This window comes from Papaver somniferum, chromosome 5, assembly GCF_003573695.1.
Source record: "Papaver somniferum cultivar HN1 chromosome 5, ASM357369v1, whole genome shotgun sequence".
NCBI classification, from domain to species: Eukaryota; Viridiplantae; Streptophyta; class Magnoliopsida; order Ranunculales; family Papaveraceae; genus Papaver; species Papaver somniferum.
The window spans coordinates 142,350,235-142,422,323 of record NC_039362.1 but is presented as its reverse complement, the minus strand read 5'-3'; the positions used below and the strand labels follow the sequence as shown (position 1 = coordinate 142,422,323).

Sequence of the window (72,089 nt, the reverse complement as noted above, 5' to 3'; positions counted from 1 at the left end):
AGAATATAGTTACTTGAAATGTTGCCAAGAAAGTAAGGAACCTTACTATAGTAAACAACAATATTGTAATGAAATCCTATTACAATAAAATTCGAGCTAAGAATTTACTTGAAAATTATAAGGTAAAAGGAAAGGAGTATTCCTTTATTTTCTCTATGAAAAGCAGTCATAGGTTGAAAGGATTTGGTAACTTTAAAAGTTATCTTATGTTCAGAAATCTCTTGAACTTCGTCTACAGATTGTGGGCTCATTTTCGACCCTATAGATCTTTCGGATTTCTAACAGTCCATATAAGGGGTAGTATTGCCTTATAAAGGGAAACTTGTTATCAAAAATATGTCTACCTAAAAATAGATATATTCTCTTTTTCGAAGTTAAAAACTTGGATTTTTCAACAAGTTTTTGTAATACTTTTGAATAAGCTAAATATTTTGATTTCTCAAAATATTCATCCAGGAGCGTTAACAAGCTTATTTTCAAAAATGACACCGAATGAAGATCTAAGGAGAAAACTGAAAGCAATGATTCTCACCAAGAAACTTGCTCGCGTGTTTGATGGAAAATGCTATCATATTTTCTAAAAGGAGAATGGAATTGTATGCAGGGAAATTGTCAGTAGTTATTGTCTAAACAAGATTGAAAAATATCTTGACTCCTTAGATTCTGATAGGTTGACGTTGTGCAACAATACATACTATCATCGGATTCAACTCTCAACTTCTTCTAAAGTGCATGCATCTAGTTTACTCGATGGTGTTCTAGACCTAATCGGTAGAAGAATTTTACTTGATGAAAGAGTTGATGCTGAATGGAAACGAGTACTCTATTATAAAGAACTACTCAAAACTACTCAAGAAAACTTGTTAAGTGATGTTATGCATCTAAACAATACCCTTATTCATTATGGGGATGTTTTGTAGAAGTTTCAGTCTCTACTTTATGAGATTCCTCCTTAATGGGAAATACAAATGGATTAAGAGAATTCCTCTACAGAAAAAACAAGTAGATAAGAGGATAAGTGAAGATTAATATTTATCTTCCAAAAAAATAAAAAACTTTAGTTTTTGATTTCTTTCAATGATTGTATTAGGTCTATTATGAATAAAATTATTTGATTTATAATTTTTCTTGTGATATTTTTGATTAACATAGCCCGTGCTTGAATGCTTTATATAATTGCTATTTATGTTTATGGGATGTTTGATTTCGGTTTTATTACCTTGATATTCGATCTCATAATGTTGTGAACACTTATGGTTTGGGTGACTTTTTTATTTAGCAGGATTAAGTTCTAGCTCATGTTGGTAGGTTTTATCAAAGGATCATGAGGGGTTCTGATAGAAACAATATGTGAAAAAGTCACAATATGTTGAATCGGTTTTGGTTTAGATAAAAGCATATGTGTTTCGACGGTTTTCAACTTTTGCTTGCAATTGTTAAAACCGATTTTCAACCTTTCTCTGGTAAAGGTTGGTTGTGGTTATTCTTTTGTTCTTGGCATAAGGATGACAACATAATGATATTTCGATATCAATTCTCCCTGGAAGAAGATGCAAACATATTGGAGAAGAGGATGCGAAATTTGAGGTAACAATCTTGTTAGTTAATTGTTTTCCTGTTTAAGAAAAGCTTGATTTTATTTCATATAATTATTGCTTTTGCTTAACAAAATTTAGGTACAATTGATGTTTTATTCCATTATGTGTGTATGGATGTGTATGTGATTCAATTATTTCCGGTTAAGAAAAACTATTGTTATCTTGCTTTATTGTGTGGTATCAATTGTTTAGGCTTACAAAATTTCGGTGCAATTGCGGTGCTTTAATGTCTATGTTGTTTCAATTGCTTCCGATTGAGGTGAATAATTATGCAAGTTGAATTATTTGGTTTGTATGAATTATTTATGGATTAACGAAAGAAAAAGGTTTATGGGATAAGTTATTTAGTCCAATTCGATTTCGGATAAGAGAAATTAAGTTAATTATGATCTTAGTTAAATTTATCAAAATGGAGGTTTCGGTTATTCAAGTCTAATCGAATGCCTTAACAAGAAATGCTAGTTAAATAACCTAGTACTCGTCTTGTTTAAAGTTAAAGGTCTAAGTTATATGGATAATTAGAACCTGATGAGAAAAATAGAGTTATCTTTATTTTGGTCTTATCGAATAAGCTATTGTATTTGTACAATCGGTTTAGCAAAAGAACTAAGGTTCTTAGTTGTTTTTGGTTTGCTAAACTATTATGGAAAATTATTTCAGACAATTTTTTCCTTGATGACATAGCAAAATAAAACTACTTGTAGATTCGGTTTTGATATTGGTTATCAAAAATGGTGTGTAACCCTCGTGCTTAACTCTATAGGTTGCAAGTCTTGTAAGATTTGTAAGATCCTTTCGGTTTGTCCTTTATTTTTCGTTTCCTTGTCATTTTGTGACAAAAATAGGGAGAAATATATTGAGTAAACAAGTGATATTGGCATTGATTTATATTGATTGGTATCACTAAGGGAAAGGACATTGGTGCTTAAAAGTTTATCTAACGAAAGAGTGAAAGCATAAACTAAGGGGGAGTAACATATAATTACCAAGTGAATAACAAAGACGTGCGGATTAAAAATATACCTATCTTACCTTTAGGGGGAGTATTAGCTTTGTTATTATAATGTCAACATCGACATTTAAAGGATTGAATGTATACATGTTATTGTGCGATTGAATTCGGGAATCAAGCATATGTGCAATGAATTCTTGTAATTTGTTTATCCATATGATGTAACAGTTTTGTCATTAAAATTGACAAAGGGGGAGATTTTTAGAGCATAGCTCGGTTGAACCCACCAAGCGTTGGTATGTCAAGTTTGGTTGTCATATTTTAGTGAATCAAAACTCACTTAAAGAGTCGCTTGATTATGTACTAGAGTCAACTTCGTATAGGTTAGCTTGAAAGTATTAGGATATGAGACATTACAAGTATTACGAAGACTTGAAGAAGTGAAGAAGCAAGGAGCTATAACGACAACATCATCCTTCCACTTGAGGTTAGTGATATTTGACTTGAACTGTTTCATTCCCTAACTATCTTTCAAGTCGTAAATATTGAAAACAAAACTGCGAAGCATGATTGAACTCTAGATAAAAATAGTATTAAGGAATACAATACGAGGTTTATTGCTTAACCATTAAACTTTGTAGATAAGACATCGACATAATCGTTTGAATGCTATTATGATTATGTATGGGTATGAGGTGAGCATTTCATCCTAGGAAACAATGTTTTACATGTGTTTTAGAGAAGTAAATTCATGAACTTGTTTGTGAATCGAAAAGGAAATCGCCAGGCGTTACTAATATTGTTATTCATTGCATATCTTGTGAACAACCAATATGTGTGATTAGTATAACCGCTCATGACTTGTTTGTGTTCTTGGTAAAACTATTAACAAAGGCCTGACTTTTGTATTGGTATGACTTCTATTAATGAAACCGATCTTAAGTAATCACCTGAGATGGTATGATCGAGTTTGTGATTTCTGTAAGACCAACTCTGGGTAAAGAGGAACCAATCCTAGTAAGAGGTGCAACACATCACAAAGGGGAATCGATCCTTGTATGAGGTGCAGCAAGTTTATAGCAGAAAGGGGAACCAATCCTATGCACATGTGCAACACATTTTTAGGCAAAGGGGAACCGTAACTATGGACATGTGCAACACATTCAAGTTAGATACCATATATATGTGGGGAACCGATCCTAATACCTAGTCAACCGAATTTTGGAAAGCTAGTGTGATTATGCACAATACTCACATGGAGGTAGAACCGAAACTTGTTTTGGTAGAACCGTTAAACCCATAATTTGTGATTGAGTGTTGTTGATCAATCACGTAGTTCTTCAAAGTCGGATGAACCAATTCTAAACTTGTTTGGAAGTGTGGCAAATCGGTTTCAAGGTTGTAAGTATGAAAGAGGACTTACAAAGTAAAGATGTCGACATACTTTGAACATGTGCAGTAACACTTATCTTTAATTGTTCAAAGTTATTCCTTAATAGCTAAAGGAAGAAATTCCCAGGATCGAAACATATAATTTAAGAATCTTTTAATTAAGGTTTTTAATTTTATTTGAGGATAATGAGAATTAGTAATGTGCATTTACTAGTTAAAGATTTTCCAAAGAGATTTTCGGTCATTATTTTGGACAGAGCATTTCCAGGAATTATGGAAACTGAATCCGTGCTTTAATGCATATCTTGAGAATATTTTCGGTTTTGGAAATTCCTTGGTGTCCAAACTTCCTCGGTGTATAAATATGAAAGTTTGCATTTCTAGCAAACTAATTCTTCGTGATAGCAAACTTCCTCGGTTGTGTTGTTACTGGTGAAGCCACCTATTCGGAGAGGAGAGTAACCTAATTAGGCGAAATCTCTTATGGCCGCTCAGTTTAAAGTCTTCTTTGGGATTGAGAAGCCCTATTAGTACCATTGATGGGAAACTAGATAATTGCGGTTTATCTTTTGTTTTCGATTGATTTGATTGACTAACGGTGGTTTGATTGCACCTAGTTTGTTTATGCTTGAGAATCTTCTCTTCTGATATAAGATTCACTCAAACTAGATCGAAGTTTTGACAGGGATCTTTAGAATGTTTGTATATCTAAAGACGTCTTGTGATAATCCATTGTTAACAGTCTCCGCTTTGTACGTGATTGATCACAAGAGATTCAAGTTGTTGCGTGCAGGTGTTTATTGAAGATCTAAGAAGATTTTAAGACGAAGAAGATATTGAAGATTTTTGATTTGGGGTTCATAATCTTTGGTGTGCACAATACTTGTTTCGGTGTAGAGGATCCAACTATAATCGGTGTATCCTTGTGATAGATTAGATTGATTAGTTTTGTAGATCGGCATCAATGCAATTCTGTGTGATTAAAAGTATTGATTGCAAAATCTTAACAATTACTTCGGTAGTTAAGAATAAGATAGATCTAAGAACCTGACAAAGGAGTTTATTGAGATAAACAGAAGAGCCTTTGTTGAACTCACATCACTTGGTTGAAGAGAGTTGCTACCAAACAGATTTGTTGTTCCTCTACTGTTTGGAACACGAACCAAATAATTGTTCAAAGTACGTGACGTATTCATAAGTTTGAGGCGTGGGAATACACACGGAACTATAGGTTTAGTTGCTTGGTATCAACTATAAAGAGTTGGTTTAATTTTGTATAACGGCTTAATCCTGGGAGTATTCAATTATGGACAAGGTCCCGGGGTTTTTCTGCATTTGCGGTTTCCTCGTTAACAAAATCTTGTTGTGTCATTTACTTTTATTTTCTGCAATTATAATTGTCTTTATTATAATTTAAAGTAAATTAAACAAACGTTAATTCTTATTTTACTTGATAGTAATCCTATTGTGTTTGGTTAAGTCCGAACCTCTTGTCAAGTAAACATACTTTGTTGTTGTATTGTCTCGATCTCGTATCCATAGAGGATCACACAAAGTGTGAACCGATTAGTTGTATTGTCTCGACTCAGTACATAGACAATCACTTTCGTAGAAAGCACTGATAGGTAGGAAATTTTTTAGCTTGAGGTATATTTGGGTACCCTCGCCTTTTCAGCAACATTTGTGAGTTCGACCAAGCAATGCTCTAACACCTTTAAAATCCAACTGTTTAGTGCCATTGTGTTAAAATTTTAGGTTATTCCAAATTTTGATTGAAGACTTATTCAAGTTTAAATTTGTGAACATTGGTTGTTTACATAAATGCCTAACAAAATATTCGTAAGAATGAAGTAATAGTGAAGATTTAGTCAGGTTTAATATCCATGGTATGTAATGAAGTAGTAATAGGTTTGTAATTTGAAAAGTGTGCTTTTAAATTTTGAGACATTCTCTGTAAGATATATTAGTCTTATGAGTAGGTCTTTGTGGGATAGATTTCAATACACAACCACAGTCATGTCATAATTAAGTTATGAAAGCACGGTATGATGAGATGTTTTAAGTTTAGAGGATTTGTTTTTAGTTCAGTTTTATTATTATTCTACAATATTGGCATTTATAGATTACTAATTGATAGGTAGGCTTATGGAGCTTGAGTTAGTTGGAGAAAACTCAAGTGATATCGAAAATTGGTGCCATACTACTGCTTGGATATTTAGAAGATAAATGATTGGAATGACGGGGTTTTATTTCATACGATATTGGAGAAAACTAATCATCATAGGTTGATGTTAACTACAACATCGTCAAGAAATGATTTTTACAAAATAAATCATTTGACGCATCGCTAGATTCAAAAGCCTGTTGAGACTACTTGCATTATGTGCATGGACTCACCTTCATAGTGCGTTGTTGTAGCGTCATTTCTCTTTCATGCCATGTTTATAAATAAGCCTATTTTTGGCAATCATAAGTCTCATCATTGATGAAATACACTAATTTGGTTGAACCGTTTGATTCATCTATCTCTCCACCTCAAAGAGTGTAGGAAAGGCACCATAATACAAAGGGTGTTTGGCAGAGAAGATTACACATTTAATTAGTAATTAGTTTCAATTTTTCTTCCTTTCTCATCCATAAAGAAAAATAAATCGATTATTTATTACATCTCAGTGATTAGAGCTACGTGTTGATGACGTGTTCTGAAACTAGAAAATAAAGAATAAGAGACACAAAATATAGAGGAAGAGATGAGAGAAATTCTTGTTCATGTGTATGTTAGACAAACATTAAAACCTTTATTTATTGGGTTAAACACAAGGGCATCCCGATAACAAAAGAGATTTTCCTTATATATCACTATCGTAATTACACGTTTATAACACAATTCTAATTCTTTTTCTCATTATTATCATCTTAACACCTTTTTTTCTTTTCTGGTCAATCAACATATTTCGATTTATTCAAATTAAAATCATGATTACATGATCGCTTACAAGAATAACAAAAACATCAAAATATAAGATAATCAAAACCCTAATTCAATTTAAGACATCAATTAAGACTTTAAAATCTCTTTTTTTGTCAGTCAAATTAGCTTAGTTTAGAAAGGTTGTTTTATAAAGGTATGCCAGAGTTAGTAAATAAACTGAAAATCCAATTTTAGTTAGTCATTTTGTTATCTAAATAGCTTTTCTAATTGCCAACGCAGTCGACTACAGTCTTAGGAGGCTAGGAACTAAACTCTATTACTGAACTTTGTGGGACCTAAATGTAACACTGGTTACAAAGTTGGGACCCAAAGTCAAAATAACCCTTTATTTTATTGTTGTTCTCTTAATTTATTTATTGTATTTAGTTTTTCTCTTTTTATTATTATTTCCAAAAATGTTTTTTTTTTCTTTTTGAAAAAAAAAGTATGTTTTTCTTTTTATTTGTTAATAACTTTTATTTTTCTGGGAATTAAATTTTAAAGTTGGAGTTTAATCTTTGTATTACAATCGTTTTATTTTCATGTCAGACATTAAATATTAAACTATATGAAATTCTTATGCATTTAAGAATATATATGAAGATTGCGCAGGCATTTAAAGTTGGACCTGCTATCATAATTACATGTTTATGTCCACATATCTTTATGGACCAAATCGTAAAGGGTCCTGGTGGTTTGGGTACCTTAACAAGGCTTTTGGTATCCACCTTGGCCTCTTTGCCAGTGTCAATGAAGTGGATGTCAAGGTCTTCTTCCTTACTAATCTTAAAACTGGCGCAAACTTGAATTAGTTGTTGCATCCTCTCAATTCTATCTAGAAGCAATGGCCTTAGAGGTGCATGCACTGCATCTAAACCGTATCGAGTCATTTTAAATCCTTGCCACATGATTAAAGATTTCACAGAAAGGATTTAAGGCTTTTGGAAGAGACGATTTAGGGATTTGGAGGAGGGGAGATGAAGAACATAATTTTTACATTTGTTCTCGCTTCAATTTTACAAGGGAGTGATCGCTTTTATTTATTTTAGATACATGCCGAGACGACACGGGGTATTTCACAGGGTTACCGATATGTCTGTCTTTGCCGCACCTTCCAACTCTCTCCAATGTTCAACAAAATTGGTGTATTTTGTGTCAATTTGGCCTGAAGACGCGGTTGTTGCTTTCCCATGCTGCAAATTGTTGCTTGTTTAATTTTTGTGCTAGTTAGGAAATGTACATCAAGAAAAAAGAGATCGCTCGTATCTCTTGGTAGAAAAATTTGTAAAGAAAAAAAAATCGCCAAATGTTTTAGCGTATATTTCCTTGAAATTGTTGTCACATTGTTTATATGAGACTGTGTTTTTTACTAGTTTTTTTTTGCTGAGAAAAACCATGTGGCATTAACTTAGAAGAAAAATACAAACATCAACTAGGAGTTACTTCCTTACAAGACCATCCAAAAAAGGAGGAAAGGAAACCCATTTGTACTTGATACAATACTTTCTAGATCGACAAGCAAGCTTATCAGCTAGATTGTTTTTAACACGATTAATACACATAAGTTTGAAAGTACTATTACTAGACATCAAACTCTGACAGTCATTCAGAACATCACTGCTCCACCAACCAACATTTGAACAATCTCCATCCACAAAATCCACCATTTGGAGACAGTTTCTAACAAAAATGATTTTAGAAAGATTCATCTATTGTGCCCAAGAGATGCCCAAAAAAGTGCAGTTGATTCATCTCCAATCGCATCAGGAATCAGCCCAAAGTCAGCACGAGAACCTTTTATTGTGCCTGCCGTATCACACCAAAACATACCCAAAACCATGTTAAAATACTTGAAAGAACCATAAATAAACACAAAATGTTCCCCTTCAGTTCTTCAAAATCCCACAAGAATATTAGGTTTAATATACGAATTTATCATTCTTTTCACATATAGAATAACTCTATTCAGATCTATAACAATCTTTCTGAAAACGACATCACACCTTAGCTTCCAGATACACAACATTATAATAACAACAATACTTGGCCAATTAACCTCGTAAGGAGAGTCACCCAGATCATATTCAAACCACATAAGAAAATAATCATCAATCCCTTGCAATTCTGGACAAATTAAATGTTGAAAATACAATCCAAACCAAACATGCGAACCAATAGGGCACTGGATAAGCAAATGCAACACAAAGTCTACTTCATTCATATAAAGGGCACATATCATTTATAGAAATATAATAAAACCTAAGTAGGGAATTAACAGGTAGCATATGAGAGAAGATTTTCCACATGAAAAACTTAATTTTGGGAAGATACTCTAAAAACCAAACCTTGCCCCAAAACGAAGATTCTTACACTGTAAAACTTCCATTAATATAATCCTTATAAGCATACTTGATCGTAAACATACTATTTTGAGTACGAGCCCACATAATTCTATCACTCTGATTCAAATTTATCTTAATAGCTTTAATTTTAATAACATCTTGAGGAGTAATAAACTGTTTAGCAAATTCGCATTCCAGCAATTGTTGTTCAGATCTATAAGATCTTTCACATAATTATATTCTTTATGATTAGGACTACAAGAAATCGGTGGAGAGGTAGCAAAAGGTATCCAATTTGAAAACTAGAACTAGTATAAACCCCATCATTATTTTTTCTAACTATAATAGCTTTAATGAAAACTAAGCTCTTTATTATATCTTTCCAAATCCAAGAAGAAGAGTCTGTCGCTTTACGAATTTCTAAAAGATTCTGATTAGGAAAATGTTTATCTTTTAAGATAGTCGAAACTAAATGCTCAGGATTTTGCAGCAATCTCCAGCCTAACTTACTTATAAAAAATATGTTAGTTGCATAAGAGTTCCTAATACCCAAACCACCGCACTTTTTAGACTTACCAATATCCCCCCAAGAACGAAATTAAGCAGCATGCCTATGATCTTTCTTGGACCACCGAAAGGTCCTTTGGATAGCGTCAATATTCGAAGTAATCTTTTTGGAAGAGGAAAACAAGACATCTGGTAAACATCCAAACCCGATAGAACATGTTTAGTAACCACAGTTCTACCAGCAATATTCAGATTTGTTCTTTTACAAGAGCTCAACCTAGAGTTGAAATTTTATATAATAACTAAAAAGATTTACTCTTGTCTTTGTTAATAAAAAGAGGAGTACCAAGATACTTCTCTAAATTACTCAACAATTTAATTTTCAGGGTTTTAGCCAGAAGTTTAATGTGTTTATGATGTGTTTTTGAACTAGCAACGAGCCTGACTTATCATAATTTATGGCTTGCCAAAAAACCTTATCAAAAACATCTATGACTTTCATAAGATTTCTAGCATAAGTAAAAGAAGCCTTAGAAAATAACATGTAATCATCGACAAAGAAAAGATGCGAAATAGAAAAATTATCATTTGAAATTTCAAAGCCATGAACAAGATTATCATGCTATCTTTTATGACAAGTTGCGATAAAACTTCCATACACATAATAAAAATATACGGAGAAAGACAGTTTCCCTGTCCGATAGCTCTAATAGGGAAAAACCAATCACCCGGAGATCCATTCACCATCACCGAGTAAGAAACAGTACTATACACTGATATATCATTTGACACCAATCTTCAGAAAAACCTAGTCTTTTAAAAACTGAAACAATGAAAGTTCTAAACAATTTTTCACTTTATTATTTTCTTTTTAGAAGAATGAAGAATCTCATGACTGGTTATTATGTGAAAAAGCAGGGGTCTAACAACCACACCCAACATTTCGGTTAGGCAATCTGTATGGACTAACTCCAATATATCGAAAGCCTTGGAGAGATCGAGCTTAATAGCCATAAACCATTTTTTACTTTATTATTTTTCTTTTTAGAAGAATGAAGAATCTCATGACAAATTATTATGTGAAAAAGCGGGGGTTTAACAACCACACTCAATATTTCGGTTAGGCAATCTGTATGGAATAAATCCAATATACTTCCAAGAGAATCAACTAGACAGACAGACTCAATCAAGTAAAATATATCCAAGAGTTATGTCTCAGTTTCTCAAATAAATCTGCAATCGAACAGATAGAAATCTGTGAGTCGGATTAATATGAGAAACAACTTGAATGGTACCAAAGACCAATGTTCAAGTGTCAATCAATTTAAATCAACAATTAAAGGTTGGATTTACCAATTGATTGAACTACACACAACTTGTGATGTTTCAATTATATAAAAATATAATACGGAAAAGAAATAACACGGAAACCGGAAGTTTTGTTAACGAGGAAACCGCAAATGCAGAAAAACCCAGGGACCTAGTCCAGTTTTGAACACCATATTGTATTAAGTTGCTACAGACTTTAGCCTACTACAAGTTAACTTCAGACTGAAATGTAGTTGAGTCCCAACCAATTGAATCCCAACAGGACTCTACGCACTTGATTCCCTTAGATGATCTCACCCATAACTAAGATTTTCTACGACCCAAAGTCGAAGACTTGATAAACAAATTTGTCTCACACAAAAAAGTCTATTTAATAGATAAATCCGTTTTCCACAAAAATACCTACGAGTTTTATTCCATATTTTGATAAATCAAGGTGAACAGGAACCAATTGATAATCCGGAATTATATTCCTGAAGAACATCCTAGAAATATCAATCACCTCAAAATAACTTAACGATATGGTAGTCGAACAAGTTATTGCGGAATCACAAAGAATGAGACAAAGAGCTTTGTGATTACTTTTTATATCTTACCTATCGGAGATAAATCTTGAGAAAATTTTAGAGAAGATAGTACTCAATACGATAGAACAAAGTAAGATCAGAACACGCAACTATAGAGAAAATAGTTGGGTCTGGATTTACAATCTCATTGAAGTCTTCAAGTCATTAACCTATAATGGTTTTAGGAAAAACCTATGTTAAAGGAGAATCGACTCGAGTCGCAACTAGTATCGCATAGGAGGTGTAGGGATTAGGTTTCCCAGTTGCTAGAGTTCTTTCTTATATAATCTTCAAATTTCGGTTTGCAATCAATGTTACCTTGGTAACAAAGCATTCAATATTCACCGTCAGATAAAAACCTGATTATATTCAAGCTAATATCTTTCAACCGTAAGATTGACTTAGCTTGTTACGCACAAATGAAATGTACCTTCATTTAGGTATAGGAAACCGTACCCAAACATGTACACTTAGTTGGTTCAATAATAGTTAACCGAAGTTAGCCATATGAACACTTTTATATCAACCTTGTTGATCTTCATCACAACTAGTTCAAATGAATCAAATGAAACTAGTTATAGAGTTGTTCAATTGTTTATATTCTCATAGAAGTATACAAGACACAATTGAAACAAAATGAGTTTTTGATTCATATGCACAAGAATCAATTCATGGACATTATAGCATGGTTTATAAAGATTGCATTCCTTATTAAATAAATATATTTGTTCATGAGTATGTAAACATACATAACCGAGTTTAGAACTTAACCCACTCAGGTATGCAAACGGGTACGCATACCTAAGTTCTCGGACTTGGTATTTGTTTGCCAGTATGCAAACGGGTACGCATATTGTCGTTCACGGCCAAACTCAGATGAAATCAGAACGCATACGGGTATGCATACTATAGTTCCCGCACTTCACCTATTGAATCAGTGCGCGTATGGTGCTTTTATGAATAGACTCTTTAGATGTTTCCATCTAATCAGATTGGTTCCTCAACTCCTACAACCAAGATGTTACCATCCACTTAGATTGGTTAGTGCCAACCTTAATAAGCATAAATTTCTAGGCTTTGGAGTTTATTTATTGCAACTAAAAAGTTTCTCCATACCCCCAAACTTAAATCTAACATTGTCCTCAATGTTCTAAAGATAAAATTAAAATCATGAACAAGGAGAAGCTTTTAACACTCAAAGAAAAAGAGTTAAGGAAAGATATTACCGTGTTGCATGAGATTGGGTTACCTCCCAAGAAGTGCTAAGTTTAAAGTCTTCAGCCAGACATTGGAAGGAATTAATCACCTCATAGAATCATAAAGTAATAGCCGAAATAACTGCGGATCACCAAAACTAAATAGAGTTATCACAAGTAAAAGGAATCTGCAACATGCCAAGAAAATTAACAAATAAAGCACAACCTTGTCTAGTTTTCTGTTTAAGACAACTACATCTAGTTGTGGTTCAGGTTCAGGTTCTATAACAGGGTCTAGATAAAATATTTCCATGGGTTGCATTTCCTCATAAGTTAGATCTGAATGTTCAGGTTCTAGAGTCTGGAAAAACTCAAATAAAAACTTAGAAGCACATAATAATAACCTGAATAACTGGGGATCCTCTAAGTCAATCAGATTTGATTCACACATCTGACCATAATGAGAGTGGTGGTGTTCCTTAAACAAATGTGTCGACCCTGATCTCCCAAAGTAATTAGGTTTAGTCTCAAAACTCAATAACTGACATATTTCAAATTCAAACGTTCCCACAATTGGAATAAAAGTTTTTGGTGGGAAAACAAAATCAATCTGGGTATCATAGCCTGAGTAAACCACATCAACCAGAGGATGGGTTTCTAACAACTGAACTTCTTCCTGGATATTATTAGGTTGGGAAAACGCGTATGAAGATAATCTTGTAAAATGGTTGAGGCACATATGTCAAGTCCCAAGTGAGGGACCTTTCTAAGAGTTAAAGCACATGGAGAATGATGATCACCCCCAAACTTAGAGTTTTCAGTATCTCTAGAAAGACTAGTCACAACTTCCCTAATTTCTAGGTCATCAAATTCCTGGAAATGGTCAATTGATTCTTCTAAGTCAGGTTCATCCTTACTCATATCTACGAGTTCATTTTCTTCTTAGAGTAGAGTTTCTAAATTTCTAGACTCGAAAGTAATATTCTCAGGATAAACTAGTTCCTCTAAACCATCATTGGCTTCGTAATCAAAAGGAAGTACAACTTCGTCTAAAACGGTATTATCTCTAGTAAAATCCCCGACCTTTTGAATAGGTGGATAATAATTAAAATTATCCGGATTTGAATCAGAAATATCATTATCATTATCAAGATCAATAAGAGTAACAAATACCTGATCACCATGCCTAAATACTTCATATTCTTCATCAACATTGTCCACATCATACTCATCATTATCATAACATGGAAATGGCTGAACCTCATCTACACAAGGAGTGTCATCAATTCTAACCTCGATATCTTGATTATTCAAATAACTATCCTCATTTTCAAGAGTGTTATTGGATACACTATATTGGAAATTCAAGTCATTTCAAGCAATACTTTCGTTCATCTCTAACTCAAGTCTACGTGTCGACTCAACTATCCTATAAAGGGTCTCTTCTAATGAAATCTCCCTGAGTGTTGGATCTAAGTTTTCACTTAACCTATTGAGGATATCTTCCAAAGAAGATTCAGTCGTTGTTGCAGTTCTTTCGTCCATAACTACGTTGTTCACCTCATCTAACTTGTATGTCGATTCAGCTAACTTACGTGATGACTCAGCTAAATTCCAGAGAGACTCTTCTAGAGAAGGAATAGGAACTGAATGATCATAAAAAGGACTACTTTTCAATAGTTTGATTGTATCCTCTAAAGACGAAGAACTAGTATTACAATCTTCTTTCCCTATGACCGATGCGCGTGTGGATAGTAATTGGGCTCACCATGGTATGACCAAAAACCTTGAAAAGGTTGGCCTGCCCAACCACTATTCACACTATGATCATAAAAAGAGTAATGTCCATGTTGTTCAATTGGATAATCATTGTATTGGCTATACCAGTTCGACATCCTAACTGCAAGGGAATTCTAAACAAGCACAAACAAGGTTGACTCGACCACAACAAGCCTATTTTATATAGCAAACAAAAAGAATGATGGCTCCACTTAGATTGTTTCTAGACTAGCTTATATTCTTTCGAAAAAGAATTTGTTACAATCTGAGCAAACCTCTCTGGAATCAATCTGAGTTAAAGTAAGTTGAATGGAGACGAGGGAAGCTCGGTGGAGCTTTGATACCCAAGGCCTCACCGGCGTCACAAGGCGGCGTATTCAACTCACATAAACCATCATGAACTTCAAAGTATGCTCAAAAGAGTAACCAATATTTTTCGAACGACTTTCCTAATAAGCTCGTTACCTTATCGGTCTCGTTCTAGTCAAATTTTAGGCTTAGGTTCGCGTTTGGTTTCGTTTTCCTAAGGCGGTCAAGAAGGAAATGGTGATGAAATCCGAGTCCTTATATTGATTTGGTCAGGCCTTGCCCTTTACTAGAAAATTAAATCCGATTTCAGGTCCTCAACATATATGCATACAAAATCATCCAGTAAACCCGCTGACAGGGGATTCGCGGGTGTTTGGAATTCTTACCTCCCGTTCCATAAGGGGGATGAACCGTTGAAGTCGACTCGGGCCACTGACTCCAATGTCAGTGTACGAACCCGAGGGGCCGAGGCGATATCGTAATCGACGTCCTTCCCTGTGTAATTTATATTTAAACTAACCCTTCCTTAGGGTTTTAAAAATAAAGTCCAATGTTCAATGTCCAAAAGAAAATAAAAAAAAATGTCCAAAAATAAAAACCTTAATTACAGTTTCTAAAAAAATAAAAATAAAATTATTTACAAAATCTTCTTCTTCACTCCTTTTGGATTTCTCGTTTCTTTCCTTTTTGGGCTTTTCCTTTCTTTTCAGCACTTTCTCTTTTTCCTTTAGCTTAGCTCCAAATCTGAAAGCAAACAAAAATACCAAAACGCGTAAAAAAGAACAAATAAAATAAAACCTAAAAACAAATCCGCGTCGTCGGCGTCAAAATGATCAAATTTTGAATAGTGGTAAATAGGTTGTCGCTCATTCGGACTTTGTTGGGATTGATTCTAGGCTTAGATACTAAAAATAAGAAAATATATACAAAATATGTCACAGGATGAAGAATTTACTGGGACTCAGGATTTCACTGTTTTTCATATTCAAGTGGTTCAGAAATTAATCCTAGGCAATTATAGCTCAAAATAAAAGTAATATTAACTCTATTCTTTGCCAAAGTAGATTTCATAAAACATTAGTTGTAAGTTGTGAGCATGACGCATCAAAAGTAATCAAAACTAAGCTTGCAACATCAGACAAAATAACAAATAATTAATTGAAATCATAAAACAATTAAATTCTATGCACATAGTTATAAAAGAATTAATTTAATTACCAGATGGGTGAAAAAAAGCTTCCTCCATCGTCCCAGTGATGGGTTTAGCTTCTCATGATGCAAACACACTCAAAAAGATAATTCATTGCTCAAAAGATGCTTACAAGGATGATAATATGGGAAAAAATAATTAAAAACGGGTTTGTAACACTTATTTCTGTTACAAACCAGCTGTTACAAAGAACGATAAATGAGTATTGTCGCTGACACTGTAGTAACAACGAATGTTCTATGTGCGTCTTATGTTCTTCACAGCAGCAGAAAATGGCTATTCTCTGCAACTCGAAATTCCTAGCTCTGTAATGTGCTCAATGTCTCCCTAACTCTCCATCGCTCTTCTCTGACATCCCAGCAACTCTTTTATAGCGAACAGGACCAAGAAATCTCGCTCATTACTCCCCAAAAATCTTCCATTACTTGGCAATCAATAAAAAAATATTTGCATGCAAGATAGGGATTTTCTTCCCTGTATTAACTTCTCACGCAACTAGCTGTTGTTTACACACTCCAAACTGATTGATACACGTTGTAGACTCGCTCCAACTTTCCAAAACCAACAGAATCCCGTGAAATAACTCTCTCTGGATTGGATAAAAACAAATTTTCAGAGAATATATCCTCTTAAATCCCACGTAATATGCTCTTATAACTCAAGCGTAATCCGAGAATATTTGTTACCCTGTTTAACGCAACAACCATTCATGGGCAGATTTTATTCATTGTTTTCCTTCCAAAAACACGTCCTGCGACCTATTGATTAAGTGACAACATAATCGCATCATAATATCCATGAAAATCTCCCATAAATCTTTTCCAAAATCTCGTGCAGTAGTGATGAAATATTTCCCGCCGAAAAAAGATTTTCAAATGAAGAAGAAGGGGGTGCCCCCTATCCAGAGTAGGGGCACTTTAACAGCATGAGTGCCCTGGGGTGGCCCTTATCCAAAATGAGGATGCCTTTAGCACTTTTCTGGGGGTGCCCCGAGCAACTTTTCAAGCCGAATTTTCCAAAAATGTTTATTTCCCAAAAATACCTACAAACACATAAAATACCATAATAAGTACGAAATCGAGTACCAACAATACAGAACATTGAGGACAAATTAGACACAAAAATGTGTCTATCAGGTATGCGTACTAAATTCCCGAATATGGAATATACATGTGCATGTACGCATACTGTGCTTATTCCAATCAAAGGTTAATTGTTTTAAAATCCCATTTTAATCATTGAAACATTCACGGAAGACGGGAATAACTGTCTGACACAAACTATTAGCTTCAAAGAAATTTTCAAGTGATCAAATGATCAATACAAAACATTCTGAGTTTACATCAAATGACTGTCTCAACCAGGTGATCTTTCCATGATCATCTTTTGACTTTCGTCAAGGATAAAATATGAACTTGGTTAAACCAAAAGCTTACCAACACATATTTCGAGAAATATGGAAGCGAGTTAAAATCAGCTCGAAATATCAAATGTGTATAAGATAAAGTCTATATAGCTATGCGACTTTTGTCTCAATAGGAGATATAATAGAAATAGATTTCTGAGTGATAGATGAGTTCAAGTCTCCACGTACCTTTTGTTAATGAAATTCCACAATCTCCCCTTAGTAGTTATTCGTCTTCTATCAATGAACGTCGTGAAGTCTAGAGCTCAACTACACATTCTATCATAATCCGGGACATAGCTATAAGTAGACTAGAAATCAAGACTTATAGTTTTCACAACTAAACTTGACAAACAAGCTTGAGATAACAACGCTTGTGAGTTCGACCGATCAGTTCTCTAACAATCTCCCCCTTTGTCAATTTTAGTGATAAAACTATCAGTACATATGGATTACAAAATAAATAAACTTTGTAGCTTCTCATCCAGCATCACACTTGTTGAAGATCCATAGCCATAACAATATATAAAAACAAGAAATTTCCGTATTTTTATACAGTGTCATAGTATTATTACACAACATCAAAGTTTGATTGTATCACAACTTTGACAATAATACATGGTGATATGTATCACTTCCCCTTAGTCATACTTCATCTCACAACGAAAACCACTCCCCCTTACATAATGATCCGTAAACCATATGTATTTGTCGTGTGAACTACACAATAATTCTCCCCCATTTTCGTCAATATGAATTGGCAAAGGTACGAAAATTAGGGGATCATAATGAAATTCTCATAGAGATACTTCATGACTGAAAGAGAACATATCAACTTTGTTTCGATGATTTCACATTGTCAAAATTTAGTGTATTCATCAAAGAGTTTATAAAGATACAAGAAAACTCCTACAATATTCCACAGCCACACTCCCCACAAAGATTTGGCAATTAAGATGTTAGAGCATTGCTCGGTTGAACCCACCAAACGTTGGTATGTCAAGTTTGGTTGTCATATTTTTTAGTGAACCAAAACTCCTTTAAAGAGTTGCTTTGATTATGTACTAGAGTCAACTTCGTATAAGTTAAACTAGAAAGTTATTAGGATATAAGACATACAAGTATTACTCGAGGACTTGAAGAATGTGAAGAAGTAAAGAGATACATCGACAACATCATCCTTCCTCTTGAGGTTAGTAATATTTTGACTTGAACTGTTTCATTCCTAACGTATCTTTCAAGTCGTGCTATATTGAAAACATAACTTCGAAGTTGTGAATGATTATACTCTAGATAGACATAGTATTAAGGAATTATAATACGAAGTATAACGCTTATCTTTTGAACTTCGTATATAAGACATCGACATAGTCGTATGAATGCTATTGTGATTATGTGTATGGGTATAGATGACAATTTCGTCCTAGGAAACAAATTTTTACATTTGTTTAAAGGAAGTACATTCATAAACTTGTTTTGTGAATCGAAAGGGAAATCGCTAGGCTTATTGGTATTGTTATTCATTGTATATCTTTCGATTACCAATATAGGTGAGTTAGTAGAACCGATCATAGCGTGTTATGTATCTTGGTAAAACTACTCACAGTGCCTGACTTATGTATTGGTATGACTTTTAGTGTAAGCGATTTTAAGTAATCACCTAAGATGGTATGATCAATATTTGTAATTGGTGTGACCGATCCTAGTAATTGGTGTAACCGATCCTAGTAATTGGTGTGACCGATCACAAAAGAATGTGTAATCGATCCTTGTAATTGGTGTAACCGGTCCTGGTAATTGGTGTAACCGATCCTGTTAACTGGTGGGACCGATAACAAGTAATACCATGAGTATATGGTAACCGGTCCTGGTAATTGATGTAACCGATCCTAGTAACTGATGTAACCGGTCCCAGTAACCATATGGAGGTAGAACCGATCCTTGTGTTTGGTATAACCGTAAACCCATGATTAGTGATTTGATAATTGATATTGATCAATCACATATAGTTCCTGAAAATCAGATGAACCAATTCTAAACTTGTTTGGAAGTGTGGCAAATCGGTTCCAAGATTGTAAATATGAAAAAGGATGTACAAAGATAAAAATGTTGACATACTTTGAACATGCTCTGTAATTCTTATCTTTTATTGTTCAAAGATATTCCTTAATAACTAAAGGAGAATCCCGAAACGAAATACATTGAGAATCTTTTAGTTAAGGCTTTTAGTTTTATATGCTTTTAATTGCCAGCAATTAAATGCATATCTCTGGAAAATAAAAATTGGTAATATGCATTTACTAATTGGATATTTTCTAGTGAGATTTCGGTAAATATTTGGACAAAGCATTTCCAGGAATTATGAAAACCGATTTGGGCATTTATTTCATATCTTGAGAATATTTTGTTTTGGAAATTCCTTGGTGTCCAAACTTCCTTTGTATATAAATACATAAATTTGCAATTCGAGCAAAACTAGACAGCAAAACTACCAAGTTGTGTTGTTACTGGTGGGGCGTCTATCCGGAGAGGAAAGTACCATAATTAGGAGAAATATCTTACGACCGCTCGTTTTAAAGAATTCTTTGGGATTGAGAAGCTCTACGAGTACCGTTGGTGGGTAATTAGATAATTGCAGTATTATTAGTTTTCGATTTGATTTAATTGACTAATGGCGGTTGAACTTTGTTTGCTCCTAGTTTGTTTATACTTGAGAATCTTCTCTTCTTATAAGATTCACTCAAACTAGATCGAAGTTTCGACGGGATCTTTAGAACTGTTTTTAGATCTAAAGACGTCTTGTGATAATCCATTGTTCACAGACTCCGTTCTGTGCGTGATTGGTCACAAGAGATTCAAGTTGTGGTGTGCAGGTGTTTATTGAAGATCTAAGAAGATTTGAAGACAAACAAGATTTCTTATTGTTTCAAAATCTTTGGTGTGCACAAAACTTGATCGGCTGGGGATTCAACTATAATCGGTTTATCTTGATGGACTTGATTGATTAGTTGTGTAGATCGGCATCAATATATATTATCTGTGTGATTTATATATTTGATTGCAAAATCTAAACCCAACTAATTTGATAGTTGAATATTAAATAGATCCAAGACCCCACAATGGAGTTTATTGGTTAAACGGAAGAGCCTTTTTCAAACTCATATCACTGTGGTTGAAAAGAGTTGTTACCGAACATATTTGTTGTTCCTTTACTGTTTGGAATACGAACCAAACAGATTGTTCCAGTTCGTGAACTTATCGAATGTTGGAAGCGCAGGGATACTGAAGAAACTAGGTGAACTATAGGTTTAGTTGCTTGGTCTCAATTATACGAAGTTGGTTTGATTTTGTATAGCGGCTTAATTATGAGAGTATTCAATTCTGACTAGGTTCCTGGATTTTTCCGCATTTGCGATTTCCTCGTTAACAAAATCTTCCTGTCTTTTACTTTTCTATTTCCGCAATTATAATTATAAGTAAAATACACAAACTTTATTTCCGAATATACTTGATATCAATCCTATAGAGTTTGGTTAAGTCCGAACCTATTATCAAGTATCACACTTTGATTGTTGTATTGTCTCGATCTCGTATCCATAGACGATCATACAAAGTGTGAATATCGTTTCGTTGTATTGTCTTGACTCAGTCCATAGACAATCACTTTAGTAAGAGGACTTATAGGTGGAGAAGTTTTATTGAGGTATATTTGGGTACCCTCGTATTTTCATAAGCGCAAGTTCAATTAAAAAATCTCCCCCATAAAATGTCATTCCCGAAAGAACAACAAGAGCGACCTTACTTTTACAAGAAAAGAAGGATTTAAGGATATTAACAAATCACATAAAACATGAATTTGTATCATGTAAACTCGAATAAATTAATCCACAAGAGAACCTGTAGATTAATTTAATCGGAAATGCTCAACATAAGAGAATTTACGGAGACATACAGTACTTTCACATAGAAGTGGATCGGGGAAAGATCAATACTGCGAAATATACAAACATTCATTCTATGAACTTTTGAATATACAAAATTTCAAAAGTTCATTCTATTTTCCATCAATATTTGCATAGTGACACAATAGACTTAACTTTTGACATATATGAGATAATCATAGTTCACGGACGTAAACACACATATCCCATACCATATTTTTGCAATATATAAAACAATAAAGATTAATACTGTAAAATCATCTTCCAAATAACTTAGAATTTAAATAAATAAATGAAAACATTGCAAGATGGAATCCGTTGGAAATGGCTATGTGTAATCACAATATTTGCTATTCCAAACCCTAGTTATCCTTCTTAAAACACAGGAATAAATTCTCATAAGAAGTTTCGTAGAAATCGTAAAGCTTTCTCATAGCATCCACTGAGAATGCCTTTTCATTATTGAAGAACCCATTAATTATGGGATCATTTAGTTCTTCCAGATCTTCAGGAATATCAGTTAACTCACTAAGGCTATGGTGAAGGATTTCATTAGCAAAATAAATGATTTAAAATCTCAACTCATGTTCTCTTTGGAAAGGATAGCTCACTATGAACAAATGATATCTCTGACAAAGAAAAATTTGTGAACTGAAAACATCATTTTGACAAATAAACAAAAACAATTAGAGGAAGAACCATTTTCATCATTTGTAGACTTCTCATTTTTCTTCCTTGAGGATTGGATTCCTTCACATATAGACATTAACTGCTTTTACTGCATCCCTTTTTGTGATACCTCTAGTTACAGGAGCCATGAAACTGTATCTTTCAAAGAAAAAAGGAGAGAAGGGCATTTTGATCGCAAATGAATATAAATAGAGCACCAGAAAAGTAAACCCCAAAAAAAAATCGAAAAAGTCTTTACGGTTCACTATCCATTATCTATTTTTGATAAAAATATAGTATTCAATTGCATATATTAACTTATATAAACCCAAATAAAATTGAGGATAAGAAATTAACAACTATAAAAGACTTAGCAACCTTGATGCAATCCTCATATTCTTAAGTTAATAATGAGGAAGCAAATATCACTATAATGAGATAGTGATGGAGTGAGCAAATACTCACATCTTGTGTCACATGGTGACTTATCAAGGTTTGTTGTATAAATAGACTTCTTAGCTCGTTTGACTCTGGTTCTGTTAGACTACTTATTGTCTTCAGGAGTTCCCTGTTTTTTACCCAAAGCCAGATTCATCCTCTGCATGTCATTCTGAAGTTTACCCATTTGTTTGTTGTTCTTCTTGAATTTTCAACACTTACTTTGAACATGATTCGCATTTCCACAAAATAAACAATCCACAGACGAATTTTCATCTGCGGATTTGACTCATGTTTATCCCAACTTTTAACATCAGTTATTCTAGAACCGGACGGAACAAAAGATTTGTTTGTGCTCACAGTCTTTCTTTTGAAACCTAAACCATTTGTGTTTCTAAAAGATTTCTGATTAAATAACATTGCTGAAATCTTGTCAGAGCTTCCAGACAACCTTTGCAGTTCATACTTAAGTGTATTAATCTCTTTTTATTTTAGAGACATGATTCTGGTGAATTCATCATTAAGACAGTCAATCTCAAGATTCTTCACCTGAAGTGATGAATCACGTTTCTTCAACCTCTTCTTTAGTTGAAGATTTTCTTGGTGAATTTCTTCATTTTTTATCCAAGAATTCAAAAATCTCAGTGTCACACTTGCATTCTGAATCAGAATTTGAGTTAGTAGAAGTTTCTGCTGTGAAATCTGATATTTCAGTGCAAACATTGGAAGTATGTGTATTGACCAAATGATATGATTTTCTTGTATTGAATCATCTGAAACATCAGAGAGAGAGAGATTCATCAAATCTTTTGCTTATTCTCATAATATCCTTGATATTTTGCAAAATCAATGACCTGTCAGGATCAATATGATTTGGAAAACATTCATCATCCCAAGATAAGTTAGGATAAATACTTGTGGTGGTCACAACATTGAACGCGGAAGTTATGACTGTGTTCTGATCATGATCAAGGACTCTTAACTTTCCAATAAGTGAGTTTCTGGAAAGTGTATCAAGGTTATTTTCTTCAATGATGACATGTTTCTTAGAATCGTATCTAGCTGGCACCGATCTGAGAATTTTCATCACAATGTCCTTCTCATGAATAGTCTTACCAAATGCAAAAGATGCATTAACAATTTCAGACACTTTGTGATTAAACTCATCAAATGAATCTTCATCAGCTATACGAAGGTTTTCCCAGTCAAAAATTAGGTTTTGAAGCCTAGCTTCCTTTTCACATGTATTCCCTTCAAATACGGTTTCTAAGATATCCCAAGCATCTTTAGACCGAGTGCACGTAGTCACATGGTGTTGAAGATCTTGGTTAATGGTATGTATGATAGCATTTACGCCGTCAGAATTTTTTCTTTGCGGCAAGAATCTCGTCAGGCTCATACCTACCAATATCCTTTGCAACAGTTACACCGTCTACTGTAACCAATGGAGGATTGTAGCCATTACCAACATAAACCCATGATTGAAAATCACGTGCTTGGAGAAAGGCGCGCATAAAAATTTTCCACCATAAGTAATTCGAGCCATCGAAGACTGGCGGTACGTTTATAGAGATAATGCTCATGTCCATAGAGTCAGATTGTTACAAACACAGACTTATGTGGTCTTAAACGTGTTTGCCTGATATGATACCAATTGAAAAAACAGGGGTGTAACAACCACACCCAATATTTCGTTAGACGATATTTATGGACTAACTCTCATATAATTCCAAGAGAATCAGTTAGACAGTCAAACTCAATCAAGGAAATATATACAAGAGCTATATCTCGGTTTATCAATGTAATCAGCAAATCAAACATATAGAATCCGTGAGCCTGATTATTATGAGAAACAACTTGAACGGTACCAAAGACCAATGTTCAAGTGTCAATCAATTTCAATCAAAAACCAATGGTTGGATTTACCAATTGATTGAACTACGCACAACATGTGATATTTCAATTATATACAAAATATAATGCGGAAAAGAAATAACACAGACATCAGAAGTTTTGTTAACGAGGAAACCGCAAATGCAGAAATACCCCGGGACCTAGTTCATATTTGAACACCATACTGGATTAAGCCGCTACATACACTAGCCTACAACAAGTTAACTTCGGACTGGAGTGTAGTTGTGCCCTAACCAAGTCTCACACCGATTAAGGTATAGTCGCGTTACTTACGCCTCTGAATCCCAGCAGGACTCCACGCACTTGATTCCCTTAGATGATATCACCCACAACGAAGAGTTGTTACGACCCAAAGTCGAAGACTTTATAAACAAATCTGTCTCCCACAAAAAAGTCTATTCTAATAGATAAACCTATCTCCCACAGAAATACCTATGATGTTTTGTTCCGTTTTTTGATAAATCAAGGTGCACATGAACCAATTGATAAACCGAACTTATATTCCCGAAGAACAGTCTATAAATATTAATCACCTCAAAATAACTTAACTATATGGTAGTATAACAAGTTATTGCGGAATCACAAAGAATGAGATGAAGATCTTTGTGATTACTTTTTATATCTTACCTATCGGAGATAAATCTCGAGCAAATCTTAGAGAAGATAATACTCAATACGATAGAACAAGTAAGATCAGAATACGTAACTAAAGAGGAAATAGTTGGATCTGGCTTCAGAATTCCAATGTAGTCTTCAATTCGTTAACCTAAATTGTTTTAGGAAAAACCTAGGTTAATGGAGAATCGACTCTAGTACGTAACTAGTATCACACATGAGGTGTGGGGATTAGGTTTCCCAGTTGCTAGAGTTCTCCTTATATAGCTTTCAAATCAAGGTTTGCTTAGTTAGCTTAGAAACAAAGCATTCATTATTCACCGTTAGATGAAATCCTGATTTAAGATGCAAGCTAGGTTTTTCTTGAAACCAAAACAATATCTCTCCACCGTTAGATGGACTTAGCTTGTCACACACAAATGAAATATACTTCATTAATATATGGGTAGTTGTACCTAAACATGTACATAAGGTTGCCTCAATAATAGTTAACCAAAGTTAGCCATATGAACACTTTTGTCTAATCCACATACATCTAATACATCTCGATCAACTATGATGATCAATCAATCATGAACAATAACCAAATAATTTAACTGTGTTCCTCGTAGAGTTTTTAAATTTTTAAAAATCACAAGGAAGTATATATGATCCAATTGAAGCAAAATCGGAATGATTTGAAAGAATCAATTCATGAACATTTAAGCTACGATTTGAAAGAATCATATTTTACCGATTTTAGAACTTGAACCACTTAAATTTTCAAACGGGTATGCAAACTTAAGTTATGTTTGCAAACTTAAGTTATGGCATTGGTCATGAGCCAACAGTTTGCAAATGGGTACGCAAACTTTAGTTACACACCAAACTCAGGTGAATAAGTTCGCAAACGGGTATGCAAACTTAGTTCCCGGACTTCGACAGTTAAATCAGTTTGCGAACGAGTATGCAAACTTAAGTACCCTGACTTAACAGTTGAAACAGTTTGCGAACGGGTATGCAAACTTAGTTTTCGGTCCTGAATTATATCAAAATGGTCCGCACACTTAGTATACAAACCGTAATGTATCCAAACATGGGATTTAGATATTAACTCCAATTTAAATCATTGAAACATTCTTAGAAAACGGCAATGGATGTCTCACACACACCATTAGCTAATAAGTAATTTTCAAGTGATCGAATGATCAATATGAAACTTTCCAAGCGACATCAAATGACTGTCTCACAAAAATCATGTAAGATATTTTAAGATAATTTCCACATGATAATATTTTGACATAAGGTCAAGAATAATGATGAATGTATATAAGACAGAAATCTACCAACACGTATTTCGAGAAATAGATAAACGAGTTATACTCAGCTCGAAGTATCAAATGTGTATGATACGAAAGACTATATCGTATACATCTTTTGTCTCAATATGAGATAAGTAAGAATATAATATACTTTTGAGGATAAATAAGTTTTAGTCTCCACATATATTTTGTTGATGAAGTTCCTCTGAGTTCTTCAGTAGATCTTCGTCTTCAGTTGTAATCGTCGTGAAGTCTAAAACTCAACTATACAATTTATCCTAGTCTGAAACTCATATAGGTACATTACAACTCAAGACTATAGTTTTGGTCAACAAAACTTGACAAACAAGCTTGAGATAGTAACGCTTGCGAGTTCGACCGAGCAGTGCTCTAACAAAACCAACTCAGTTTTCAAACGGGTATGCAAACTAGAGTTTCGGACTTTGGTCATGTCCGACAGTTCACAAACGAGTACGCAGTGAAATAATTTGCAAACGGGTATGCAAACTTCGTTCCCGTACCTTCACAGTTAAAACCGTTCTCATACGGGTATGCATACTGCGCTATATCCAGACAATGGTTTAATTGTTCTAAAATCCTATTTCAATCATTGAAACATCCTTAGAAGACGACAACAGTTGTCTCACACCAACTATTAGATTATAAGTAATTTTCAAGTGATCGAATGAGCAATATGAAACATTCCGAGTCTACATCAAATGACTATCTCACACAAATCATGTAAGATACTACAAGGAGATTTTCACATGATCATCTTTTGACTCATTATTTAGTTTCCAACAATTAGATTGTTTCCAACTAAACTCATCAAGAATAATGATGAACGTAGTTAAAGCAAAAAACTTTCCAACACATATTTCGAAAAATATATAAGCGAGTTACACTCAGCTCGAAACATCACATGTGTATAATGTAAAAGTCTATATAGCTATACGACTTAGGCTCAATAGGATATACAATATAATAGACTTATGAGTGATGGATGAGTTCAAGTCTCCACATACCTTTTGTTGATGAAGTTCCTCTAAGCTCTCCTTAGTAGATCTTCGTCTTCAATCGATGAACGTTGTGAAGTCTAAAGCCCAACTACACATTCTATCTTAATCCGAGACATAGCTATAAGTATACTAGAAACCAAGACTTATAATTTTGATCATCTAAACTTGACAAATAAGCTTGAGATAACAACGCTTGCGAGTTCGAACGAGCAGTGCTCTAACAAACCAAAACTTTCTGCTCGTCCGCATTGAGAATTCACACTCCTATCTTTAGGGGCTTGCTCAAGTCTTCCATAACCTTATTTGTAACCACCCTTCCCCTGATTGTAACACACTTCTTCTCGTCAACCTCAATCTTCTGACCAATATCTTGAATTAACTTATCTATTATACCATCATCAATATGTTCTAGAGAAAGATTACGAAAGATCACATATAAAATCTGATGAATGAACTTGTAATCTTCCAACGGTATCGAATTATCATACTTACGCAGGAAAACCAACACGAAGTTAATAACCCATGGGATCCTATTATACACATCTTGCATGTCTTCCTTAGTTTTGAACTTAAAGAAAAAGAGAGGTTATGACCCATGGTATTGATTTCCATAGGCTTATATCTCTTCTAAATTATGTTGATCTCCTTTTTTTTTTGCTTAATCACATTTTTTATTGATTGAAAAACAAAGTCACAAGACTAAAACAGGACTGACTCAAGGAAATTACAAATATCAAAAACAGAAATTACAGACTCAAGAAATGTAAAGCTAAAAGAATGTTAAATTTTGAAAAAAAACATGATTTGGCTCTCACAAGTGAGCCCAGATCTGCTTACAGTCATTCTGTAACTACCCTCATGAACTTGCTGAATGATTTTGCTTTTAAACCTATTAAGATTAGGTTTAATTACACCAAAAAACCTGGCATTTTTTTGAAACCACTGCTCTTTCATAGTAGCACAAGTAGCTGTCATCCACATCTGTTTTACCATTTACCTTTGTGTTTTGCCACCTGACAAACATCTGCAAATGAGTTAGGCTTTGGAAATCCAAAAACTATAGTCAACCAATCCCAAACTGCAATACTGAACTCACATTCCCAGAGAGTATGATTCATATTATCTTGATCTTAACAAATACGACTGATTGAAGCCATTTCAAATCCCCTCTTACCACGATAGCATCATCTACATAGACTTCTAGTTGCAACTTTCGTACATTGCTGGCAATACTAGGATGAAGAAAATGTTTCCAAATGTATTTGTCCATGACAAAACTAGTTTTTGAGATCTTATTCTTTCAACTGCAGAGTGAGTTTAGAATTTACCATTTTTATCAGCATTCCATAATCTTATATCAACACCACCATGAACAGCAGGCAATTGATAATTGGAAATATATTGTTGTAGTTCAACTGGAATGTTCCACTGACCTTCAGATAAAAGTGAATTCACTTTCAAACCAATATTGTTCTTGATAAAGTCCGTATAACCAATGTCATTTATCAGTGGATTTCCCCCAATCAAATATCAAACCAAACTGAAATATGAGAGCCATCACCAATTTTCCATATGATATCATCTTTTAAAGCATTCCATGCCCATTTCAGTCCTTTCCAAATTGTTGATTGTCTCCAATTTGATGTCCATTGACCATATCTATCTTGAAATTTTGCAGATAAAAACATAGCCCATTCTTCATCTGAATTCAAAATTCTCCACATGAGCTTCATTAACAATGATTGGTTGACTACTTTTAGTCTTTTAATACCTACACCACCTTCCTCATAAGGGTACAAACTTTTTTCCATGAAAGAGTTTTGAATTTTCTTGTATCTCCAGTCCATAAGAAATTCCTTATAATTTTTTCATAGACCTTAATTACAGATGAAGGCCATCTATAAACGGACATGTTGTAGATAGATAAGCTACTAAGAACAGATTTAACTAGCACCAATCTATCATGAAAAGATAGTAAATTACCTTTCCAAGCTGCCAATTTGCTTTGAAGCACTTCCACTATATGCCAAACCATTGCAGATGTAACTTTTCCTGGAGCAAGATATACCCCCAAATATTTGTCAGGGAATTTGGCCACTTCCATGTGTATCGTGTTACTAATCAATTGTCTTCTGATATGTGAATTACCATCCACAAAGAGCTTGCTTTTGTTGTTATTAATGATCTGACTAGAAACAACTTGATATTCATCTAGTAATTTAAACAAATTCTTTAGACTCTTCTTACCTCCATTATAGAAGATGAATACATCATCTGCAAAAAACATATGAGTAGGATGAATTCCATTCTTCATAACCATTGGTTGCATCTCACCCTTTTCCATCAAAGCAGAGATGTTTATGCTTAAGACATCCTCCATCAGAACAAAGAGAATCGGAGAGAGTGGAACTCCCTGTCTCAGTCCTCTTCCCACAGAAAAAAATCCACATGGGCCTCCATTAACTAACACATAAATCCTTGCTGATTTGAGAAGAATGATTAATCACTCACACCAAGATTCAGAAAGACCATATTTCAGAAGGACTTTAATAAGAAAATCCCAACTTACTGAGTCATAGGCCTGAGAAATATCTATCTTAATTCCAACATTTCCACCCCTTCTTTTGAATTTAATCTCATTGACCAACTCAGAAGCAAGCAAAACTTGCTCACGTATGTTTCTTCCCTTGATATAGGCTGCCTGTTGAGGTGATATTAATTTTTCCTTAAGTCCACTCATTATTTTAGTGATTATCTTAGTAAAGATCTTGAAAACCACATTACTTAATCCAATTGGCCTGAATAGATTTGCAGTTTTAGCTCATTGTGTCTTGGGCAACAAGAATAAGAAACTTGAGTTCATCCCTTTTGGTATAAATCTTCTCCTCCAACAAAATTTGATGGCTGCTACCAAGTCATTTTTGATAATATCCCAACAGCTTCTAAAAAAGATACCAGAAAAATCATCAGGACCAGGAGCACTCTCTGGATCCATGTCAAAAATAACAGCTTTAATCTCCTCCTCTTCTGGGATTATATCTAATTTATGTCGATCTTCTTCAGTAATGATTTTTGGTATAACATCCAACAAATTTTCTGCTTCATTCACAGGCTGGAACTCAAACTTCTTTTGAAAATGATTAATCAAAGCTTCAGCTATTTTGTCTTGGTCTGCAATTACATTACCATCATTGTATTCAAGCTCACTAATCATGTTTTTAGCATTTCTAATTTTCATTTTAGTATGAAAAAAATTTGTATTAGCTGAACCTTCTTTTATCCACTTGACTCTAGCTTTTTGCCTCATCAGAGTATTAGCTTGAATTTCTCTACTAGCATGTTCATTATGGGCTTGAAATAAATTAGCAAGAGCCTCCTCATCAAATGGGTTAGCATCTGAAATTTGAGTTGCCAAACTTACTTTATTTGCAGCTTCCTTAATCTTTACTTGGACATTACCAAAGACTTCCCAGTTCCATGTATTGGGAACTTTTTTTTAACTCCTTTAACTTGTGTGTAAACTGAAAAGCAAGATCCCCCACCACATTTTGAGACCAACAATTTGATACAACTTGCATAAAATATGGATGACCGAGCCATATTTTTTGGAACTTCCTTGGAGTATTCTTTGGCTTTAGAATATTAGCACATCCTCCTAACAAAGGTGCATGATCAGATACTATTCTCATGCCAACCTTATACCCCCAATCACTATACAACTGCAACCATTTTTGATTAAACACAACTCTGTCTAAATTGCATAAAATTCTCTTGCTTCCATGTTGACAATTATACCATGAGTGTTGTAAACCAGTTTTAGGAGCTTGCAATAACTCACACTGATTTAGACAATCATTAAACTCTAACATTGAATTTATGTTAGGGACTCTACCACCCACCTCTCATCTTGAGTAAGTACTGCATTGAAATCACCTAAAATAATCCATGGTTTATTAAGATCACTTATAATCTTTCTGTGGTCAGCTCTTAACAACTATTCTCAAGCATAATTTAAAAAATAACTAAACTTGGGTCCTGACAATACCTTCTACTCTTCCAAATCCTTGACCTCAAGGATTAGCTTTGGAAACTGGTGTGTCATGAAGTCTTTGTCTTCCCAAGTAGCATCTTGAGATGATAAATTCTCCTATTGCACTAACTCTTGGGGGATGTTGTGGTTACCCTTCTTAACTTTCCTGATGTCCAAAACTTGTAGAGGATTCACCTCCATCTCCTTGTCCTTGTTCAACTTGGGAAGTGTAGTTTGGGGTAGCAATCCTGCTCCTAGCTTGGTCTTCAACTGGGAGACATGGAATGTGGGATGAATCTTTGACTCTGGTGGAAGTTGCAATTTGTAGTCCATCTTCTCAATCCTTTCAAGTACCTTATAAGGGAAAAAGAATTTGGCACCAAGCTTCAGTTTTTTCCTTAATTGCATTGATGTCTGTTTGTAGGGCTGGAGCCTTAAATACACCCGATCACCTTCTTTGATTTCCCTTTCAATTCTCTTCTTATCTGCCTGCTGTTTCATCATGTGTTAATCTTCTTCAAGCACCCCCTTCAGCATTTGTCCCATGATCAATCTCTGTTGTAAATACTCATCTGCACCAAGACTGATTCCAGCATTGGTAGAAGATACACTAAATTGTGGAGGCTTATACCCATACAGAGCTTCAAAGGGTGTTAACTTCAGGCTGGCATGGTAACTGGTGTTAAACCACCATTCAACAGTGATAACCATGACACCCATTTGTTAGGCCTATAGCTTGTCATACACCTCAAGTAAGTTTCAAGGCATGCATTCACCCTCTCAGTTTGCCCATTTGTCTGAGGGTGATAAGAAGTACTTAAATGCAAGGAGGTTCCCATTCTTGTCAGTAGGAATTGCCAAAAGTTGCTCAGAAAAACACTATCTCTGTCTGACACTATGGTTTTTGGAAGTCCATGCAATTTAATGACCGAGTCAAGCATTACCTTGGCCACTGTTGCTGCTGTGTAGGAATGGCTGAGTGCTAAGAAGTGGTTGTATTTGGTATATCTGTCCACTACCACCAATATAATCTCCTTCCCTTCAGATTTGGGTAGACAGTGATGAAATCCATGCTAATGTATGTTCAGTCCTGTTCAGGAAATGGCAAAGGTTGTAGGAGTCCTGCTGGAAGGGTAGTGAACCCTTTGTGATGTTGACAAGTGTCACACTCTTGGACCATCTGGGTTATGTTGTTCTTCATGCCCTTCCAGTAAAAATAAGACTTGGCCTTCTAGTAACTAGCCCTTGATCCTGAATGTCCACCTACTGAAGAATAATGCACTGCTTCCATGACCTTTCATCAGTGCGTTGAATTTCTTGTGAAGGTCGTCGAAGTATTTCTGATTAACCATGGTTCACAGGTAACACAGATCGACTGCTTCTGATACCAATTTCTTGTTGATCTCCCTTTGCACAACTTCATAATCGATATCATCCTTGTGGATCATCTTACCAATAAGGCAATTACTCCACTTGTTAGTTACTTCATCAATCTCTATAGCTAAGATCAAACTTCTTCTCACACTCCTGATCCGATTGAGATTACAATTTGTATCCCTTATCCTCCTGGTTAGAGCTTCCAGTTGCGAATTATTTTGTTGCGCCATCTTCTTTCGATATTTTTTGTGTTTTTCTGGAGATTTTGATAAGAAAACTTTTCCTTCACGAGCTTTATAAATATTTTTCGGAGAGCATATTGGCTCTGACCTGGTAACTTTTGTTCTCAAATTTTTAAATTTCGGAGATCGCGCTTTTTTCTTTGGCGAATTACCAACTTTACCCTTCATCATTCTGACTCTGCAATTTCTATCTTGTGTTGAAAAAATTAATCCCACATTTTGATACGAATTGATTTGATGGTTGGTAGCAAATCCCACTGATTTGTGTATCCCATATACTAACGAGCATAATACAAAAAAAAAACACTGTTTTTTGAAATCCTACACTTGTTGTAGATTTGAATCATCCATGACAGATGCAAGAATAACCACCGAAATAAAGGAAGATTGAATATCTCTACACCACTGCTCCAAAAACCACAACTGGATCACCAATGAAACACTACTTGAGTTCCGCAAAACATAAAAAGAAAATTAGCTCCTCATATTTGCAAAGAAATGAAAATTTATTTTTATAAAAACAAACTATTACAATCATAGGTTATTTTATGAAAATAATCAATCTAATTTGAAGTCAATCATAAAGATATAAATAAAATCACTAAAACAAAAAAGAGAACTAAGTAAAAAAACATAGAATTTGCAAAATCATGGAGATTTGAAAACCAATTTTTAACATTTTTGATCGATTAGTCCAGGTACTAACCCTTGATACTTTAAATATTGGGTACCACAACTAGGTGTCGGACATTGATACCAAACTTTAAATAGCCCTTTGGCTTAACATTTGAGATTTTAATAGTTTTAGTCGGGTATTCCGTGTCATTAAGAAACATGAACACTTTCCACAATGGAAGAAGACCAATTCTTCTACGGATTTCTTAGCATTTTGTTGACTGCTGATGCTGTTTTGATGTACTATACTGTACCTAAGTTATGCAACCGATCCTTTATTCTCAGTTGCTAATTTGTCGAAAGCTTATCATTTAGCTCCATATGCCAAAATCCTACTGGTAAAATGCGTGGCTCCTATTAAATCCAAAGAAGTATGAATGTTGTGGCATGACGACAAGTAGTTAGGCCATTGTTGCTAGTAAAAAAAAAGAGGATTGAGAAGGATCCAATGAATCTAATAAAAGAATCAAAAAGTCTAAACAATGTTGGAGGTTCTTGGATGCATGGTACATGATAGAACTTGCTACATTCATACTAGCACAGTGTTTGAAGTATAGCAAGAAACTTGGACTATTAGTCCCACATAGGTCAGGAAGCACCACTATGCTCAAATTGCTCTGTATAAAACTAGCACCTCACTCTCCCAAATGAATCACGCAGCCGTGCGGTAAGCACAAAGCGAACTATTCTTTCGCCTTTTACTAAAGAATACCGTGTGCTTGCCGTTTATAAGCGGCATACGCCTATTTTTGGAGGGTTCCTCTTTTTTAAGGGGAACACAACAATTTTCAAAACCAAAGCTTACCCCTTGTTTTGTTGAAGGCATGTCCTCTGACAGATCCCATCGAAGGAGAATGTTCGGTTTAGATGGCAGGCACACATCACTCCTATTTTATTTCATGGCCTATTTTAATCAGTTTGTTTTTGTGCCCATATTCACTCCTACTCGGCGAACTTGAGCAACTTTTATGTAAAGTGCTTCCTGCCACAAATATCTTCTTTTATGTAAAGTGCTTCCTGACCTCGTCTCTTGGGTTGCTCAAGGAAAATGCTAGGGTATTTCCTTATTCTTTGGAAACAATTCTTAGTAACTCACTCCAGGCCAACTGCAGTTTCTTAGATTTATTAGGGGGCCTAGTGGTAAGCTAAGAGAGTAGCTTAGTAGCTTAGTATGTTTCTGTTAACATAAGTAACAAAATTTCCCTTAGTCCCATGATTCAAATCTGTCATATGATTATAATTAGTTGATGCATTACTCCGTAACATCTTTGCGCCTGGGAAATGACGCTGCTAATGACGTACTACGTGTCAGTTGCCAGTTAAAAGCTATTTCCAAATTCCTGCCTCGACCTTAGATCTCCCAAGCCAGCTGGAAATTTCTGGAATGGCCCTTTCTAATCAAGGATTAAATCCATAGAATACTTCATACTAATCTTCCTGCAAGAATGTAAACACACTTAGGACTAATCTTCCTGCAAGAATGTAAACACACTTAGGACTAATCGTTCTGCAAGGATAGGCCAACGAAAAAATGAGCTCTTATTTATTGACCTGCACCTGAAGCTAGAACATCAGACTAACTCCACAGTAAATAATTTCCGCCCTATTAAGCTTTGATCTCATGATCTGCACTTACCTACATATAGCCAATTATTGTGCTCCAAATAAATTGGACCTAACCATGCCCATGGATTCATCTCAGTTCCCAATTAAACTTAACTTGTCCAAGGACTACTAAGGCATCGAAATCAAGATTTAGTCCCACACAGACTAGGCCAGAGTAGAGGAATTCAAATTGAGAACAAGCATACCTTTCTCGGCCTTTTGGCTAAGATCAAGTGTAGTATCTGTTCTTATCAGTTTAATATCTGATATGTGAGCCATCGGCTCACACGATATTAAATTAATTTTTTTCATGGGGGAGTTCCCATCACAGCAGCTTGCTGCTGGGGTTCTCACGCGTCGCCCTTGCGTTGCACTACTGCAAAGGCCTGGCGCACCCCCACCAAAACTAATGAAAACATCGAGTTCATGCTTCACCTGTTATGGCTCAGGAACCCCAAAATGCAAACATCTCAACTTGGCAGTAATACCATGTATGTTTGTTGTTGCCAACTTCTTCTTGTATCTGGAGAATCAAAATGCAACCACAAATCGTGGAACTAAAGAAATAGCAGGTGAGCGTTCAACACCAGCGCCACTTAAGATATTACCTGTAGCTGCATAACCAAATGTGCACCAAAAGGTCGAAGAAACTGGTGTCCCTGGCCGTCAGAATCAGATCCAACTGTCACAAGATCTGAAACGAGCTCACATTTGCAGACTGACCGAGTTGGTGGGTTACTTATGTACATGCTACATGCATGGCTAGTCTTGCTATTGCACAAACTCAGTTTCACGACCTTGCTAAGAATCTAAGGCTATGTTTGGTTGATCTCTATCTATCCAGTCATGCTGTTTAATCAAGCTATCCTTTGATTGGAAGTGTATTCTTACTGCATAGTCCTTTTCAGGGCTAAAATTGCATTACCTAGCTTGTAGAGATTTGTGTGGTTGAGTTCAGTGAAAATGATCGATTTGTCAAGTAATCAACCAATCAAATGAACATGTCAAATATACACTCTTCAGAGGAGTGTGCACAAAATTGAACTCCTTCCATACATGTATATATGTGATCAAAATGTTTTACACTGGAAGGTATTAATGCTGAGTGTTCAAAATTGTGGCATTCAAAAAAACATTATCAGAAGCTGCCATTGTTCCTAGTCTCCGAGTGTGTCAAACTTGCGGCATTAAAAAAAAACATGCTTCTGCTAGAGAGACTCACTTTTTTCTCTTCTGTTAGAGAAACATAATTTTTTCAGAGGAAACTACAACCCCAGACAGAACAGACAACCTCAACAGTCGCTTAAAAATTATACATTTGCATTTAACAGCCGCTTAAAAAAGATACAGTACATCTGTATATATTTTCGCACCTATTGGTGGTGGCTTTACTTAGATCTCTCAGAAATGTCGCCAAAGTAACAAAGGTCACATCTTTCCAGATGATTTTTAACCCCCTCAAAGGAAGCAAAAGAAAAAACGTAACCTTAAACAATATTATTACCAAAAGTCAACAAGGTAACTCTTTTTCTAACCGGCACAATCCATGAAGATATATCCCCTGTTCCAAATCATAACCTTTTAGCTTTAGATTTAGGATATCACATCGTTTTGTAACATTATAAATACACATGCACACTACAGCAAAACTACCAAACCCACCACTTTGCATTTCCAAAATTCCAAAAGAATGGACGATGACAGAGAATAGCATGAGGCTATGGAAGAGACAGTTACTTGCCCATCCAGTAAGTTATTACTAAAATGTTTACTGCGTTGTTACTATTTTGCGAAATAACAAATGCAGAAGAACTATGGAACCGGTAGTGGAGACTCCTATCTGATGATATTAAACATGGACAAAAAACTGTATCAGACAGTGAAGATTTTGAGATCGAAGATGAACAACTCAAAAAGAAAACATGCTCATCAGTCAAGAGCTATATGGCACTACAAACCTCCACTTTTGAGGTTTTTCTATGGCTGCACAAGGGATTGAACATCGAGCAAAGAAAGGTGCTCGAGGCAGTAACAGAGGCGGTACATAAAAGGTAAAACAGGGGAGTGGTTTTCGTCTTAGGAAGTGGTGGGACAGGAAAAACTTATCTATGCTAAATCTTGGCAGCCGCATTAAGTTCAAGAACAAAAATCATTTTAAGAGTAGCTTATAGCGTCACTGTCATTGCCTGAAGAGAGGACAGTGCACTCATTACAAAATGCCCCTAGAATTTGATGAAACTAATGCTGTGACATACCGAAAGAAACACGTTTGGCGGTGTTAATATGCACGGTAGACTTAGATTCTGATAAAGCAAAGTCATAAAGAACCAACGGGTTTCACACAACATTGTGTACAAAGTCTTAAGTAATTTACACTCGGGTAGCAGTCAATACACAATTTGATCTGGTTGATAGTAAAATATACCTACATAACATAGAAAATGGCAGGCCCTGCCCAAAATTACTTTTGAACAGACCAAAAATTATCTTAGCAACATCCTCATACTTGAGATATTCTATCCCTCAGTCAGATAGTTAGTGCCCAATAGCTCCAATTAATGATTCCTAAACTACTACCATTTATTTAATGAATCTAGGAGCATCAAGGAGATAGAGTAGAGAGTAAAGGCATCTCAATTACTCATCTATAGACAATATCTTACATATCCAACTGAAATATCCAGACGGAAACATTTCAATACAGTTAATGATGACGATTTGGATGACAAAATCAAAAAATAGATTTAAATTCAAGTAAACTGCATAATAAAATGAGATTCAACATACAATTCAGTAACTTAAGAGCTTGTTGAAGTAGAAATGAACAAGTGCTCCAATTTAATGGTCAGTCCTTTTAGACCCATGAGAAGCATCAAAACCCTAGTGATGAAGAAGACAATAGATATAGAGGTGATGGATTATCTGGGTGTCAATAGTTACCGCTTCTAGATTTCATGGGAGGGACAAATTATACCTAGTTAAATACCAATATCATGACTTCAAATCAAGAATTTCATTTGATGAATTCATCACAAACAAAAATTGAAGACAAAGATAAACCCTAAACCCTTGATTTATTACAGACCCAATAAAGAAAAAAAAAATCAAACTTACATAATCGAATACCAGAGAGCCTGATTAAAAGAGAGGAGTAAAGAATTGGGGTTCGAATTGATCGTACCTTAAATATGCAAGTGAATCCGAGATGATGATGCAAATAATTTTCCACCAAGATCGATTACTAGTCTTACGTTGGCTTGAGCTGGAGTTCCTTGGTTGATTTTGATCGTATATTATACCGTCATGTTTAGGAATAGTTGATGTAGGTTTCCGAGCATTAGAGAAAAGAAAAAAATGAGCAGAAGAAGAAGAAGAAAAGCCACAAGACCACTGGTGCTGAACGGTGTAACATCTCGGTGTTTATTTTCCTCCCATATAGATAAAACCTGATAATGTTTCTCTCCGCAAAACGATTAGTCCCACACTGCTTGTGTTCATTCAAGAGACAAGGAACGAGCGAGTATAAGTAGATGAGACATGGGAATGGGAAAACATACTTACCTGGACGGGGTCTATGGATGATCAAGAAGGTCCATGGCCTAGGTTAGCGACCTCCATTGCACACTAAGGAGGGGTGCTCGCCTAAGATCTCCCCAATGAGGGAGAGTCTACGTCATAATTTGTTCCCGAGGGGGAACGCGTCCGCGCGGCCCCTGCCAATTCTAAACCAAATATTACCTTACTGGTCAATGGAAGGCTCTGGATACTTGTGTTCCTTCTACCATTAGCATAATATACGAGAATGAATCAAAGTGAATACTATTTCAATCCCCTTTTTAGGTTTTCCTTACCTCGAGAAGAATCACTAGGAAGGCAACCTTTCCTTCACCTAGAAGCAGAATGAGTACATTTCAGAAGCTTATTATTTCTCCTTTGGTTAGCAAGTCCAGAAAGATTAGTTGGAGGTGAATGATTAGTTGCCTATTTTTGGAGGGTTTCTCTTTCTTTAAGAAGAACCGAATGATCCTCAAAATAAAAAAAATTGCGTTTCTACAGGTTCAAAACATGCAAACCGACGACATCGATGGTTGTCAACACATTAAGCTTTATATACCACTATTTACTTGAGTCTCCATGTTCAATTTTCCTATTTGCAATGGATATTTTTCCTCAGCGTACGACCTAAAGCAAAATTCCTTTAATGAAAATTAGAACTAATCATTTCCAGTGAATAGAAGAAAGATGGTAACAATACTATGCAATTGAACATCGAGTACGCAACTGAACTAATGACACTCCACGCGTCCTCTTATTGATAGTGCTAAAAACGTTCAAAGAAACTTTATGGATCTGCTCCTCCATGTTGAATCAGATAACCTTAGTCTCAGCAGAAGCAATATCAAAGGTGGCGAGACTTGGTCTTAAAAACATTAGCTAATATAGTTGATGCTTGAAGTTTTTGGCGGGGACGAAACCTCTGCAACTGTCATAGAATGGATTATGTCAGAACTTATAAATAATCAAAACTGACCAAGAAATTGTTTGGAAACAAAACTAAAGTGCCTGGTAGTTTGCTAGAGAGTACTTAGCTAAGGCTGTTTTTGCAGTGAAATTAGCAAACCTTTACTAGGAAGGCAAATTTGAAAATACACTCATGCCCATAAACTCGTCTCTGCCCAAATTTGTTCCTAGGAAACTCTATTTTCTAAGGCAGACGTGTACTGTTGGAACAATTGCCGATTTCACACCTGCAAAACAGAGATTAAGACACGAAACAAACTGACGGCTGAGTCACGACCAGGTCGCTCTCTTTAGGACGTTTCGTGGCTCTGCCTTGAATTTTGTGCAAGCAGTTATTTTCCGCCACAATGCCCCCAGGATAGAACAGCCGAGAAAAAAAAAACTCATTCGATCTCTCACGCACACAATGAGAAATTGATCATTTTTACTCTCTCTATTTTGCTAAGTATTTTTGGTCTCTTGATTAAAACATAATTAAGTGCAGTAAAACGGTTTGAAAAATTCTTTTAAACACAACAAAAATACTTTCCAAATTCAAGAGACCTCCCAAGACCCCCAAAGCCCCGCTCCCGGACTAATGTTAATATATATAATAATATATATGCACAATCAGTAGGGAGAGGGATTCGATCCTGAGACCACTCTTCCAAATAACTAATAGAAAATCAATCTGAAATCAAACAAACAGTTACTGCAGAGGTACATCAAAAAGACTGTTGTTCAGTACCTTACATGATGCTCGGGAACCGTCTAACTGCATTCACAAACAAATAAGAAAAAAACGGAGATACATAGCGGATCAAGACACTGAAAACAGTTCAAGCAATTAATAAAACTATGTAACATCCAATACAACAATCTAATTGTATAACCATGTTCACTACTACTTTTCATTCATAATTTTTATCACCAAACAATGGCTGTCTCTCTTCTTTCCGAGCAAAACAAAACCGCAAACTAGAGTAATTCTTATTTAAATTGCATTATGCCGCAAATATCTTTCCTGACCACATCTCCTGGTGTTGCTCAAGGAACACATTACAGACCAAGATGCAGTTTCTTAGATTTTGTAGAGGCCAAAGGGCCTAGCAGTAAGCTATACAGTAGCTTACTATATTTCTGTCAGTGGAAGTAACAAGTAATAGTTCCATGATGTTCAAAGCTGAAGGTGTCGTAACTAGTTGATGCATTGCTTCGAAAATATCTTTGCAACCATCAAGCCAATTATTAAATACTAAAATCATCACTTAACGATGATTAAATGCCACTCCATCAAGCTTTAATCTCATGCATCAGGCGAATTATTGTGCTCCAAATAAACTGGACTCGTATCAGTCCCATGGAGATCGAGATAAGGTCCCACATGGACTAGTCCAGAGCAGCGGAATGGAAAAGAGACGGTATAAAAACAGAAGCTCAAACTGAGAACAAGCATACCTTTCTCGGCCTTTTGGCTAAGATCAAGTGTAGTATCTGTTCTTATCAGTTTAATATCTGATATGTGAGCCATCGGCTCACACGATATTAAATTAATTTTTTTCATGGGGGAGTTCCCATCACAGCAGCTTGCTGCTGGGGTTCTCACGCGTCGCCCTTGTGTTGCACTACTGCAAAGGCCTGGCGCACCCCCACCAAAACTAATGAAAACATCGAGTTCATGCTTCACCTGTTATGGCTCAGGAACCCCAAAATGCAAACATCTCAACTTGGCAGTAATACCATGTATGTTTGTTGTTGCCAACTTCTTCTTGTATCTGGATGGAATCTCAAGGGTCATCACCACCATGTCTAATATTCTTGTTTCAGAAAGAAATTTGGTATTGTTGACTGTCGAGTTTAACTCCCTCTCAAGACTAGAACTTTTCTTATGCTTGGGACCTAAATTACTGTACCATTCTTATTTTCTAGTAATTTTTTATGGATTTGTTTTGGTTCAGTTGGGATCTGCCTTGAAACTCGGAAGTCTTAATAGCTTCTCTGTCAGGTGGTGAGTTGAGTTCCCGGCTCTTTCCTATTTGTGTATTTTCATTCTTTGGTTTAATGACAAGGTTTACACAGTTAGCCGCTTCTTCTCCCAATTTTTGGGTTTCTTGCTCATAGTTTTTCTTACACAAATGAATTCTTTATCCTTAATCTTCTTTTTCTTTGATGATTAATCTTCCGCCTTTTTTTTTTTTCCGTCCAGTCCAGGTGAGTTGACCCGGTGACAATCTGCACCAACCAAATAATGATGAAAGTCTAAGGTTTTGAACCTCAAATCCCACGCAATTGACACCATCACTAACGCTTGCCATCTCCACACACTGTTGGGAAAGATGAAAAGCTACACCTGGTGGCTCATTCAGTTTAAGCAAATGCATTGCAGATCGAACACCGTTATTTAGAATGCTAATTAACCAGAGTGCATAATGGATCAGTGTATCTTGTAAATTTATCTCAAATGGGATGGAAAAATGTGATAATCAAAGAGGTGGGAATGTTCTTCGCTATTTCAATCAGCACTTGTTACCTGCACGAACATCGCGCTGCACACAGTTCTCTACCGCGCAGGTTAGCAAATTGATATTTTCCAATTTCCCGTGCTAGATGTTGCTCTGTTGTTAGAGCTGATTACACAGCTTTGCAGAGCAGCAAAGCAACAAAACCATGGACAGCTTTGCAGAGCAGCAAAGCAACAAAACCATGCACCAGCCGGGAATCCAACCAGGGTCTGTACCGTGGCAGGGTACTATTCTACCACTAGACCACTGGTGTTGAACGTTGTAACATCTTGGTTTTTATTTTCCTCGCATATAAATCAGTTGATGTTTCTACCCAGCAAAACGATCAGTCCGTGGTGAAATGCATTAGAAGAAGCTACTCTTGTTGAGCCTGGATGCAATATTACTCCAACCACTATGTCTGGAATATGTCTCCAACTGCAGTTCCATTTACAGTCTTGCATACAACATTCATGGTGCAGACAACTACTTGTTGTCTTTTACCATTTGCACAATACATGAGAATTGCTTGAAGGGGCAGACAAACAAGGAGGGATCAAAATATGATCATTGAAGAAATAATATCAGAGTAATTTTGGTGAGTCTCAGAATCTCAGATCTTGCAAACATCAGTTTAAGTATTTTAAAGTTGACCATTGAAGTTTTTGTACGGATTTGCAGAACCTGTTTGTTGGCGGAAGCTATACCTCTGCAACTGCCATGGAACGGCCCATGCCAGAACTTATCAAGAATCATAAGGTGGCGAAGAAAGCACAAGGAGAAATAAGAAGAGTACTTATCTAAGGCTGTTTTGGCAGTGAAGCTAGCAAACCTTTAGTCCCACATCCTTCTAATCTGAGATGGGAATGCGAATGAAGGTATTATAAAAACTAGTCGATGCAGCCTGTTCAAGTTATCTTTGCGCTTGGGGCAATGACGCAGCTAATGAGGTAATAACCGAGGCGCGTCAATTGCTGGTTGAAAACTATTTCCAAACCCCCTCCTCGGCCTTGGGTCTCCTAGGGCCGTCGAGAATTTCTGGAAGGGCTCCCTCTAATCAAGGGTAAAGCCCTACAATACTTGGAAACTAAAATTTTATGTAGCGTTTACAAACCAAAGTAGAGTTCAGTCCATTCAATACAATATTTACAGTCGTAAGTAATGTAGTATTAAGAATTACTAAGAAAGCATTTCTTTCTTGTGCTTCCAATTAGGCATCGGCAAAGGCTGAAGAAGAGGCATTTTGTTGTTTGAGTGCTTCAATCTGTTCTCTTCTTAGCATGGTTCTCATATTCGACCTTGGGTCATAGAATAAATATCCATTACTTGTCCTAATCAATCACAAAAACCAACAGACAGTGGTATCATATTAAGGAAATAAAAAGTTAAAACCTGATTTTTCCGGATAATCCTTAACCTTTCTTCTGCTCTTTCTAACTCGTTTTGTACTTGACTCTTACATTCACCATGGCCTAATGTGGTGCATAACAAAAAAAGTTCTACATATATCTAGACAGAAAGGCGGCAAGGTCCTATATATCATATGTTGGCTTTTGAACAAATTATGTCTCAGCATAGCTTTCAACTTTTCAAGCACTTCCTCGAATGTTGGGCGGCATTTTGGCTGACAAGCACTTCCTCTAATCAAATTGCAGTTACAAGTTAGAAAAAAGATTTTTCACTGACAATTTTAGATACTGCTATGTGTACTCGAACTGTTTTGTGGAAATGCTTAACTGAACATAGAGCTGATTATTTGACCTGTATAAAAACAAAAGCACGTTCCAAGATAAGCACAAACCTGTGCCAGCAACTCTCGATTAGAGATGCCCAGAGTGGGTCAGTGTCTTTTGGTATCTCATTTCGTTGGTTCATGAATCCTACAGCGGCAATCACCTGCGTAGTTCATCTCCACAGTCCATACCTTGAGTAAGAATGTTACTTGATTATCACAGAATCATATCATGTGATGAACATACCTGCTTTGGGTTCAGGTCATTCCAAGGGATTTTTAGTGTGGCAAGCTCCCATAGAACAACTCCAAAGCTATATACATCTGACCTAATTAGTTTCCAATGTATCCGTTAGAATTTGCGGATCGAGCAAGAAAATAAAAGAGTGCAATCTCAAGAATTTGCTCGCTTACTTCTCATCTGCTGGCTCATTACGGATAACCTCTGGAGCCATCCACTGAAGTTGCAAAAAACAGCAAACAAAAATAATCTTGTTTCAAAGCTACAGCAAAAGGAAGCAAAAGAAAACGCAATGCTTATTATGACGTGTGTTACCGTTCAATTTCCGGTACTTGTTAGGAATGTTGCATATTTCAGCCGTGAGAGACCAAAATCACCACCTAACATGAAAACAATATCAAGGAGGTTAATGAATTATTTTCCTTCTCCGTATTAGCATATTATTAGCATCCCAGAAGATAGATAATAAGTACCTTCACACTCCAGTTCTTATCAACCAAAAGATTTGATGACTTCAAATCACGGTGAATGATTGGTGGGTTGTGACGATGAAGGTAATTCATTCCTCGTGCCTGCAAAAGAGGTAGACCCAGAAACGATATTTATATCTGAAATCTGGTTCCTGATGAACTTTCCTTAATAGAAGTTGTTGAAAGGAATTGAAAGGTAAATTATCCAGTAAGCAAACAATGAAAAACGGATAAATGTAGAGAACGAACCGTGGAAGGAACTCAGTGACAATACACAGATGCGGAGGTGAAGTTACCGCCCCCATAAAGAGTACCACGTTTGGATGCCTCAGCCTCTTCATCAGTAATACCTTCATTTTTAATACAGTACATACTTTTAGGCATAGAAATTTAATCCAATTCTACAGATGACAGAAATCTGAAACCTAAGCAATAGATTCACAGCGAAATCCAGTAAATATATAGACCTGTCTCCGAAACTTCTTTAAGCAATATAACTATTTGATGATAAAACTTAGCTTGAGTTCATAAACAAACCTCTTGTCTGAAGGAATGTTGCATTAGCAAGTCTTCTGAGTAATCAAAGTTCAAAAATACTTTGATTGCACAATCCTGCGAGATATGGAAATGAGTTCCTTTTAACAGCTTGTTGGAATACAATCCCTCTGCACCATTCTGGGGCCAGGTTGGGTGACAAATGCTAGATCCTACAGTATATTGTTTGCTCCATTGTTTTTGAAAACCATGTAACGAGTCAGGTTTGACCCTAACCTATGCAGGGTTGGTAGGTCATGGGTAAAAAGTATGTGCTTCTTTCTCTTTTTACCTTCTAATTATCTGTCGGAGGATATACCTAATCATTTTCAAATTGACAATGTAGTCTGACAGAGATGCTCCATTAATGTGAATTCTATAAGATGTGGTACTTCTATCAAGAAATGTAGATTTCAAGATGGAAAGAGAAATATACCGTGCCGCACCAAAGACCATGGTACACAGTTGCACATGAACCTGAGACCCAACAACAAAATATTATGGATAAGACAAAAGAACTTCATAGTTGATAAAGTAACACAGAAGTAAATGCTTTAGCAATAATGTAAATATTTACTACCTCGCCCAATCTGCTCACCGAATGTCAAATTGTTCAACGAGATATCATAATTAAAATAATCTGTTTCCATATAAAAATTGCGACGAGGACTGCTTCTACTGCCCATGCTACTTGTTCCATCACTGTTAGTAGAATAGGATAGGGATCTAGAGACTTCATTGCCACCCGCAACCTGCGGGATTTGTTGGCTCTCCCAGGACCATGATATTCCCTTCACTCTAGAAGTTATCATCTTGTAGACACCATTCTTACTTGCATCCTTGCCATCAGAAGAATTTCTAAAAGGATTCTTGGGCATATGTTCTCAAGGGAAGGGTGCACCCTGTGGTCAGAGAGAGCGGCTTCCAATGTTTTCGTTTTCAGACATACTTTATTTTTTGATCTCGATATCGGATACAAAGTTGTGTTATTAGAGAAAGAGAGAGATAGACGCATAAAAAGGAAGAAGAAGAAGAGATGGTTTACATTCTTAATAAATCAAAACTTACCAATTTTGGTATCAGCCAAGATGTAATAGATTTCAGAGGCTTGTGCCGAGCATCAAAATCAGGTTTGGTTGTTGTTAGACCACCATTATGCAGCCAACTAGAGCTGGGATAAGAATTATCTTTTAAAGGTTTTGTACCAAGAGAATCTGGTACCAAGGTTTCTTCAAAAGACTCGAAGCAATTGTTACAAATGATTCCAACCAAAGTACCACTATCATCATATAACGGGGCACCGGTGGCAAGTACTTGAAATAGCCGGCATTGCTTATTCCTGGCAGGAAAAATCCCTGTCCAGTTTTCACCTGAGGCATTTCTTTGAAGTATTTCATTCGCTGCATTGATGTCCTGCACCTCAATTATGAAGCCATTGATATTCTGACCAAGAGCTTCAGATGCAGAGTAACCATAAATTTGTGCAGCTGCTCTATTCCTGCAATAACATTGTAAAACGTTTAAGATCCGAAATTATGATCTACTATCCATAACATATTTATAGGTGGAAGTGTAGTATATATGTTACATAAACTACACTATGTGAACTGAAAACGACAACAATCTGAGCTCAAATTTGGAGGGGGACTAGGAAATAAAATGAATGAACCCAACAAGTTTTATTTGGCGTCTTCCTTCACATTCCCTCATTTGTTACTTTTTCGGTTTCTTTTAGGTGGTTCAACCAAAGCTAAAAACACTCACCAGTAACTATCGGACCATCTTGATCAAAATTGGAGTGCCTGGCCCATTGACTGCAAGATATCCAAATACTGTTTATTCATGAAATCTATACTTCCTCTTGGAGGATTATTTGGAACATTTAGGCTACTAATCTCACTATGTTTACAAATCCTAACACCAGTACCCACTTTCCTAGGATTGGCAGATCTTGATTCCTCAGTTACTTTTGACTGAGATTAATATCCGATCCCTGGAGTGCTTGCATGAAGGATTAACTGTGACATGGTTTTTTTGAGGCTGGCATCTCCAGCCTCCAGTTCTTGAATCCTCTTCTGCAGTAGCTGTGCTAGTGGAACATCCATATTACTGGGGACAGACCTCCATAGCACACTCAAAGTGGAACTCATAAAAGAAACATTAAGAATCCAAGATTCTTTATATAGTAGTGTTGTTTATAAGTTTCTGTTTCTCAAATTATTCTTGACTCTTCATAACTTGATAAGTTAATCGTATTCTTTTAAATTCCATGTTTAGAGTTCCAACATTCCAAGATTAATATCACTAGCAGGTTTGGACATTTATATCAGTTAACCATGTACAAAATATGGTTTGTGCACATACAGAAACATACAAATTTATAAATCAACAAAGGCTCGTCTTACTAGCATGAAACAAGGTTGTAATCTGTGCACAGATGTATCAAAGATGCAACCCAAGTATGGTAACACTAAGATAGGACAACAATATCAAACACTGAAACAGTAAGAGACAGCAAATTGATGAATCAGTCAAAAAAGAAATATGTAACAAGATAAGCACCTGCACTTGAGTAGCTAGAGTCCTCATTGTCGGACCATGCCTTTTCGGAACCTCATCAGCTGCCAGAATTAGATTTTGTATTGCATAATAACAACATTTGGCATGTGCTCAGAAACGGAATTAGTTGGTGTTATGTTTGACATTTGTTGATGGAGGTTGGAATTCAAGCAAAGACTTGGGGTTGTTATTGGTGGGCATCATTTTCAGCCTTCAGGATACTCTTGGGGTCATTTGATATCTCCAAGGTGATATACACCACCTGCACCAGAGCCACCACAACCTACACTAGACATGTTTCGTCAAAGTTGCTTTTGAAATATAACACTCTTCATCAAAAACTATGGTTAAAAAACTAGTCAAATGAAACGAAACCTTGATTATTAGTATTTTAGGGAAATTCAATAAAGGTTGGAGACATTGAAAGAAAATCACAGAAACCCTAGGAAATCAGGAAAACTGTAAGAAACCACAACTCTAAATCAGTCAAGTAAAATCAAACTTAATATCGACATACATACATTCCATTAGACTCCCCTTGTAAATCAATTAGATGAATAAGAATCTCCATTGAAGCTCTCTTTTCTCTTTTCCAATCACCAAAACAGGTGTGTCCTCTACATCACTATTTTCTGTACAATACCATCAGTAGAGTTACGTAGAAACAAAATCCCCCCTCCAATCAGACATTTCCCTTCTTCCGAATCTGAGTGAGAGAAATCATAACCCATTTCTAATTGCAGAATTGTTATTAGGATTTCAAATTTTCACTTATCGCCTGAAAAGAGTTAAAACAGACAGATGTGAAGTTTAAGATTTTGGTGTGTGTTTATAAAGCTTACAGAAGTTTAGTCCCATCGTACAGGTTACATATTTTCCTTTGGTTTATATTCCGATAGACCAGGCTATTGGTTCTGCCTGGGTGGGGTCATTGGAGTTGTTCTTTTTGTTGTTGTGTGCGCGCGCGCTGCTGTGGCCTGTCTTCCTGTGCTGCTTTTTTGTTTTGGCTCGTGAAAATTAGAGCAGTTCCTATATAGAATGAACAAATCACGGATTTGTTTATTTTTTTCACTATGGACTCAACAAACTTGAAAAACGGATGGACAAACCAACAAAATTGTTGGTTTATTCACTGAGTTGGAAGAATAGAAGCGCGCGCGATGGAAGGCCGGGCGCGGGTGGGCACAACGTGGGCGTTTGACAGAAAAGCTCCATCGGTTTTGGCTAAAGCGCACGTTGATATTTCACACGCCAGCATCTGTATTGAAATCTCCAACGTTTGACACAAATACGCTAACAGCTAAATTCTTGTCATCCAACGGTTAAGAATTTTGAGTTCTATAAATACTCTCAATTTTAACTCCAAATTAACACATCTAGTCTTCTTTTCTTCTTTGAGCTTAAAAAAATTCTTCAATTCTTGAATCTATTTGTCAAAAATGTCTCAGCCCTTGTTAGTTCAAGAGTTCCGTATATTGTAGAAGAAGATGAATCTATTTGTAGAAACTATGTTTTTCTATTCACTCAGCTTGCTTCAGCAAACTATTCATGGGTGAATTTCTGGCGGTTATCATGAGGTTCTGCAGTGATACTCGTAATCCGAGTCGTCGTGCTATATGCGAAATAGAAAATCGTTTTCGTAGAACTAAAAAAAAAAGTAAATGAGTTTGTCGCTTTAATTATGCAAGTCAATTGATATAGACTGAGAGGTGAAACTGACGCTGAGATGGTAAGCCGAATGGCGAAGATGGAAAAAGTGGCTTTTCGTTTCGAAATCCTTAAGGTGTTGAATTTCAAACCCTTCTTTGCAGTTATTGTTCCACCTAGCACTTCTCACCGCTCAAGCTAAGCTTAATTTTAATATGTAATTCAGTACTGCTAATGTAAGACGCTTAATTTTAAACATATGTAATTTCATTTAAGTCAAACCGTCATACTTTTAAAACTAGAATTACAAATGTAGCAGAATTAAAGTTTACAATCTCTAACGTCGCTCATGGTTAACTCGCTCATTGTTATCTTCTGGAGTTAAGAATTCCCCAAGACCTGGGATATCCCCACTTGCCAACATATTAGATAAATGTCCATAAGGGGAAAAAACTGGTTGAACAACATTACGCGATTGGTAAGCACTCGGTCCTCCAAACGCACTCGGTCCTCCAAACATAAGATGCTTGTTGTTGTTGTTGTGGTGGTGGTGGTGGTGAAACGGTGTAGCAATCATTTGGGTTGTAGGGCGAGAATGATGATGCAATGCGCCTAGGATCTGGCTGAATTAGTTGAGGCTGAGATACATGCACAATTTGTGGTGAAGTACTGTGTCGTACCTGTGTTTCTCCCATCACTGTATTATCACTATCGTGCCATGATCTGGTGTCCCTGGTGGAATCAGAAGACTGTGAGCGCACATCATCATTTACAGTTGGACTCAATCCAAACATTGTTTCTGTCTGCCATTTCCGACACACAACCAAGTGTGTAGCCTCCATTTGCCGGTTCAGCCAATACATATCATTCAGTTATCTCTTCAAATCTTCGTTTCTGGCAGTCACATTGTAGTAAGGATAATCACGTTCCATACCTTGGGAAACAATGGGTATCGTGGTTGGCTCACCTTGTGAAGTAATACTTGCCATCTCCTAATGAATTTCGGGCATATTTGGCGAAGATGATGAAGGACTTGCACTCGTGGTGGGGTAAGTCATAAAGCATGGCTCTTTTGGAGGTATCTGGTTAGAAACGATATTTGCATCATGGGACAGGGTTGATAACCCTGGGAAATCAAACCCATATATGTGCATGTTTTGTGTCCCAATTACAGGCTTCGCAATCGACTCGTACCAGTTACATACTCAGCTTCACTAATTCCCCTCTTTGTATTTAATTCATACCTCTCCCAGTTGGTTCTTCTCAGAACATCAAAATATGATTTCCATCTGTTGTAGCGGGTTGATTGCAATTGCATATATACCTTGTATTTGGTATTGCAGTCTTTCTCCCAGGTACCAAGCCCCTTTATCCAATCTGGAGTGTAAAAAACAACTCTACGGAGAGAACAATCAAGAACACGTCCTGAATCATTTTCAAAATACTGAGGAAAATCAATGTAAGGGCGAACAACAACATTCTTGTGGCTTCGAGTCATCTGTGAAACCTCTGAACAAAACTGGAAGCCGAGACGTCGCTGCCAGTGTCCTTCGCCCAGTTGCTCGAGATGTACATGTACAAGATTGAAAATCTATGAGTGGAGTCTTTAAGGATTGGTTTTCGGAAGTAGGTATACCATCAATACTGCAAATTACTCCATAATTTTAGTATTTTGACTTAACCTACATTTGTTCATAAATATTATTTAAATTTAAAAATAATAATTTTGATATTTACCTCTATGATGCCCCAGAAACTAGCGAAATTTTCCTTACCCATGGACGCTTGATCCATCCCACAGTACAATTCTTCTAAAATTGCAGATCCCCAGTCATAATATGGTACTTTGTCAAGATCTTTTAAACCTTGAAGCCAACCAGCACGAACAACGGAAGTTGAGTTTGGAAAAATGTCTGACCCAGTGTCCATAAGATAAACACCATTTATAGTTCAGGATAATCATCTACATCTTCTGGGTTTCTGCCTTGGGTAAGCAAAGACTTCAACGCTGAACATTTAATACCACCTCCTTTAATTCTTTATGATCTTCATGTATTTCTGATTCTATAAACGAGGGAAAAAAGCGTCTCCGATTTAGTATTTGATATGCATTCATCTTGGTTGAATGGTACCGGTTCTCCCACTTCACTTGGGATCCCACAAATGAAATACAAATCAAGGGGAGTAATTCCTATTACAAGAATAATATCAACTATGATTAATTCTTTTGGTTATTTAATAATTATTTAAAAATATAATTTGAGTTAAGTTAAACAAGCTTACCAATTTCAAAATCCATAAAATGGAATGTGTGCGTCTTCAACCACCACCTTTCTACCACTGTTGTCGTAATTTTATTGTCGTGTCTTCTAGGCTTCACAATATAAAGCGCATGCCAGGTATATATGTCAACCCTTTCTCGGAATCGAGGGGGTAGACCTTCATAAACATCCTTTAAGTCTAAAAATCCACCTCTCATTCTATAATAACCCTCAAACCGATCTTGATGCCCATCACATGACCTTGGACTAATGATAGAGTATCAACGACACTCAGCGAAGCAAACTCTGCTTCCCAATTTTGAGAATAATCTACATTTGTGGCAGGCTGCGGTGCCGGATCATTTCTTCGATCTCTTTTCTTCTTATATATTCGTCGCTTTTCTGAATAAGTTGCTCAAATTGTACTAATTTTTTTTGGCTTATAAGAGTTTTAGAAGAAAAAAATGGTAGTGCTGACTGAAAATAAATTCAGTTGACAGAATTTATACTTTGAAAATAATACCGTTGAAATATGGGCGTTGGAAAGTCGATCGTGGGCTTTTTGGGTTCTAACGCCCACGTTGGTATGACTAACGCCAGCGTTTTTGACCCGAGTGCCAACGTTTTCCATACCAGCGCCGCGTTTAACCTATACACGCCAGCGTGTGTCCCTAGTCCAGCCGCTTAATGATAACCCACCCACTGCTTTACCATAGTGGAAAAGTCAGTTTGGCCATCCACCTGGCTCAATAAAAAAATTAATTTGACTATTGTCATAGGAATTTCCCTTAATATACTCAGATATGAAGCTATTGGCGCCATATCCACTTCAAATGCGTGTTGCACACAGGACACGCGTGGAATACCGATACAACGCAAGTGTCAAAAACTATACTTTATTTTACTGGTTGGGTAATATGGTATGCTAGGAAAATTAGTAGGTAGTCAAATTTTCCAACTGATAAGCTTACCTAACCGTATAAAATTTAGTTTTTATTTTTTAATGTATCACTATGATCTTTTTTTTTTTGATGCAGTGTATCACTATGATTTTCATATATAAAAATTATTTAGTTAATAAATAAACGTGTCTATATGATATTCGTATATAAAAATTATTTAGTTAATATATAAACGTGTATCCATGTCCTGATGATTTTGAATTTGGAAATTTGTTGATTCATCCAGAAAACCCGTCTAACTTTATCATGTAGTCCAGCGCCAAAAATCAGTTAACCGGAGGTCCAAAAAACTTTTGAATAGATAAAATTACTCGCTTACCCTCACCACTCACGTGTGGAAATAACTATCTCATTTCTTCTTTATTTTTTCTTTTCATTGTTTTCATCTACAGACAAAACTCCTTTTCCTTCTTATCAATCAACAACACCAAAAACAAAATCAACTTAAACTCATGCTTAATCATCTTTAAAAATTGATCAAGGTTCTTCAGCAAAAACCAAAATCTCCAATCAATCTTCTTCAGCAAACCCTGACTCCATTTTCAGCAACCCTAAACAGAACCAATAATTTTCAATCTGAAAAAATAAATGGTTATCAAAAGGGAACTTAAACGAACAATTAGAGAAGTAATTGTATAAGAAACTCCTTCACCGGAAAAAAATAAGAAGGAAAACTGTCGTTGATTCACGAGCAGCAAAAACCAAACCCCCTGTAAATTCACCAACTACAAGAAGTATGACAAAATCTTCTCAATCTGTCACTCCCTCCATCAACGAAAACGAATGAAAACGAGGTACTCCTTCACCAGCATCCAAAGGGGAGGAATCAAATGTAATCCTCAAAAAAGTTAAATATCTATTCAAATGATACTTAGACTACATACCAATATGTACTGTTTTTGTCATACCAATTTGAAAATGTAACCAAATTTACATGTGGAAATTATGTTATCATTCTTAGCAAAAAAAGATGTTTTAGTATAATCCGACGGTTTTGAATCAGTGTTTTATTGTGATCGACGACCGTCATTTTCTCTCATTTGCTATCAAAGTTGAGAGATAAATCGTGGTTCAGAATCAACCTATGTTTAATGCCCATATCCAACCGCTCACATCCCATCCATTATTACCCTTTTCCTCTGTTATGGAATCATTATACTCCAGATAAAATCAACGTTAATTTATGGAATAATCTCCTCAGTCTTCACTGTTCCGTTTCAAAACTCTCCCCTAATCTTATATTCTTACATCACTCCTCTGATTTAAGGAAACAAAAATGATTTTTTTGAAGACCCCTTAATAATTTCCTCATACATTACATACAACAACATCCCTACATAAACCCTTGAAGAGTTCATCATCTCACCATGTTTCATCGATTTGGTAGATCATCACAGGAATTACACGCCCGGTGATTTTTATAGTTAATTCTTCTAGTTTGATTTTTCAATTTATGTTCCTAATAATTTTATTATTTTATTGTAGGTTTCGATTCTTGTGTTCAGAAAATAATCAGAGTACTAAACATCTTAGGTAATTCAATTTTGTTTATGATTCGATTGATTTTTTTTTTTTTTTTTAGGTTTCCATACTTTGTTAATTCCTCTATGTGTTTGTAAATATGTGAATGAGTTTGCAAATAAGTGATTGTTACAAATATGAGTGCCTGATAATTTTATTGTTCTATTGTAGGTTCAGAGAATCATCACAGTTCTAAACATCTTAGGTAATTCATTTGCATTTATGATTGTGTCCGATTGATTTCTTTTTTGTTTCCAGACTTTGTTGATTCCTATCTAGAATTGTAAATCTGAATGAGTGATTGTTACAAAATTGAGTGACAAAAGAACATCTCACTTCTTATGCATACTAGATTGTTGTGCACTGTATCTTGGGTTTTGTGAAGTAGGAAAAACCCTAGGGATGTACTCATAACTCTAATAAGTCGCATTCAATTCAAGTTAATATCGTTGTTTAATATATCATTTAATAATATTGACAAAATTCCATATATCATATTTGTTTAGAAAAACCCATACCGTATTTGTTTAGTTTTCATATATCATTCAAGTTAATTTTGCTGACTAAATTGATTCCAATTTTGTGCGGTATATACCTTATCAATATTTTCAACTGGGTTCCTATAAAAATTTCTCTCATATTGGTGAGGCAGAAGAAGGAACAAAATGGATGACTCGCGTCTGAATCTCAAGAAAGTGGAATGAACTAGATGTCATGGTGACCAACGAGGTCACCAGCCTGGACGTCTTCATGCTTGATGAAAATGTAAGTATTCTAAGTAGTTTATTATTTATCACCTATAGGCTGTGAATATTCAATCATCAAACATGATTGGTTCCCCATTGGAGATACTGCCTTAGGCTCCGCCCAACGGAACTGTATCCGCCAGTTAATATTCACAGCAATACCAAACTAAGACCTATGTCTGTTGAAATTATGTACCAATTATTAGGGATTTTCTTGTTTCTTTCCATTTTCTCCCATCATCTGTTGAAAATGGACGACTCATGTTTGAATCTCAAGAAAGTGGATTGTTCTAGATTTCATGGGACCACTTAGGTCGCCATCCTAGGCGTCTTCATGCTCGATGATAATGTAAGTAGTAGCCTTAAAAATTAGTTGATTATCTATAATAGGCACTTCACAGATTAGATAAGTATCCCCATATACCATCCCCATCTAGGTTATTCTCATATGGTAATTTTTGCAGCATCTGCAAGAGGCCTGGACACTATGCCATATATTGTCCCGATGTGGTTGTTTGCAACAACTGTAGACTTCATGAGTAAACCAGTAAAAAATGTGGTTTTCAGTAGAAACTCAGAGAGTGGGGATAATGTCACTAATCATTCTTTTTATTCATGAAGATACAGTCTTATGATACACTCATTTTATCTGCAGCTTCATTTGCTGAGTTGTTCGTTTACTTTCATTTTTATTCTTTGATGTATTTTTTATCTTATTTCAGCATATGTTTGGCGAAAGCAATGCAAACCATGTGTATTGGAGATGCAATAAGTCGGGAAATGTTGTCCAATGCAATAATGAATCTATATGCCATTTAGGAAAGTTGGTCACCTTGCACGTGGTTGTTCTGGTTAAGGCCTTCCTCTCCACGGTACAAGTGAAAAACTGGCTAACATTGATTCCTGTCAACTTTATTACTCGGTATAGTTGCATTATGTTGTTCATTTTCTATTAATACGTTGATATATTTTTTATTATTATGTTATATTTACCAAGAAGACCAGAGAACAATTATCATTTGCTCTTTCTACATTTTTTTCCCCAGCTGAAATAAATATTCACTTCTTGAGAGAAGTCAAGTACCATCCTTTGTAGGATAAAGTAGCAGATGAACTAGCAAAGTTGTTTGGTGCAGAATAACAACTTTTGTGGGGGAAATACGAATAACATAACAACAATGAGATATTAGATTATTTTTCTCTTTAATTAGTCTGTATATAATTAATTAAAAGTGTTAGAGCATTGCTCGGTCGAACTCGCATGCGTTGCTATCTCAAGCATGTTTGTCAATGTTAGTGATCAAAACTATAAGTCTTGATTTCTAGTCTATTATAGCTAAGTCTCGGACTAGGATAGAACGTGTAGTTGAGCTCAAGGACTTCATGGCGATTCATCATACAAGTAGAAGAACTACTCAAGGAACCAGTGGAACTTATCGACAAAAAGGTATGTGAAGACTTGAACTTACCTGTCACTCAAAAGTATATCTACTTTATCTTATACTCTTTGAGACAAGAACTCGTATGGTATATATAGACTTGGATTATACACATTTGGTATTTCGAGTCGAGTATACCTCGCATATCTATATCTCCAAATATGTGTTGGTAAGCTTTTCACTTCGATCAAGTTTATCTTTACCTAGTATTTTTCAATCATCTTGAAAATTGCTTTGACGAGAAATGGTGTTTGGTGTTGTTTGTTTGTTTGTTAGAATTTTTCAATGATTGGAATGAGAGTTTAGATTACATAACCAATTATGGACATAAGTATTGTTGTGGAAACACATATGTGCATAAGTCCTATTCCTTGAACCATAGTTTGTGAACTTTGTTGATCAAGAGAAACCGGAAGAATGGCTTGTTTCCAAGTACGCGAACTCAGTCCACGAACTGCCGAACTTCTCATCCCGAAAAATTCTGCTGGAGTTGACAAACTAGTTGCGTGAGTACCAGTCCGCGAACCGGCGGAAGGTCTTTTGCCGAGATTTTCTGCTGGAGTTTGTAAACTCTGCCTGGTTGCTTAAGTCCGCGAACCTAGTGTGCGAACTTAAGAAGGTTATATATCTAAAGATGATTTCTGAACTTCAACTTAAAAAGACTAAGGAATGCAGTTTGCAAACCGTGGCTATAAAAGTTCATGAACCGATTCAATTGAATCAAATCATCTTTGCTTCAATTGTATTGTTGTTTGAGGGATGAAAACGGTTTTTGCTGATTTTGGTAATTTCGGGTGTGTGGGTGAGAAATGAATTTAAACCCTAAACAATGTACTGCAAGGGAGTACTTTAGATTCGAGAGATAAATCTGTACAAATCCGGCCTAAACCAAGAAATGGTCGTTCCAGACTTGCTCGGTCACAAAGTGAAGAGTAGTTGTTTCACGACTTGTATCATAAAGTGGGAAGCTAAGGATGGAAAACTAGCAAATATTTTCTGAGTGTTGTATCCTCCTGACCTGAACTTGTTGTTTGGTGGTAGGTAATGTCTATTTATACAAGTCGAAGTGAAACGTACTCTTGTCTCATTAAGAAATGAAAAACGAGTGAGTAAATGGGAGGAGGTGATAACCGGTAACGCTTGGAATTGATATTCCATAAAAGAAAGCGTTTCACCATTACTCCCTATATTTACTAACCGCCTCATCCTTATGACACTTTCTTATAACGAGCGTAGTGTACGCCGCATGCTGTAAACCGCCTAACTAATACGCAATGAGCATCCCCAAGTTTGTGACATGTGTTGATGTCTCGAGTGTTTTTGTGGAAAACATGTAGCATGTTGTTGTAGTCTGGCAAGTTGAGCTTGGTAGACTTGCCGGCTCGGTGGTGACCTTCAACGGTCGAGATTTTACATCTTAAGAGGAAGGTAGCCGTTGATTATTGCAACCTTTCGTTTGGTATCCAGTGGCATGAAAGTATGATCAGTATATCTTTAATATGGCCCAGTTTAGGCGCGGCCAAAATTTAGGGTTTTGTCTTTGTTTAGGCGCGACCAAACTAGGTCTAAAGGTTTCCATGTGTTAGCTGGTAACCTTGGACGGCTAAGATCTGCATCTTAGATGAAAAATCGGCTGTTGATTGTTGCATGCCTTCGTTTTGGTATCCGCATAGGGAAGGCCGACATGGTATGGCACGTCAAGGTGGTTGGAATGCCATTGGCACATGTGGCATGGCATGCCTTGGTGCGGTTTGGCGTGGCCAAAACTAGGGTTTTAGGCCAAAGGTTACCATGCGTTGTTTGGCGACCTTGGACGGCTAGGATTTGCATATAGGATGGAAGGGTGTCCGTTGATCTCGCACGCCTTCGTTTTGGTAGCCGCATGGGGAAGGTCGGCATGGTATGACGCGGCAAGGTAGTTGGCATGCCATTGGCACATGTGGAATGGCATGCGTTGGCGCGGTTTGGCGTGGCCAATACTAGGGTTTTGGTCCAAAGGTTACCATGCATTGTTTGGCGACCTTGGACGGCTAGGATTTGCATCTAGGATGGAAGGGTGGCCGTTGATCATCGCACGCCTTCGTTTTGGTAGCCGCGTGGGGAAGGTCGGCATGGTATGGCGCGGCAAGGTGGTTGGCATGCCATTCGCACATGTTTCATGGCATGCCTTGGCACGGTTTGGCGTGGCCAAAACAAGGGTTTTGGGCCAAAGGTTACCATGCGTTGTTTGGCGACCTTGGACGACTAGGATTTTCATCTAAGATGGAAGGGTGGCCGTTGATTGTCGCACGCATTCGTTTTGGTAGCCACATGGGGAAGGCCGACATGGTATGGCGCTACAAGGTGGTTGGCATGCCATTGGCACATGTGGCATGGCATGCCTTGGCGCGGTTTGGCGTGGCCAAAACTAGGGTTTTGGCCAAAGAATACCATGCGTTGTTTGGCGACCTTGGACGGCTAGGATTTTCATCTAGGATGGAAGGGTGGCCGTTGATCGTCGCACGCCTTCGTTTTGATAGCCGCATAGGGAAGGCCGACATGGTATGGCGCGACAAGGTGGTTGACATGCCATTGACACATGTGGCATGGCATGCCTTGGCGCGGTTTGGCGTGGCCAAAACTAGGGTTTTGGGCCAAAGGTTACCATGCGTTGTTTGGCGACCTTGGACGGCTAGGATTTGCATCTAGGATGGAAGGGTGGCCGTTGATCGTCGCACGCCTTCGTTTTGGTAGCCGCATGGGGAAGGCCGGCATGGTATGGAGAGGAAAGGTGGTTGGCATGCCATTGGCACATGTGGCATGGCATGCCTTGGCGCGGTTTGGCGTGGACAAAACTAGGGTTTTGGGCCAAAGGTTACCATGCATTGTTTGGCGACCTTGGACGGCTATGATTTTCATCCAGGATGGAAGGGTGGCCATTGATCGTCACACACCTTCGTTTTGGTAGCCGCATGAGGAAGGTCGGCATGGTATGGCGCGACAAGGTGGTTGGCATGCCATTGGCACATCTGGCATGGCATGCCTTGGCGCGGTTTGGCGTGGCCAAAACTAGGGTTTTGATCCAAAGGTTACTATGCGTTGTTTGGCGACCTTGGACGGATAGGATTTGCATCTAGGATGGAAGAGTGGCCGTTGATTGTCACAGGCCTTCGTTTTGGTAGCCGCATGGGGAAGGCCGGCATGGTATGGCGCGGCAAGGTGGTTGGCATGCCATTGGCACATGTGGCACGGCATGCCTTGGCGCAGTTTGGCGTGGCCAAAACTAGGGTTTTGGGCCAAAGGTTACCATGCGTTGTTTGGCGACCTTAGACGGCTAGGATTTGCATCTAGGATTAAGCTGCTATAGGCTTTAGCCTACTACAAGTTAACTTCAGAGTGAAATGTAGTTGAGTCCCAACCAATTGAATCCCAACAGGACTCTACGCACTTGATTCCCTTAGATGATCTCACACATAACTAAGATTTTCTACGACCCAAAGTCGAAGACTTGATAAACAAATTTGTCTCACACAGAAAAGTCTATTTAATAGATAAATCCGTCTTCCACAAAAATACCTACGAGTTTTTTTTCCATCTTTTGATAAATCAAGGTGAACATGAACCAATTGATAATCCGAAATTATATTCCTGAAGAACATCCTAGAAATATCAATCACCTCAAAATAACTTAACGATATGGTAGTCGAACAAGTTATTGCGGAATCACAAAGAATGAGACAAAGAGCTTTGTGATTACTTTTTATATCTTACCTATCGGAGATAAATCTTGAGAAAATTTTAGAGAAGATAGTACTCAATACGATATAACAAAGTAAGACCAGAACACGCAACTATAGAGAAAATAGTTGGGTCTGGATTTACAATCTCATTGAAGTCTTCAAGTCATTAACCTATAATGGTTTTAGGAAAAACCTATGTTAAAGGAGAATCGACTCGAGTCGTAACTAATATCGCACAAGAGGTGTAGGGATTAGGTTTCCCAGTTGCTAGAGTTCTTTCTTATATAATCTTCAAATTAGGATTTGCAATCAATGTTACCTTGGTAACAAAGCATTCAATATTCATCGTCAGATAAAAACCTGATTATATTCAAGCTAATATCTTTCAACCGTAAGATTGACTTAGCTTGTTACGCACAAATGAAATGTACCTTCATTTAGGTATAGGCAACCGTACCCAAACATGTACACTTAGTTGGTTCAATAATAGTTAACCGAAGTTAGCCATATGAACACTTTTATATCAACCTTGTTGATCTTCATCACAACTAGTTCAAATGAATCAAATGAAACTAGTTATAGAGTTGTTCAATTGTTTATATTCTCATAGAAGTATACAAGACACAATTGAAACAAAATGAGTTTTTGATTCATATGCACAAGAATCAATTCATGAACATTATAGCATGGTTTATAAAGATTACATTCCTTATTAAATAAATATATTTGTTCATGAGTATGAAAACATACATAACCGAGTTTAGAACTTAACCCACTCAGGTATGCAAACGGGTACGCATACCTAAGTTCTCGAACTTGGTATTTGTTCGCCAGTATGCAAACGGGTACGCATACTGTCGTTCACGGCCAAACTCAAATGAAATCAGTACGCATACGGGTATGCATACTATAGTTCCCGCACTTCACCCATTGAATCAGTGCGCGTATGGTGCTTTTATGAATAGACTCTTTAGATGTTTCCATCTAATCAGATTGGTTCCTCAACTCCTACAACCAAGATGTTCCCATCCACTTAGATTGGTTAGTGCCAACCTTAATAAGCATAAAATTCTAGGCTTTGGAGTTTATTTATTGCAACTAAAAAGTTTCTCCATACCCCCAAACTTAAATCTAACATTGTCCTCAATGTACTAAAGATAAAATTAAAAGCATGAACAAGGAGAAACTGTTACCACTCAAATCAAAAGAGTTAAAGAAAGATATTACCGTGGTGCATGAGATTGGGTTACCTCCCAAGAAGTGCTAAGTTTAAAGTCTCCATCCAGACATCGGAAGGAATTGATCACCTCATAGAATCATAAAGTAATAGCCGGAATAACTGGGGATCACCAAAACTAAATAGAGTTATCACAAGTAAAAGGAATCTGCAACATGCCAAGAAAATTAACAAATAAAGCACAACCTTGTCTAGTTTCCTGTTTAAGACAACTACATCTAGCCGTGGTTCAGGTTCAGGTTCTATAACAGGGTATAGATAAAATATTTTCATGGGTTGCATTTCCTCATAAGTTAGATCTGAATGTTCAGGTTCTAGGTCTGGAAAAACTCAAAACAAACTTAGAAGCACATAATAATAACCTGAATAACTGGGGATCCTCTAAGTCAATCAGATTTGATTCACACATCTGACCATAATGAGAGTGGTGGTGTTCCTTAAACAAATGTGTCGACCCTGATCTCCTAAAGTAATTAGGTTTAGTCTCAAAACTCAATAACTGACATATTTCAAATTCAAACGTTTCCACAATTGGAATAAAAGTTTTTGGTGGGAAAACAAAATCAATCTGGGTATCATAGCCTGAGTAAACCACATCAACCAGAGGATGGGTTTCTAACAACTGAACTTCTTCCTGGATATTATTAGGTTTGGGAAAACGCGTATGAAGATAATCTTGTAAAATGGTTGAGGCACATATGTCAAGTCCCAAGTGAGGGACCTTTTTAAGAGTGAAAGCACATGGAGAATGATGATCACCCCCAAACTTAAAGTTTTCAGTGTCTCTAGAAAGACTAGTCACAACTTCTCTAATTTCTAGGTCATCAGATTCCTAGAAATGGTCAATTGATTCTTCTAAGTCAGGTTCATCCTCACTCATCTCTACGAGTTCATTTTCTTCTAAGAGTAGAGTTTCTAAATTTCTAGACTCGAAAATAATATTCTCAGGATAAACTAGTTCCTCTAAACCATCATTGTCTTCGTAATCAAAAGGAAGTACAACTTCGTCTAAAACGGTATTATCTCTAGTCAAATCCCCGTCCTTTTGAATAGGTGGATAATAATTAAAATTATCGGGATTTGAACCAGAAATATCATTATCATTATCAAGCTCAATAGGAGTAACAAATTCCTGGTCACCATGCCTAAATACTTCATATTCTTCATCAACATTGTCCACATCATACTCATCATTATCATAACATGGAAATGGCTGAACCTCATCTACACAAGGAGTGTCATCAATTCTAACCTCGATATCTTGATTATGAAAATAACTATCCTCATTTTCAAGAGTATTATTGGATACACTATATTGGAAATTCAAGTCATTTCGAGCAATACTTTCGTTCTTCTCTAACTCAAGTCTACGTGTCGACTCAACTATCCTCTCAAGGGTCTCTTCTAATGAAATCTCCCTAAGTGTTGGATCTAAGTTTTCACTTAACCTATTGAGGATATCTTCCAAAGAAGATTCATTCGTTGTTGCAGTTCTTTCGTCCATAACTACGTTGTTCACCTCATCTAACTTGTATGTCGATTCAGCTAACTTACGTGATGACTCAGCTAAATTCCTGAGAGACTCTTCTAAAGAAGGAATAGGAACTGAAGGATCATAAAAAGGACTACTTTTAATAGTTTGATTGTATCCTCTAAAGACGAAGAACTAGTGTTATAATCTTCTTTCTCGTATGACCGATGCGCGTATGGATAGTAATTGGGCTCACCATGGTATGACCAAAAACCTTGAAAAGGTTGGCGTGCCCAACCACTATTCACACTATGATCATAAAAAGAGTAATGTCCATGTTGTTCAGTTGGATAATCATTGTATTGGATATACCAGTTCGACATCCTAACTGCAAGGGAATTCTAAACAAGCACAAACAAGGCTGACTCGACCACAACAAGCCTATTTTATCTAGCAAACAAAAGCATGATGGCTCCACTTAGATTGTTTCTAGACTAGCTTCTATTCTTTCGAAAAAGAATTTGTTACAATCTGAGCAAACCTCTCTGGAAGCAATCCGAGTTAAAGTAAGTTGAATGGAGATGAGGGAAGCTCGGTGGAGCTTTGATACCCAAGGCCTCACCGGCGTCACAAAGCGGCGTATTCAACTCACAGAAACCATCATGAACTTCAAAGTATACTCAAAAGAGTAACCAATATTTTTCGAACGACTTTCCTAATAAGCTCGTTACCCTATCGGTCTCGTTCTAGTCAAATTTTAGGCTTAGGTTCGCGTTTGGTTTCGTTTTCCTAAGGCGGTCAAGAAGGAAATGGTGATGAAATCCGAGTCCTTATCTTGATTTGGCTAGGCCTTGTAATGTATTTTCAAAAGTTGTTGTAGATAGTGGTTTTAAAACAGGGTTCTTTTCAAACTTGTGAAGATAGATTTTTTTTTTTTAAAACTTAGAAACGTAACAAAATTAAACAAAGTGATGTGAATTTTTATGGAGAAAAATAGAGGTGAAGATTCCACCATTCAACAATATTTATGTAATGTTATTTAATTTTTAATTATGCAAATTAAACAATTGATTTGATTCTTAATAATTGCCAAAAGCAGATTTCCAAAATATCAAATGTTAGTCGCAAGCATAATGCATCAAGAGTATAAAACTAAGCATGCATTATCAAGAGAAAACACAGTTGATTAATAAAAACTATTTAAATCATTTTTTTTCAATGCAATTAATCTTATAAAAATATTGCAAAAATTAAATAAAAAACAATTACCACATAAATATTGTGTGAATGGCTTCCTCCGTCACCCCTGGGATTGGGTTAAGCTCATCATGGTGTAATGCATCTCAAAATATATTATTATTGCTCCAAAGTTGAGTACAAATGATGAAATAAAAAGAAATAGTTTTAAGACTGTCCTTTGCGACACACAGAAAGCGTAGGGAAGAACGGCACTACAGAAGTGCTGTAAGCTCGTCGCGGGAAAGGAACTGAGAATTGTCGCAAATTTGCGACCCTAACCAACGACTTTCCTGGACTGTACAATGTTCTTCGTATTCAACTACACCAGCAGAACTTTTCTCTTCTCTACGTGATTTTCTTTTGATTCTCTCGACTCCTAAACTTTCCCCAAGACTCTCTAACCCTTCTCAACTCTTTAGACTTGTATTTATAGTGTTTTAGAACAAAAATATCCGACCATAACACCGTATAATCTCCCATTAATCCCGTCATTGCTCGCTGCCCATATTTAACAATAATTTCCATTTTTGGCTTCTACACACGTAAACTTTGATCATGCACGCTCTAGTTAACCTTCCCCACGCCTCCAAAGTCATCGAACTCCTCCAAAACACTCCATGCATGGCAAACACACAATCAAACTCATGTTACAGGACACGTTGCTCTGTTTTGAGATCGTGACTCAAACCAGGATTTCCAGCCAATTCCGATCGAATCCGATGCCCACAATGTGTTCCCTATCCCATATCACAACTTCCCACCAAATTTCAGCCATTGAATCGACCTACCACTACTTCATTTCTTCGATCGAAAATTCTCCTGTGCAATGAATATTTTTCCCACCAAAATCGAAATTCAAATGAAGAAGAGGGTGTCCTGGGGGTGCCCCCTAGTAATTAGGTTACCCCTTATCCAAAAGCGAGAGTCCGAATAACACGTGTCCTCCGGGTGCCAAAATCAACTTTTCGAGCCGAATTTTCCAAAAATATTTATTTCCAAAAAATACCTACAAATACATAAAATAACAAAATTAGTACAAAATCGAGTGCCAACAATATATAGTATTGAGATCAAGTTAGACACAAAAATGTGTCTATCAAATACCCCCAAACTTATTATTTGCTAGTCCTCGAGCAAAATTTATTCTTGAAAAGTGACCGAGTTAATCTCGGGTGGGTTTATCAGAGGTGTACCCACAAAAACCAATACTCCAGACCCTAGCTATCTACGAAAAATCTTGGAAAGCACTAAAGAACCTCCTTGGTTGGCATACTTATTAATTACAGGAGGAAGTACCCTGACGCGAAATTCCAATTGCTGTATACGAGTTTGCACTCAAGCATACTAAAATTCATATAAGTGACAGAGCTCTACTAAGATAGTTTCACGATGGACATCATACTCGGAGTCAGACTAATCACATGAAAAGATTAAGAAGATGAAAAAAGAAAAATGTAGATGGTTGAAAAGTGAACGGTGTTTCCCATATATGTCTGAAGGCCTCTGCCAAGGTGAACCTAACCTAAATGACTGAGATACCGGTCTGACTAATATTAACACACTGGCATATACAAGGGAACCAGCGGTCAATAACTTAAATCTAGATCAACAAACTGGCAAATACAAGGGAACCAGCAGTTGACTACACATAACAATAACCATTTTTTTTTAACGGCATGAATATATATTTTTGATCCAAGCGCATGCTTCTTGTCAGCAGATTACACGATAGTTTCCACGGGTCCTGCATTCTACGCTTGTTTAGGCGACGGAAAAAGGGAGAACACACGCATATTGCTATCCAAGTGTTAATACTTATTCTGATTGGTCTAACTGGTCCAGTATTTATTTATTTTTAGTAATCTCAGTCACTCTAATTCACCCTAGCAGTGGTAACAACTTGAATCGTGTGCCCCACCAAATCACTTGAAATAAAAGAAAACTGAAAATAGAAAGTGAAAAGTACTCGACGAGATATGGCAAAACTATCATGTTATTTCTAACACCTGAGCTCTGTGCTTTTATGAATAGACTCTATAGATGTTTCCATCTAGATATTTAGGCACCCTGATTCTAGCACAATTCACATAGTGATAAGAAATTTGCACGCGCACGATCTACCAATACATGTATGGCCTCGATCTTCAAGGTGTTTGATAGGAAGTTACGATTGCCAATCACTTTAGAATACTGAACGAAACTTGACTAGCTTGTTCTTTGGTTGGTTGGGATAGAAGGTGGAGGTTACATTAAGAAAGACAACCATCGAATTTAACTGGGTGCATCAAAAAGGGCTACCTCTTGCAAAGTGTCATGTAATTTTTTGTTTCTTTTTGTTATGTATCAAAAGAGCTACCTTATGTAAAAATCAATTTCAAGTTCTTTCAAAAAAAAAAAAAAAAAAAAAAAAAAAACGATGTATATATTCAGAAAAAAAAAAAAATATCAGAAAAATACAAAAAAAAAAAAAAAAAAAATCAAGTATTATCATTCCATCATCTCTTGTTCCAAAAATAAAAGAGGTAGTCAATGTAATAAGAGTCATGTAAAGAGTCATTTTGTTGTTTCATTGTAATAAGCAAGGAAGGGTGTATGCCATTGATGTACAACGCGAGTAATTGTGAAATACCTCCAACTCATTCACAATTCTCGTAAAGTCCGGACAGCTAGCTAGATTTCGACTTGGTTCTTAGCCTGAGAAACTATCTCTTGGTGATTAGTAGTCATAACTTCAGATCTTTCTTTACACATGTGTAGATACACTTTACACTCTTATCACATGTCTTTATTTGTTATCAGTGCTAGGATTGTGCCTTGATAGCTAGATTGACATCTCCATTTTGCTGTGAGCTTAACTGACTTGCACATGTCACATTTGATGGAATCTGAGCTTATATTTTGACCTAGAACTTTGTAGGTACGTTCTAAGCAAACCTTCACGAGACTTAACTCGTCCACTAGGGACACTTAGTGGTTTAAAAGGCTTAGTGCATACGCTAAATGCATTCGAGAGACCAGCGACAGTGGTATAGGTAGGATTTCCTTAGTTTTGTTTTACTTGAGGACAAGTAAAATTCAGGTTTGGGGGTATTTGATGGGTGCCAAATAATGTATATATTTATCCCTTTTTGTTGGCATTTAACTCATCTTTTGCGCATTAATTCTACATTTTATCCCATATTCTGTATTTTCATTGTTTTCAAGAATAAATATTTTTCTTACTTAATTTTGCATTTTTAGGTAATAAATAAAGTTTGGATGAATTGCGGAGCGGAATAGAGCAGAAAAGTAGTGAAAAGACGGGAAGAATTACGCAAGGAAGCCGCAAAGAATGGAGCGCACGTCCAAAAAGCTAGGAATGGGCTCAAGAAGGAAGAATTGTTCTTAAAGAAGATATGGGCTTGGCATACCCAATGCCCAAAACCCTCACCCAAGTCCATTTCCTATATCCGTACCCGTTTCTCATGTAGCCGTCAGATTGGATCCATATCATCATAACGGTCGCTCCATCATCGCACATCAAACTCCGAAGCTCCCGCTTTACATCGCAACACCCATCTCCATCTTGGGTCGTCCGTTTTGCTACATCCCTTCATCCGACGGTCGCTCCACGCTTACCTCCGTATCGCCGTTGGATCCACCTACCATCTTCCCATCCATCGCTTCTTGTCGCAGATCATCAAACCTCGCTGAACCCGCTCAACACCCTAATACCCCATTCTATACCCATTAGCCAAACACACCCTTCTCCCAAAACCATCGAATCCATCTTCTTCCCCTCTTCTGCAACAGTGACGCTCCCCACAAATCACTCCACCATCTTCTCCCACAAATCACTCCACCATCTTCTCCCCCCCAAATCATTCAACCATCACCATTCGAGCCATCATTCCCCTACTCCTCTAGCTTTCTATAACATCAATTCCTCGATCTTTTCCTCTCACAGGAACCCTAGGTTAGGGGTTGATGAAATAGATGAGCTAGAAAAGCAATTAGGGCATGGGAAGAACAAGAGAAGCATCAGGGGAAGGATTGGAGGCATGGGTCGACATCTACCAGTGTCAACAGTGATTAGGTAAATTTTAATAATTTTTATAAGAACCCTAATTTTTCTGATTTGGGAACTTTTTGGGGAAATCAATTGTACGTCTAATTGAAGCATGGGTTAGTCTATTAGGGTTGTTATCATAGTTAGGTAGGATTTTCTTTGATTTATTTTGTATTTTCACTAAACCCTAATTGGACTGATGTGGTCCTGATTTTTGGGGATTTTGTCTATTTGTATAAATAGGTGTTAAGGGTTGTGAGTAGGGGGGATGATCTCTGGACTAGCCAGAAAAACATTTGTTCTGTTTTATGTCACAATTTCAATTTCAGTTACTGCATGACAGTTGATAGTGAATGTTATATGATGTTTTGATTTTTATCTTCAATGTTGAGAATGTTGTTTCAATTAGCATATGTGATGAATGTTGATGCTGTTAACATGTGTAGTATGAGCTAATTAGCAACAAGCTAAGGCTTTGATGAAGCCTTGGTGCACTGTCAAATGGTAAATTGCTAGGATAGGATGTCATATGCTTGTTTTTCTTGTGCATTGGGAAGAAAGCAGTGCTATGATTGCTTGTGATTGATTGTGCTGTCAAAAGACAGTCAATACTAGGGGTATTTCTGTTAGCAAGATGTTTTTCTTTCCTTTCTATTGTATGCATAGGACTCAACTCAACCTAGGAATATGCTATTTGATTAGGACACAAGGTGGAATCTAAGCCTTAGCTTAGCCACAATTCCTTTCTTCAGTCATTTACAATTCCTGCTCTGCTTTTATTCACTGCTTAGTTACATTCCTTTACTGTTTTGCTTAGTTCTTGCATTTTTTGAAGCCTATTGTGCACTGAAGTCAGTGCACAAACTCACCTCTGCCCTTGGCTTCCAAGCCTTGGTTCTTAGCTGTTTTCTTTGCTGCTTTGCTTTACCTTGCTGCTTTGGTTCTTTACTTCTGCCACTTTGTATGCCATATTACTTTGTCTTGCTCACTGTCTCCATTGTTAGCTTAGGTTTCTCTTATAGTGCTCCCACTCCCTGTGGACTTCCCCTGCTTTCCTTCTATTCTATAAACTTGCCTTGTATACTTGCAAGTTTCTGTGTGTTTTCCATTCCACACCAAGTTTTTGGCGCCGCTGCCGGGGAGTGGTGCTGCCATCTGCTGATTTCCTTTGCTGTCTTTCATCTACCACTGCATAATCTGCTGAAAGTGCATCTTACCTTGCTGTGCTTGAAGTTGTCTCCTGATATCATTGCACTCTTGTTCACTTGCAGGTGCCACTGAGTTGCTGCTGCTGCTGCTGCTGCTGCTGCTGCTAAGCCAAAGCCTGCTGCTGCCAAACCAAAGCAACTGGGCTGCTACCTGCTGCTGCTGGGCTCTGCCTTCTACTGGTGGGCTTGTACTTCTCTGAACTGGGCTTCACCAACTTCAACTGAACTGGGCTTGCCAAGTGTTACTGGGCTCGTCCAACTGAGGTGGGCTTCGTTGTTGTTGCTTCTGCTGGGCTGCTAAACCCAACTGCTGTTGCTGGGCTTGAGCGTGAGCTGCTAAGGACGATCCTAAAGCCCAACTGGGCTGTGCAACTAAAGGGAACAAAAGCCTAACTGGGCTTCCCTCCTTAACCAAGTAAGCCTAAACCATGAGTAACCCACTTGGGCCCCATTAAATATTCAATTTGGGTATGTAATAATTAATTTATTTTTAATTTGGGCTTGTAATAATTATTTTTATTTTTATTTTTATTTTCTTTTTCTTTTATTTTCTTTTATTTTTCTTTTATGGGCTTGTAATTATTATTATTGTTTTTTATTTTCTTTTATGAATTGTGCTAATTTATGCTAGGTTTAGTTCAAAAAATTTTCCAAAGCCCAACTTTAAACCAAAAAAAACCAAAATCCCTTGTTAGTCCAACACCCATTCAAAACCAAATCTTCGTAACCCTTGTGGGCCAAATTGTTTCCGATTGCTCTGTCTGACCAACATGTTAGTTAAGGTACCTACTAGGACATGATTGTGACCTACAGAGACCAAACAAACAGACTTGTTAGAATTAACCCAGACGAACCTATCGAAATTCTAAGTTCTGAGGGAGACAGTCCAGATCAACCAGAAACAATGGGAGAACCCCGTACCCTCAAGGATTATATGTACCCAACTAGATCCAGTCAACCTTCTTGTATTGTGCTACCCGAGGCTAATGGCCATTATGAGCTGAAATCAAGCACAATACAGATGCTTCCTATTTTTAGAGGTGTTGAGAATGAAAACCCGTACCACCACGTGAGAGAATTCGAGGAAATTTGTGGAACTCTGCGTTTCACTCAAATGTCCGACGAAACCCTAAAGTTAAGGCTTTTTCCTTTCTCCCTGAAAGATAAAGCAAAGGCCTGGCTTTATGCTTTACAGCCTCAATCCATCATGACATGGGATGACCTCATAAAGGAGTTTTTCAAAAAGTTTTTCCCGAATCACAAGACTGCGATAATTCGTCAAAGTCTGAATAGCTTTGTGCAATTAGAGGGTGAGACCTTAGCTAGATACTTGGAGAGATTCAATGAATTATTGCTCCAATGTCCCCATCATGGTTTTGAAAAATGGAGACTTGTGCAAATTTTGTATGAAGGTCTAGATGTGTCCACCCGAACAACGGTTGAGTCGATGTGTAATGGTCTATTCGTAGACAAAACTGCTGATGCGTCTTGGGACTTCTTGATTGAAGTAGCTGAAAAGACGCAACAGTGGGAATCCATACGTGAACCCAGAAAAACTACATCCGAAGCGAAGGCTTTTAGGATTGAAGCAGATTTCGAGGGAAGAGCAAACATGGCATCAATAGTTAGGAGATTAGAAGAGTTAGAACTACATAAAAATTCAAAACCTTCCACCACTACTCTCCGAGAACATGTCGCTTCGTCTGTTTGTGCTGCTTGTAACGACCCCAACCATCAATTCCAAAATTGTCCCGATTTGCTTGCAGTCCAGGAATCTAGGCTTGAACAGGCACATGCCATGTTTCAAAAACAAGAACATAACCCCTATTCACAGACCTACAATCCAGGATGGAGAAACCACCCTAACTTTTCATGGTCAAAAGGACCCACTCAGGGAGGACCATCTCAACCCAATCAGAGCTATCAAAACAATCAGGGATATCAGAACAATCAAGGTTATCAACACCCGAGAAACCCTCAACAACAATCAAACTCTCAACAACAATCATATCCTCAACACAATACCGACAAGAGATTATCCGCCCTAGAGGAAATGTTCCAGAGTCTGGTGCAAAGTCAGAAAAGTCTTGATCAGAAGATGGGTCAAATCTGTGATTCCATAAGTGAGAGAGAAAAGGGTAAACTTCCGAGCCAACCCCAACAAAATCCAAGGAGTATATTTCAAACAGGCTCATCATCCTGCACTGAAACCTCACCCGATCAAGTCCATGCCATTACCACCCTCCGAAGTGGTAAAGTCATCGAGAACAACGTGGGCGAACCTAATGAATCTGATACAAATTCCACGCTGTCTCCACAACCCCAGAAAACCAAAGAATCTAAGCAAGTTGGAAAGCCTGACAATTCTACTGCTGTGAATGTCCCTTTGCCAACTCATTCTCCTGTTGCCCCATTTCCTCAAAGATTGATCTATCAACAGAAAAGTACCCATTACAATGAGATGTTAGATCTGTTCAAGAGAGTCAACATCAACATTCCTTTTCTTGAAGCAATCAAGCAAATCCCTGCTTATGCCAAATTCCTCAAAGACTTGTGTACTCAAAAGCGCAAGCTCAATGTGCACAAACGTGCTTTCTTAGTTGAGCAGGTGAGTTCCATCATTCTGAACAAAACTCCACCCAAGTTTAGGGATCCAGGATGTCCAACAATTT

The 72,089-nt window shown here is 36.6% G+C and overlaps 2 protein-coding genes, 5 non-coding genes and 1 pseudogene across 8 annotated transcripts; 6 read left to right on the top strand and 2 right to left on the bottom strand.

Annotated features, from left to right (window-relative positions):
- The first annotated feature begins 34,434 nt into the window (after window positions 1–34,434).
- On the top strand, window positions 34,435–34,554 carry LOC113284717. The gene has a single exon (XR_003328341.1). It is a non-coding gene; the product is annotated as a U5 spliceosomal RNA (small nuclear RNA).
- Window positions 34,555–35,041: 487 nt separating this feature from the next.
- Window positions 35,042–35,183, top strand: LOC113284709 (annotated as a pseudogene).
- Window positions 35,184–35,584: 401 nt separating this feature from the next.
- LOC113285091 lies at window positions 35,585–35,782 on the top strand. Its single transcript, XR_003328589.1, has one exon. It is a non-coding gene; the product is annotated as a U2 spliceosomal RNA (small nuclear RNA).
- A 3,153-nt stretch (window positions 35,783–38,935) lies between these two features.
- On the top strand, window positions 38,936–39,099 carry LOC113284832. Its single transcript, XR_003328406.1, has one exon. It is a non-coding gene; the product is annotated as a U1 spliceosomal RNA (small nuclear RNA).
- Window positions 39,100–41,336: 2,237 nt separating this feature from the next.
- LOC113284661 lies at window positions 41,337–41,534 on the top strand. The gene has a single exon (XR_003328301.1). It is a non-coding gene; the product is annotated as a U2 spliceosomal RNA (small nuclear RNA).
- Window positions 41,535–43,298: 1,764 nt separating this feature from the next.
- LOC113284695 lies at window positions 43,299–43,454 on the top strand. Its single transcript, XR_003328326.1, has one exon. It is a non-coding gene; the product is annotated as a U4 spliceosomal RNA (small nuclear RNA).
- A 27-nt stretch (window positions 43,455–43,481) lies between these two features.
- On the bottom strand, window positions 43,482–44,734 carry LOC113282995 (serine/threonine-protein kinase EDR1-like). Of its 2 annotated transcripts, none has more exons than XM_026532120.1 (5): window positions 44,672–44,734; window positions 44,530–44,573; window positions 44,363–44,439; window positions 44,185–44,279; window positions 43,482–43,714 (listed from the first exon to the last, which is right to left on the bottom strand). In XM_026532120.1, exons 2-5 carry the CDS (start codon window positions 44,546–44,548, stop codon window positions 43,594–43,596), a joined length of 312 nt encoding a protein of 103 aa, XP_026387905.1. In that variant the 5' UTR covers window positions 44,549–44,573; window positions 44,672–44,734; the 3' UTR covers window positions 43,482–43,593. The 2 variants fall into 2 exon arrangements, with proteins under 2 accessions (XP_026387905.1, XP_026387904.1); XM_026532119.1 differs by having other exon boundaries at window positions 43,486–43,714; window positions 44,363–44,444.
- Window positions 44,735–44,827: 93 nt separating this feature from the next.
- Window positions 44,828–46,238, bottom strand: LOC113279758 (serine/threonine-protein kinase EDR1-like). Its single transcript, XM_026528427.1, has 5 exons — window positions 45,941–46,238; window positions 45,797–45,837; window positions 45,364–45,438; window positions 45,076–45,176; window positions 44,828–44,928 (listed from the first exon to the last, which is right to left on the bottom strand). The coding sequence occupies exons 1-5, from the start codon at window positions 46,236–46,238 to the stop codon at window positions 44,916–44,918; spliced, it is 528 nt and encodes a 175-aa protein (XP_026384212.1). The 3' UTR covers window positions 44,828–44,915.
- Between the last annotated feature and the right edge of the window lie 25,851 nt (window positions 46,239–72,089).

Coding starts and splice junctions, on each gene's coding strand:
- LOC113282995 (XM_026532119.1), bottom strand. CDS start 44,570: ATGGCTCCAGAGGTTATCCGTAATGAGCCAGCAGATGAGAA. Junction 44,280..44,362: donor ATGACCTGAACCCAAAGCAG/GTATGTTCATCA, acceptor TGAACTACGCAG/GTGATTGCCGCTGTAGGATT. Junction 43,715..44,184: donor ATCGAGAGTTGCTGGCACAG/GTTTGTGCTTAT, acceptor GTGATTGATTAG/GACAAGTAATGGATATTTAT.
- LOC113279758 (XM_026528427.1), bottom strand. CDS start 46,238: ATGCCCAAGAATCCTTTTAGAAATTCTTCTGATGGCAAGGATGCAAGT. Junction 45,439..45,796: donor ATGGTCTTTGGTGCGGCACG/GTATATTTCTCT, acceptor CATATCTCGCAG/GATTGTGCAATCAAAGTATT. Junction 45,177..45,363: donor AACATTCCTTCAGACAAGAG/GTTTGTTTATGA, acceptor TTAAAAATGAAG/GTATTACTGATGAAGAGGCT.